Source organism: Eubalaena glacialis, chromosome 7, assembly GCF_028564815.1.
Source record: "Eubalaena glacialis isolate mEubGla1 chromosome 7, mEubGla1.1.hap2.+ XY, whole genome shotgun sequence".
In the NCBI taxonomy this organism is placed as follows: Eukaryota; Metazoa; Chordata; class Mammalia; order Artiodactyla; family Balaenidae; genus Eubalaena; species Eubalaena glacialis.
Window position 1 is genome coordinate 64,974,421 of NC_083722.1, and position 60,948 is coordinate 65,035,368.

The following is a 60,948-nucleotide window of genomic DNA, read 5'->3' on the forward strand; positions in this document are numbered from 1 at the left end:
ATTTACATGTGGCTGTCTAGCTTTCCCAACACCACTTGTTGAAGAGACTATCTTTTCTCCATTGTATATTCTTGCCTCATTTGTCATGGATTAATTTACTATAGGTGCGTGGGTTTATTTCTGGGCTCTCTATTCTGTTCCATTGATCTATATGTCTGTTTTTGTGCCAGTACCATGCTCTTTTGATTACTGTAGCTTTGTAGTATAGTCTGAAGTCCTGAAGGGTTATGCTTCCACCCTTGTTCTTTTTCCTCAAAATTGCTTTGGCAATTTTGGATGTTTTGTGGTTCCATATAAATTTTAAGACTGTTCTAGTTTTGTGAAAAGATGTCATGGGTATTTTGACAGGGATTGCATAAAATCTGTATATTGCTTTGGGTAGTATGGCCATTTTAACAATATTAATTCTTCCAATCCAAAAGCATAGGATATCTTTCCATTTCTTTGAATCATCTTCAGTTTTCTTTAATAATGTTTTATAGTTCTCAGCATATAGGTCTTTAAGCTCCTTGGTTAAATTTATTCCTAGGTTCTATTTTTTATGCCATTTTAAATGGGATTGTTTGTTTACTTTCTCTTTCTGATATTTCATTATTAGTGTAGCAGATTTCTGTATATTAATCTTGTATCCTGGGACTTCCCTGGTGGTCCAGTGGCTAAGACTCCTCGCTCCCAATGCAGGGGGCCCAGGTTTGATCCCTGGTCAGGGAACTAGATCCCACATGCCGCAACTAAAGATCCTGCATGCAGCAATGAAGATCCTGCGTGCTGCAACTAAGACCTGGTGTAGCCAAAAAAAACCCCAAAAAAACAAACAAACTTGTATCCTGCTACCATGCTGAATTCATTTATTAGTTCTAATAGTTTTTGTGTGGAGACTTTAGGGTTCTCTATATAAAGTATCATGTCATCTGCAAATAGTGACAGTTTTACCTCTTCCCTTCCGGTTTTATTTCTTTTTCTTGTCCGATTGCTGTGGCTAGGACTTCCAGTACTATGTTGAATAGAAGTAGTGAGAGTGGGCATCCTTATCTTGTTCCTGAATTTAGTGGGAAGGCTTTCAGCTTTTCACTGTTGAGTATTAATGTTGACTGTGGGTTTGTCATAATAAAACAATACTGTTGATGTGCTAGGGTGCACTCTAGATGGTGGGGCATCAGCAAGATATAAGACAGATGCTGTACTTTCTCACAAAGAAGAGTGTGGAACACCTAAGTGTTCTCCCTGAGCTAACGTGTGCTCCCACTGATTGTCATTAAGCATCTTGGAGCCTGTTTCCTTGGCCAGCCGTATCCTACACCTCCCATCTCCAGATGATGAATTTCCTCCTGATTGAAAGAGCCTCTGGCACAGGAGGCACTAACATTTGCTGATGTTTATTGAGCACAGTTTAGTTCCAGGCACTATGTGTGTGGGTTTCTTTATCTTCCTCATTTACCTCTCAAAGCAACTCTGTGAATTAGGTATTTTCATCCCCTTTACAGATGGAGAAACTGAATATCTCACCCAAGGCACTAGGGCCTAGGTGGTGGAGGCAGTCAAACCCAGTCCTTTCTGGCCCTAAAGCCGCTATTTTATTTGCCCTCCACCACACGACCTTTCCCAGGAGGGATTTGGTTGATACTTGCTGCTTGGAATTGACTTTTCTGTGAGATGGTTACCAGAGTCATCACCACATTTTGGATTGGACCTGAGAGACTTTTCTGACCCTAAAAGGTGTCTGGGGAATTTCAGTAAGTCACTCTGTCTAATAAGTGTAATAGAGTTGGTGTTGTATTATATGCCGATGATGGCATTACACATTGTATTGTAGATGGAAAGCTTTGTCTAAAGTATAGGGAGTTCATCTCAGTCTTCTGGTGGGGGTCAGTTTGGTTTCTGTTGCTCGTAGAAAGAAGACATGCCTGTTCTCTTTTGTGTAAATCTGTCTGGGTTTATCAAGAAGGGAGTTTTCTTCATTCATTTCTTCAATCAACAGATATGTATGATTGGTGCAAACAAGACAAACAGGGTCCCTGCTCCACGGAACCCAGTGTCTAGGAGGATGTAAACAGGTGAACGAACACACACACGATTACGGTGTTTGATGTGGCTCAGACGGGAAGGAACAAAGCGACGTAGGGGAAAGCAGGGCATGTGCCAGGGACTTGCCTTGGATAGGGTGACCAGGTGGGCCTCCCTGAGGAGGTGGCCTTTAGGTGCAGACTTGAAGGATGAGAGGGATCCCACGTGGGAAGCTTGGGCGGAGTCCTGGCAGAGGGAGCAGTTTAGGAACTGAAAGTAGGTGAGTTGGGTTGGAGCAGTTCCTGAGGGAGGGAGCGGTGGCGTCAATCACTGGTCTCAGGGGCTGGGGAGTGGGGTGAGGCTGGAATTGGTGCCATTCGGCTTTAGCTGGAAGGGCAAAGGGCGCGCCACAGTGGTGGGTTCTCAGCACAAGCTCTCCCTTCATGAGCATCAGCTACATTGACCAGGCTCTGCTGTCTGCTTTTTAACAACCCTGAAACATAGGTGTTCCCATTACCTCAGTTCTGTTAAGAAAGAAAATGAGAGACTCAAGAGGGAGGAGATACGGGGATATATGTATACGCATAGCTGATTCACTTTGTTATAAAGCAGAAACTAACACACCATTGTAAAGCAATTATAGTCCAATAAAGATGTGAAAAAAAAAAAAGAAAGAAAATGAGGCTCAGTAAGATGTACATTAACTTATTCAAGGTCATAGAGCTGAATGGCAGAGGCAGAACTGGAACCCTCGGCAGCCTGAAACCGAGCTCTCCCATCCTCTGACTCCCCGAAGTGATACACGCGTGAGGCCGTGAGCATGTGTGTGTGCGTGTGAGTGTGTGACAAACAAGTTAGTGGTTCAAGAGCACAACTATGGGTGAGCTCCAGTGGAGGCCTGAGTCATGAGCTCTGAATCTGGGCCAGTGTTGAAAAGACACCACACACATGCACACACCACATACATACACACCACACACATACACACAGACACACACACACACACACTGAGTGGACAATGAGAGTTCTTCACTCTGCCCACTTTCTCCCGGAATCAGGTCTCAGCATTCCCCTGGGACGTGGAGATTCGAGCACTGATCGAAGGACAGTTCATGGCCAAGAAGATTCATGCCGAGGGCCTGGGCTATCGAGTCAGTAAGTGAGCTGCTGGCGGGCTGTGTTCGGGGGTGGGCGCTAAGGGTTCTGCGCATACCCTGAGGTGCTTGAGACCCTTCCTGGCCTTCAGGCCAGGCCTAGTGGACACTGTCTGTTAAGGCTCCATTACAAGGGCCTTGTTCATGCAGGAGGGGCGTGGAGCCTGGCTCCTGGTGGTGGGGTGAGAAAGCGATCGACTGGCACTGTGGGCAGGCATAGACCAGGAGGCAGGTTGTTCCTGCATCTCTGCTCCGTCCCCAGGAGCCTCATCTCCTGGCCAGGAACTATAGGACTTGGGAGATCTTTCTGTAACCCTAAGCTCCAACCTGCAGACTAAATGTCCTAAGCTCTGGATCCCGAGGACACGGGCAACGCAGGTGGGAAAGGTCTAGGCTGGGGCCATCACTGGACCTTCACCTTCTAGCCTGGGCAGGTCCCATCTGCCTGTGGGGCACGGCTCTGGGCATTTCAGCTTGAACAGGGAAGAGAGGGGATGTAGAACCACTGTCAGAACTGAGAGACCTGCAATGGAGAGGGCAGAACCAGGGCCGGGGGAGGCCCATGGGGAAGGAAGGGACTTCTAAGCACTTGAGCTATGGAGTGGGGGCAGCTTTAGGAGGTCAGCAAGTTCCCCTTTTTAATGGTGCTGCAGTGGTCTGGCGGGGGGCAGGGGGGGCGTCTGAAGGAGGTTGGACCCGCCGACCAGAGAGTCCAGGTTTCCAAGATGTATTGTCCCTCTGGGCCAGCCGTGGTCAAGAGAAGGTAGAAAACCCCTGAATCCTCTTAGCTTGAAGGCCTCCTCATGATACTTTTACGGACAATCCTATGTAGTATATGTTTTATGCCTTTGAACCAAATAAGCAAAAGGATACTTTAAAAATAAGCACTAGGTAAACCTTTTTGAAAACCTGTTAGGCAGCATCTACTAAAGCTGCATACACGTCCACCCAGCAGCTTCACTTCCCGGTGGATGCAAGACAGAGATGTGGACGTGTGTTCACTAAAGACGTGCAGGAGGACACTGCCGGTGGCCCTGTGCTTAGCACCCCACGCTGGAAACAACACAGTGCCCATCGATGGTAAGATAGATGCCTTGTGGGGTGTTCAGGCGACATGATCCTACACAGAAGTGAAAATGAACCAGCCTTAGCCACGCGCAACAAAATGGATGAATCTCACAAATGAAAACGCTGAGCAAAAGAAGCCAAACCCAAAAGTACGCGTGGCAGATTCTGTGGACATCAGATTCAAAAGCAGACAAAACTATCTGCTGTTGTTGGAAGTCTGGATCGTTAGTAGTTACCTTTCGGGGGTCATGGAGGGCCTCTGGGGTGCTGGTGAGGCTCTGTTTCTTAGGTTACACAGGTGTGTTTAGTTGTGAAAATGTGTCAAGCTGTCAGCTTATGGTATGTATGTACATTTGTTAGGATGTATGTTATAGTTCAACAAAATTTTTTAAATAGGATGAACTTTATAAACAGTCCCACTCCTCTCCATCCCCCCACCCAGAGTGTAAAAAGAAATTCCCCAAAGGTCTCCAAAGGCTCCCAAGGTCCCTGAGAAGTGAGCCCAGGTGAGCAGGGCAGAGATGGTGCTGAGGTGGGCGTGAGTGACTGGCAGGAAGGGTTTTCCGGTCATCAGGAGGGGGCACTTTGGGGGGCTGGGGGTCTGTCTCCACCGGCCCAGTGTGAGGGGAGAGGCAATGAGGGCAGAGGAGCCCTCCTGGGCTCCAGGGGTCTAGTGTGATCATGTCATCGTTCCCAGCCTCTGAAGCGATTCTTGTGCAAAACAGCATAAGCTTACTTATCCTCTTAGCAAGCTTAAGGGCCGAATCAAACCTGTCCTGCCAGCTCTGCTGGGTTCTTCTCAAACAAGATCACATGAATGAATGCGCTTGAACCTAAAAGGGTAAAAGGGCTGCACGAACTGTAGGCATCATGCTCCCAGTGGCTGCATGGCTTGTGGCATCGTGGGATCTCTTTTTTTTAAAAATAAATTTATTTATTTATTTTTGGCTGCATTGGGTCTTCGTTGCAGCGAGCGGGGGCTACTCTTCGTTGCGGTGCGCGGGCTTCTCATTGCGGTGGCTTCTCTTGTTGCGGAGCATGGGCTCTAGGTGCACGGTCTTCAGTAGTTGTGGCACGCGGGCTCAGTAGTTGTGGCTCGCGGGCTCTAGAGCGCAGGCTCAGTAGTTGTGGTGCACGGGCTTAGTTGCTCCGCGGCATGTGGGATCTTCCCGGACCAGGGCTCGAATCCGTGTCCCCTGCATTGGCAGGCGGATTCTTAACCACTGTGCCACCAGGGAAGTCTGGGATTGCGGGATCTTAGTTCCCTGACCAGGGATTGAACCCCGGGTCCTGGCAGTGAAAGCGCGGAGTCCTAACCACTGGACCGCTGGGGAATTCCCTAGAGTTTCATTCTTGAACTGTCATAATCTCGTTTTAGTAACATCTAAGAAGAATAAAAAGACATTTGAAGTAACACTGATGATCACGATAATAATAGCTGCCGACATTTATTGCGCACGTACTGTGTGCCCAGCCTGGTTCCTAAGCACATTATGTTTATTAACAACAGTGTCTCTGGGGTGGGTACCAGTATTACTCCTGCTTCACAAAGTAGGAGACCAAGTCTCAGAGTGTTATATCACTTGCTTGAGGCTCAAAGTGTTACATCACTTGCTCAGAGCTTCTGAACCAAGCCAGTCTGGTTCCAGACTCTGGGTTCTGAACCACGGGGTTACCTCTGCTTTCTTTAAGGAATGATCACTTTCTTGATGTTTGTACACCGTGAGACATATGCACCCAGCTGGGCGGGGCTAAAGCCATTGCCCCTTTTCAGCTTATATTTCGATGTATATTTCATTTTGTTTAGGTTGACTTATAAGAGCAGAAAAGCCTTATAATAGCAAGTTTGGAAAATAAAGGAAAGAAAACTACCTATAATCCCATCCCCTCCTCTCCCCAACCACTCCTGCCATCTAGGACCGTTTTCTTCCAGTCTCCATTATGAGTTTGTTTTTTATAAAGCCAGAGTTCTATTCCCTTTGTACCTACAAAGAGGACATACAAACCTAAAAGTGTGTCAAAGTCTTCATGGTGCTTTACATCATGCCCAGCTGACTTTTCTTGCAGTCGTGAATGGAGCATGTTTTGATTTTCCAACATGGAATCACACTGGAACATCTTCCCACGTCCTGGATTGTCTCCTTAGCCGGCTGACATTCCTTCCCCTTTTCCCAGCCCAGGTACTCTCTCTTTTTTTTTTAAATTAATTAATTAATTTATTTATGTTTGGCTGCGTTGGGTCTTTGTAGCTGCGTGCAGGCTTTCTCTAGTTGCAGTGAGCCGGGGCTACTCTTCGTTGTGGTGCGCAGGCTTCTCATTGCGGTGGCTTCTCTTGTTGCAGAGCACAGGCTCTAGGCACGTGGGCTTCACTAGTTGTGGCACACAGGCTCAGTAATTGTGGCTCACAGGCATTAGCGTGCAGGCTTAGTAGTTGTGGCCCACGGGCTTAGTTGCTCCGCAGCATGTGGGATCTTCCAAGACCAGGGCTTGAACCCGTATCCCCTGCATTGGCAGGTGGGTTCTTAAACACTGCACCACCAGGGAAGTCCCCAGGTACTCTCTTAATGGCTGAGGGTGAAGATGGGGGAGGCTGAGAGGAGGCAGCAGAGCCTTATAACATTTATTTGTTTTAAATACCTGCATAATAAATGAATGCCTCTTCATTGTAAAAGAGTCCTGTGACGCAGGAATGTAGGGATCTAAGCACTATGAGATTACAGAGCTCTCTGTTTTTCTGCCCTGCCCCCAGCTTCCGCATCACCACTTACACGGTCCATGGGGGAGAGGAGGGGGTGAGGAGGACTAGCTCTGCCTTTGGGACGCCTCTCCCACACCAACACCACCTAATGCTTGGCCGGTTTTTCTGTCCTGGCAAAGTTTATGTGCCTCTGGAGGATCACTATGCCATCTATCTCGTACTGCAGGTACAGCAAGTTAGCGCTTGAGGGCTCATCTCATTCTAGGATTTAATTTATTTACACTTCTTTGCATTTACAACTTTTTTTTTTTTTGGCCACGTGACATGTGGGATCCCCAGTCGACCAGGGATCGAACATGTGCCCCCTATAGTGGAAGCGTGGAGTCTTAACCACTGGACCGCCAGGGAAGTCCCTGCTTTTACAACTTTTTGATAGTATTAAATAAAAATATGTTTTTGTTTGTTTATTCAGCATTCTCTCATTGTCACAGCACAGGGGATGTTCTTTCTGGACCATCTCCATTTTAACCCGAAGTGGAACTATATGTCTTTTACTAGACTGTGGTTTATTATTTTTTATTGTGAAAAGTATGCATACAGTAGAATATGTGCTTCATACAGCTAATTGTGAAACATATTAATAAATCAAACACCTGTTCATAGAGCACTCTGGTTAAGAAATAGAACATTGCCAGAACCTTAGAACCATCCTGTGTACCCTCTTCAGTTGCATCCCCAAGAGGTGGATGAGGAAGCAGCCTCACAAGCAAAGTTCACGTTGGACATGCATGGACAGAACCAGCTTTAGATCTCCCCCGCAGTCCTGTGTGATGAGCAAGAGGCATTGGCCTGACACTAGCCCTTTGTGGTAGAAGAACTCCGGAAAACAGCTTTTTCTGCCTTGGGGGAATTGTCACAGCCGTTTTTTGTTTTTTGTTTTCTTTTTTCTTGCAGTGCCTAAGACAAAGATTTTGGCCACTGGAGGAGCATCTCACAACAGAGACATCTTGCAGGTAAGTGCCGGTAGCAAGCCCTGAGCTAGGGCCTCTTCCACGTCTAATACGTCCAAGAGCCAGACACTCAGCAGTAACACTGCCTCTGTTCCCACTCCGGCAGGGATGGGGAGCTTACAGCTCATTCTCTCCCAGGAAGCCAGCTCTTTACAGCGCACATGGCAAGCAGATTCTATCTTATGCTCAAGTGAAAACCACTGCCCTGTACAACTCCACTCTCTGGTACCAGCACTGGCCTCTGGAGTCACACAGAAAGTGCCTGTCCTTCATGGCAAACCTTCTGACATCTAATGCCAATGTTCTTGTCTTCCTCAAGGTTTCCCCCTTCCAATTTAAACATCTCTGATTTTCCCAGCCATTCCTCTTATAATACAGTTGCCAGAATTTGTCACTGTCTTTCTCGTGCTTCATTATGCTAGACATACATGGCCCAAAGTAGAATCAACCTGCAGATATCTGACAATCAAGCTGTCAAATCATGGGGCTGTTAGTGTCTTATTGGGACACTGAGAATTTTGGGGTATAGCCCGAGGCTGCCTTAGCTGTTGGAGTAACTGAATCAACTGTTGACTTGTACAATAGTATACCTGTCTTAGGTAAGATTCTCTAGAAGCAGAGCCTGAAATGGAAAGTATTCTATGAGTGATTTGTTGGGAGAGTGCTCCCAGGAGAAAGCGAGTGAGGGATCCAGGTAGGGCAGGGGAAGAAGGATAGGCAAGGATGTGGTTTTGGTTGGAGTCAGCTTCAGCTCCATCCCATGGGGAGATATGGTCCATGAACTATGCTGCAGACTTGCTTCCACCTTGGGGTAAGAGGGCCAACTGGCTGTCGTGGGAAGAGATACGAATAACCTCCTGTGAGAGGCAGCCTCTGTTCAGCAAAGAGCAATTCTTTTGAGGAGGGGCAGCTGTGAGCCATCAGCAGCCAATACTCACAGCATCTGGGTGAGGGTGCACACCGGTCCAGTAAGGGGATCCGGATGAGGCATCAACAATATCTCTGGTTAACTAAGACCCCCCAAGTCTTTTCCATGTGAGCTCCTCTTAGTACACATGCTCTATTCTAAAATTATGCAATTTATTTTGGGGACCTACATGGAAAACTTTATCTTTATTCCTATAAGACATGCATTTGTTAGTTTGGGTTTGTTTGGCCTTGCTAATATTAGTCTGAGACCTAGCCATCTCCACCTTGATTGTTTGTTGCTAAGCATACTTTCTAAATCTTCCTCCTCGTCTTTGATAAAATGGTTAAACAATGCAGGGACAACCCACAGAGCTGTGGCCCTTCACTAGAGACTTCTACCAGGTCACCCTAACCCTATTATCACCAGGGCGGCATGGCCAAGTGTACTTCCTTTAAGGCAGTAGAGGTGGAATGGAAGGTATCAGAAGACATATTAGAAAAGAGAGCCCAGAAAATGCATGTCTGTGTGCATGCTCCCTCTGAGGAATGACTCACCACAGTAAGAACTTCTGTCCTTTCCAGGTGCTGGCAGATGTGTTTGGCACCCCAGTGTACGTCATAGACACAGCCAACTCAGCCTGTGTGGGCTCTGCTTACCGAGCTTTCCATGGTAGGTCAATGGATGGCGGCAGATGCCTCTGGAAGCGGTTGGGGCACTGGCTGGGCTGAGGACAGTGGGAAGGGGAGATTGGGATGTTCCCAGTCTTTAGGGACATGGGAGGCTTGGAGTCTTTTTTTTTAAACTATAGGGCCATTTTTTTTTTTAATTATTTATTTATTTATTTATGGCTGTGTTGGGTCTTCGTTTCTGTGCGAGGGCTTTCTCTAGTTGTGGCAAGTGGGGGCCACTCTTTTTTTTTTTTTTTTAGTTTTATTTTTATTTATTTATTTTTCCCTGTGTTGGGTCTTTGTTTCTGTGCGAGGCCTTTCTCTAGTTGCGGCAAGCGGGGGCCACTCTTCATCGCGGTGCGCGGGCCTCTCACTATCGCGACCTCTCTTGTTGTGGAGCACAGGCTCCAGACGCGCAGGCTCAGTAGTTGTGGGTCACGGGCCCAGTTGCTCCGCGGCATGTGGGATCTTCCCAGACCAGGGCTTGAACCCATGTCCCCTGCATTGGCAGGCAGATTCTCAACCACTGCGCCACCAGGGAAACCCAGGCTTGGAGTCTTTAGATTCACTTTTCTCCCCTCCCAGCAGGGGGGAACCAACCCCAAACCCTCTGTTCCTTTGTGCTTTACTTAATCTGGGAAAGAGAGGCAGGGTCCTAAATAAATGAGGCCTGGTCAGAGTCAGACTCAGCCCAGGGACATTGGTTGAGGGCACTTGGGCATGGGTCTGGACAGCTGGTGGGCAGGAGGGGGTAGATAAAGTCCAGAGCCATCTTTTCAACAAGAGCAGAAGTTGAGACAAAGGTGAAGGCTTCAGAGGCAAGCAGTCCAGGACCCTGGACAGCTCCTTGGGGGTAGTGGGGAACCACGGCTCTGATGGAGGCCTCCCTGAAACTGCGGGAGCAGCACAGGCCCACAAGGGCGTTCTTCCACCCATGTGGTCGACTTGCCCTGTCCTCTGCCTGCTCAGGCCACTCCTCCGGCCACCCATGTAACTCAAGGGCTTTGTCCTTTCCCTCTAGCGGTTGCATTCTTCACGCATTTATCCTTAACTTTTTAACACACCTATTTAAACTTGTATGTTTTCTTTCAACATTGAGAATTAATCAGGGACCGTAGCCTTCTCTTAATAATTAAACTCTTACTCTTTCATTCCCCTCCCTCTCCGCCCTATCCACCTCGCCCCACCTTGTGCCTCCACTTGTATCAAGATCATTGGGCAATTTCTTTCTTTCTTTTTTTCTTACGGCTTGCAGGATCTCAGTTCTCCGAACAGGGATTGAACCCAGGCCACAGCGGTGAAAGCATGGAGTCCTAACCACTAGGCCACCAGGGAACGGGCAGTTTATTTCTAGGCTGTTATGTTTTTAATCAAACTTTACAACATGTTGGCTTTTATTTGCACTTACGTATGAGTTTGTCTTTTTTTTTTTTTTTTTTGACTCTCTGCAATTTCTTTTTCCTTCATTTCTACGCTAGTTTTGTTGGAATATACAGCCTGAATACATTTTTAAGAGGAAATTCAGTAGGTGATAATTTTCTGAGGGCTTGCATGTCCAGCAGGGGCTTGGTTTCACCCTCCCAAAGAATGCTACCTTGGCTGGACAAAGGACTCTAAAATATTTTCCTCAGAACTTTGAAAACACCATTCCATAAGCTTCCAGCCTTCGGTGTTGCCCATGAGGAGTCTGGGGTTTACTTTATACTCCTCCTTTTGCCGAAGCAGAAAAGGAACCACCCTTTGGGGCCTCCACTGCTGTGCTGCACTGTGTTTCTTTCTTATTTTTCCTTTTCCGTGCCTATTTAGTTGTCAGACATTACCTGGGGGTACTGCCCTGCTCTGCCCTCCAAAACTAAAACCTGAGCTAGGTCCTAGCACACCAGTTCCCACTTTATGTGGACATCCATTCTCTCCGGCTGGGTCCAGGGATGAAAGCCAGTCATGCAAAGCCAGTCTGTGAGCTAGTAGAGGGGGACAAGAGTCTTTCAAGTAGTCTCTCTGGTGGCTACCCCACCGCCCAGTGTCCCCTCATCCACACAGCTCTGGGCTGGGATATTCCAGCGTTCTTCAGAGAGAAAACTGGGCCTCACATCTTCAGTGGGCCCTCCTTCCCTCTCGGTGGTCTTGAGTTTCCCTTCAGTCTAATACTGCTCCTTAAATTGCCCGGAAATCCCTTACTGTTTCCTGCCCACCTATGGCAACCTTCTCTGTTTTCCAGCCCTGCCACTCTTTTGCTTGGTGAGCATTTATTGAGTGCCTCCTGTATGCGGGCAGTGTGCTAGGCACCAGGGCTCCAGTGGAGACCCAGTCCTGGCCTCTCAGAGCTTCCGGCTCAAGAAGGGAGGGACCTTAAACCAATCTGTGGCAGAAGTAGTGAGATGTGCCCTGAGGAAGGCGGATGGTGCTGAGGGCTGGAAGGGATGTTCCTAGTGGCAGCTTTTCTGAGAAGAGAGAAGAATATTCCACACAGTGAAAAGGCTCTGAGCGGAAGGAATTGAGAGAAGTTGGGGGGGCTGGAATGCAGTGAGCGATGCGGAGAGTGGAGGCACGTGAGGGAGGAGAGGCGGGCGGACCCTCCCCTCTGTCAGAGGTCAGAGGTTAGCTGCCTCCTGACATGCGCTTCAGACAAAGAAGGCCCTGCTGAGAAGAGGCCTGCACTTGAAACTTCTTCTCTTTCTCTCTTTTTTTTAAAGATGGTTTTATGGAGGCCCAATTTATATAACATAAAAATCACCCATACTTAAGCGTACAATTCAGTGATTTTTAGTTAACTTTACTGAGTTGTACAACCATCGCCATAATCCAGTTTTAGAACATTTTATCACTCCAGAGAGAAAATGCTATTTCCGGGTAACGCCTTCATTTGCAACATGCACTGATGTGAAATGAGCTTTCCCTTCTAGGCCTTGCAGCTGGAACAGATGTGCCCTTTTCAGAGGTTGTGAAGTTAGCCCCAAATCCCAGATTAGCTGCTGCCCCAACCCCGGGAGCGTCTCAGGTAAGAGACCATCAGAGTTCATTCGTGGCATTTGCATCGTGAAAATCAACTACGTTCTTTTTTCCAAAAGGTAAGTTTTTCTTTATCACCTACATTGTAGTTGATGTGCTTAACTAAAGGGGAAATCTACTTTTTTTTTAATTGTCAAGGAAACAGAGCAAAAGAAGACAGGTTGTCTCTGAGATTCAGAGGTACAGCTGATCTTATAGCCCCAGGGGTCAGACGGCTCACTGGGCGTATCTTCCTTGCTCAGATGCCTTGGGGTGTGCCCTTCTAATTCACAGGGCTACAGAGGCCACTGAAAGACTCTGTCACTTAAGCATAAGACATGCTGGGTTTCTACCATTCAGATCTGAAATCTAGATCCGAGACAGCTGTGTGGTCACTCAGTCAGAGGGAAGGCAGACCCCACTTGTTACAGGTTGGGTTCCCTGGAAAGCAGACCATGAGTGGTTGATTAGGATGCAGGAGATTTATTAGGGGGCACTCTTGGGATCTGCATCTGTTGAAGGAAAAAGGAAGAGGCAGGGCTGGGCAGAGGCAGGAGGTGAGCTGCAGTGCGATCTCAGTGGAGCCCTCAGTCAGTCCTACAGGAAGTTCTGAAGCTGGGATGACTCTTTTGAGTTTTACCCAGTTGTGGTGAGGGGGACGGGCCTTTATACTCCATGTCAATCCGTTATTGCATGCAGGCCACCCCAGGATGGGGTAAGGCAGCTCTCTATAGCCAAAGCAATCCACAAAGGAGGCTGTCAGCTGAGGGCTGAGAGAATAAGTTCTCTGTTCCTGCAGGGCAATCCGGGTGGTATGCCATAGCGTCCATTTCACCACCCTTCCTGTTTGCAGAAGGTTCTTGCAGTCCAGGAGCAGGGGGTGACACAGACAGAGGGCTTTATTACTCACACTACAGCAGGCAGCATAAGCTTCATGTTTGCATCAGTTTTCCTTGGCCCTGAAGTGCCATCGGGCGGTGTGGAGTGGACCCAGGTGGATACTGTGCACACACTGTGTCTGTGTCACAAATGAGGGACCCTGCTCATTATAAAGGAGCTGCGAGCAAACCTGTCCGAAGGAGACATCTTTATCATCCTGGTCAGCAAACAAATTTTCCCTCTCCCTATCTTCCAAGGCTGTTTGCTATACAAACACCCTTGAAAAGATAGTCAGGAACAAAAGCTGTCACAAGACATATAGAAACACATATAGAGAATTGTCCCGCAGCTTATCTTGGAAGCAGAAGCTCATGCTATCCAGGTGACTAGATAACCCACCCACATGGGTCTGCCCAGGCTTCTATTACTTTCTGTTGTGTGTCCTTCTGTTTAAGAGGGAGTTCAATGCAGTAGAAAGATCCTACCTTGAGATAAAGAGCCTTTGGGTTCTGATTCTTTTTGTGCCTCTCCCTCTCCGTGTGACCTTCACATGACCTTGAGCTGCACTCCTCATCTCTGAACCTCTGTTTCTTCATCTGGGAAGTGGGGACATCTGTCTGGCCTACTTTTAACCTGCTAATTGTGAGGGTTAAAGAGAATCCTTGCCTATCATGGCTTTATTTTATTTTATTTTTTTTGGCCACGCCCCACGGCATGCGGGATCTTAATTAGCTCCCCAACCAGGGATTGAACCTGCGACCCCTGCAGTGGAAGCTCGAAGTCTTAACCACTGGACCACCAGGGAAGTCCCTATCATGGCTTTACTATACAACAGGAAGTCTGACGGTGTTGCCGTGTTGGTTCAGTGGTTCAGCAGTGTCAGGGCTACGGGTGAGGTTTTCTGAAGTTCTCCAGGTCAGCAGTGGACAGTGAGAACATCATGAGAGCCACATATGTCATGTAAATTTTCTAATAGTCTCATTTTTGAGAAAAAAAAGTAAAAATAAAAAAGTGGCTAATTTTAATATATTTAATTTAACCCAATATGTCCAAAATATTGTCATTTCAACATGTAATCAATAAGAAAAGTTGCTAATGTGATAGTTTACTTCTTTTTTTTTTTTTTGGCTGAGATTTGAAATCTGGTGTGCATTTCCTACTAATAGCGCCCGTCACATTTCAAGTGCTCAGGACCGCATGTGGCTTGTGGCTACCATATTGGATAGTGCTGTACTAGGTATGCTCCACATGACCACAGGATGTATGCAGCTTCTCCTAACATCATGTGGCCCTGCAACTGTATTCATAGGCAGAAATCAGAGCGTGGCATTAGGCAAGGAGTCTCTCCTCACACACTCTTGCTTTTCAGGGAGAAACATACTGGTCTGTTTCTCTCAACTCCCCCAACAGACTACCACTTGGTTATACTGTCAACCTTGGTTGTAAGAAAGGCTGAGGTGGAGTCTGGCTCTTTCATCCTCTCTAGAAGGAGGCCAACAAGGAAGAAGGTAGTGAGGGTAAGCTTTAGGGCAACAAATAGCTGCAGCTGCCTCATTACAGGTGGCAAATACTCAGTGTGTACCGCCACTCTCCCTGGCTTGCCCATGACCAAAGTCACTAATAGCTCATGGAACTCTTTACCATTAAACCCAAGTGTAACCTCGGAATCCTTCTCAACACCAGGTGGCAAGAAGTGACAGTCTGTGATTGTTGGCATAAGTGACCTATTTGAGGACTGGATTGTAAATACCTTGAGAGCAGGACAACGTCCTCTGTTTGCTTTCTATGGCACCTCTGTGTGCTCAAGTGGAAATTCAAAACAGTAACAGTGTTTTCCCTGTAGGCTCTGCTGAATGTTACAATTTCCTCCTTGGAGAGGATATCACAGCCCTCTTACGTCTGAGTTCACAGGCAGAGCTGCTCCAGCTGTACCAAGAGTAGGCCCTAGTTGCGTAATCAGTTACTAAAGGCCTTGACTTTGGAGCCAATTAAACCAAATTAAGAAGGAATGGGATTGGCATGACCTCCTGGTGGTATATGTGAGTCCCAAGGAAATCTGGGTCCCTTGGCCTTGTGTTGCTTGTCTGTAAGACCACATGCACTGACCTGAAGTGCAAGGCTTACAGAGCCACAGATGAAAACAGCTTTAAACAAAAAGAATGAAGAGGAAGAACGTGGGATTGTGTTTCTTTCTGCTCCTTTTTCCCTTGTTGGTTTTTTGGTTTCGGTTTTGGTTTTATTACACAGCACACTGTATATATAATTTTATAGCCTGCTTTAAAAATTCTACATTACAGCGTATTTATATTCTTTTTTTTCACAGTATACAATTTATTATATTATTTGTGTTTACATTGTCATAAATATTCTTCATGTTTGACATATTTTACATGTTATATTATTACCATTTTTTTAAAACATTACTACGAACTTTTACTATGCTAAGAATTTATATTCTTAAAGGTATACATACTTTTTTTTTTTTTTTGATTTGCACATAGTCATTTATTTAACACCTATTTATTAAGTTCTTACTGTGTGCCTAGCACTATGCTAAGCTCTAGGAATCCAAACACACCATCTCTGTGTGTTTGGGATATAATGGGAGATAATGGCACATAAAAAGATAAATTCCTAATTGCTACAGACTGTTTGGGCTTCTCCAAAATTCATTTTTTTTAATTAATTTTTATTGGAGTATGGTTGCTTTACAATGTTGTGTTAGCCTCCCCTGTTTTTTTTTTTTAATTAATTTTAAAAATTCATGAATTGAAATCTTTACCCCCAAAGTGATGGTATTAGGAGGTGGGAATTTATGAATGTGATTTATTCATGAGGCTGGAGCACTCAGGATGGGATTAGTGTCATTACAAAAGAGGGCCCAGAGAGATCTCTGGCCCTTTCCCCCATGTGAGGACACAACAAGAAGATGACTGTCTAGGAATCAGGCTCTCACCAGACAAAATCTACTGGCATCTTGATCTTGGACTTCCCAGCCTCCAGAACTGTGATAAACAAGTTTCTGTTGTTTATAAGCTACTCAATCTATGGTATTTTTGTTATAGCACCCAGAATGGGCTAAGACACTAATCATCATGCAATTTGCAGAGGTGCACAGGAACATACATGTTATTTTTAATGACTGCATAATATTCTATCTGGCTAATGAACCATATTTTCTCGAGCATTTTCCATGTCTTAGAGCAGTTGCTTCTAGTTTTTCAATTATTATAATTAACCCTATGTGGGTAAAGGGTTAACAAAACCTTTCCCTATTCTGCATGAGAATTTGACTTTTGGTTAATGTTCTAGCTCTGCTTCCTTTGAGACTTAATAAAAGTGGAATGTCAACAGTGTTACTAGGCAACATTGCTATGCCAAAATGGCCTTGAATTAGGAAACTGCATCTGGAATGGGAAAACATAAATACCTAAGGGGAAGTCATACTTAGGGCTCTCTGAGTGCAGTGACTTCTCACGGGCACGGCTCTTGTCTATGGAGTTGTTAACAAGGGATACTCCTGTGGGGCGTGAGGTTTCAAAGCCAGGGTGGTTCTTGCACCTGTAAGATGTGGATTTCATCTCCTTGCACCTGAGCTGTAACCTGGGGGGCAAGGAGGGAAGAAGGAAGGGAGGCAGAGATACCCTTTCCTGGACACCTGCGCAAACTGTTCATGGTCTCCTGCAGCCACTGTGCCAACACGCATGTTTCTCCAGTGTATCCTTTTGAGGGCCAAGGTGTGGCCCATGGTAGTCTTATGAGTCTGAATGTTTAGTGGTGTCTAAGAGGAACTTTGGTGGGCCTAGCACCCTACACTTAGGATTACTTCCTTAGGAGAGCTTTGCAGAAGTAGAATAACTAGGTCAAAAGCCATGGGCATTTTCAAGCCCCTTAATACAAATATAAAGTTGAATTGATTTACAAAAGGGTTGCACCACCAACTTCTACCAACTGTGCAATGAAACAGCCATTTCCAGGTACCTTCATCAGAATTTTTTAAAATTTTGTAGATTTGATAACAAAAACTGGTTTCTTGTCATAATTTGCATTTTTTAAAGATCTTAAACTATAGGTTTGAGAACTACTAGCATTTCCTCTTTTGTGAATTGACACTTCCTTTTTTCTGCCCAGCAAAAAATTTAAATTGCAAGTACATGCGATGTAGAATTTTTTAAATTGCAAGTTGCAAAGAGATGTAAGAGCACCTTCCCTTCGCCATCCTAAACTGCTCTTTCCACCCCTCCAGGTCTATGAGGCCCTCCTCCAGCGGTATGCCATGCTTGAGCAGAGAATCCTGACCCAGACCCGGGGGCCTCCGGAGTGAATTCCACAGGCCCAGTCTCACTGGTTCCACCTGGAGACGTGGCCTTGGACAGCAGGGATCCTCTTCCCTGTTCTAAGCAGCTCTGCCTGCCCACCTGGCTCCTTGCGGTGCTCCAACCTGCCCAGGACCACCTTAAAGCCCACCTTAGCACATCCTTCTGAACACAGCTTGTGTCCCTGTGCCCTTGTGCCCAGGGCAGGAAAACATCTCTCTTCCTGTCTTTTATCCCAGGAGGCAAGATAACACTGAGCCTCGGATGTGTCCAATAAAAATTGTGACTTTTCCCCTTTCGGGACCTAAATCAGCAGAATGGGAGAGACAAAGCAAAATAAATAGATTCTTTTCTCTTTATTCACTAGTTTTCAGGATGATGAGTTGATTGCCAAGCATCCTCTAACAGCAACTAGATTTTTAGTATCAATATGATACATTTAACATACTTTATATGTCTTAATCCATTGCAGTAATTATTTTTCTCCTTGTCTTCTTTCTGATAGCCATACTTTCCAACTTTTCTCCTCCTTTCCTGATCTGTCATTCATTCTTTCTTCTTTACTGTTACTTCTGCTCTGTCTACTCCTTAATGATTGCTGGGCCCCAAATCTCTGTTCTCATTCCTCTCTCCCTCCAATTCTGTCCTCTCTTGTTGGATGATTTCATCTAGCATTGGGCTTCAACTGCTACTGATATACTAGTAACACCCAGCTCTATGTTTCCAGCCAGAACTCTCCTTGGAGTCAGCCAGCATTCTCACAGGGGTACTTCAGACTCTGCTTATCCTTTTTTTTTTTTTTTTAATTTTGAGTCATTTTTATCTTTTTTTTTTAATTTATTTTAATTTATTTATTTTTGGCTGCTTCAGGTCTTTGTTGCCGCGCTCGAGCTTTCTCTAGTTGTGGAGAGTGGGGGCTACTCTTTGTTGTGGTGAGTGGGCTTCTCATTGCGGTGGCTTCTCTTGTTGTGGAGCATGGGCTCTAGGCACGCGGGCTTCAGTAGTTGTGGCACATGGGCTCAGTAGTTGTGGCTCATGGGCTGTAGAGCGCAAGCTCAGTAGTTGTGGCTCACGGGCTTAGTTGCTCTGTGGCATGTGTGATCTTCCCAGACCAGGGCTCAAACCCGTGTCCCCTGCATTGGCAGGCGGATTCTTAACCACTGTGCCACCAGGGAAGCCCCAGACTCCACTTATCTTCCCTTGCCCTACCCCAAACCTCCTCCTCCAGAGTTCCTGTTTCAGTGAATTTGTACCACCAACCATCCATTCATTCATTCATTCAGGAACCCAAACCCAAAACTCAGATATCTGCTTTCCCACATCAAATCAGTCACCAAGTGATTTTTGTTATTCCTTTGGTAACTCTTAAAGCAGTTCCTTTCTCTCCATCCCTCCCTGTTTTACTTTATTCCTTGCTCAAATTATTGCAGAAGCCTCCATAGAAAGTCTGCCTCCTGCAAAATCCTCCAGATTTTTCTTCTGCCATAGGCCTGCACCTATGTTGGGACTTCAGTTAAACCAAACTACTTGTGATCTCACCCAGAGTAGAAAAATGCTGCAACAGCTTTGAGACCTAGTGGATCAGAGCAGAGACAGAGACTACCCTTGTGGGAAGTCAAGGGAAGGGGTTTAGAAAATGAGTAGAACCAGAGGTATCACTTGTGAGAAAGATGAAGTCATCTTGAAAGGGAGTGGTGTCCCTTGCGGGCTTGGTGGATAAAGGCAAAAAGGGAAACAAGAAGCTGAAGATAACGGCCTATCAACAGCAGGTCAAAGATTCAGAACAGGAACTTCCATGGTGGTCCAGTGGTTAAGAATCCGCCTTCCAATGTAGGGGATGTGGGTTTGATCCCTGGTCAGGGAACTAAGATCCCACATGCCACGGGGCAACTAAGCCCGCGCACCACAACTACTGAGCCTGCATGCTCTAGAACCTGCACGCCACAACTAGAGAGAAGCCCACGTGCCACAACGAAGGATCCCATGGGCTGCGACTAAGACCTGACGCCACCAAAAAAAAAAAAAAAAAAGATTCAGAAGAAAACAGACAACTCTCCCCACCACCACCACCTAGACATTACTTATTAAAGAAATTACAGAGGAGAGGAACCAAGATGGCAGAGTAGAAGGACGTGCTTTCACTCCCTCTTGCGAGAACACCAGAATCACAACTAGCTGCTGGACAGTTATTGACAGGAAGATACTGGAACTCACCAAAAAAGACCCCACATCCGAAGACAAAGGAGAAGCCACAGTGAGACGGTAGGAGGGGCGCAATCAGAGTAAAATCAAATCCCATAACTGCTGGGTGGGTGACTCACAGACTGGCGAACACTTATACCACAGAAGTCCACCCACTGGAGTGAAGGTTCTGAGCCCCACGTCAGGCTTCCCAACCTGGGGGTCCGGCAACGGGAGGAGGAATTCATAGAGAATCAGACTTTGAAGCCTAGTGGGAATTGATTGCAGGACTTAAACAGGACTGGGGGAAACAGAGACCCCCCACTCTTGGAGGGTGGACACAAAATAGTGTGCGCATCAGGACCGAGGGGAAGGAGCAGTGACCCCGGGGGAGACTGAACCAGACCTACCTGCTAGTGTTGGAAGGTCTCCTGCAGAGGCAGGGGGTGGCTCTGTTTCACCATGGGGACAAGGACACTGGCAGCAGAAGTTCTGGGAAGTACTCCTTGGCGTGAGCCCTCCAAGAGTCTGTCATTAGCCCCACCAAAGAGCCCAGGTAGGCTCCAGTGTTGGGTTGCCTCAGGCAAAACAACCAACAGGGAGGGAACCCAGCCCCACCCATCAGCAGTCAAGTGGATTAAAGTTTTACTGAGCTCTGACCACCACCAGAACCTCCCATCAAGCCTCTTAGATAGCCTCAACCACCAGAGGGCAGACAGCAGAAGCAAGAAAAACTACAATCCTGCAGCCTGTGGACCAAAAACCACATTCACAGAAAGATAGACAAGATGAAAAGGCAGAGGGCTATATACAAGATGAAGGAACAAGATAAAACCCCAGAAAAACAACTAAATGAAGTGGAGATAGGCAACCTTCCAGAAAAAGAATTCAGAATAATGATAGTGAAGATGATCCAGGACCTCAGAATAAGAATGGAGGTAAAGATCGAGAAGATGGAAGAAATGTTTAACAAAGACCTAGAAGAATTAAAGAACAAACAAACAGAGATGACCAATACAATAACTGAAATGAAAACTACACTAGAAGGAATCAATAGCAGAATAACTGAGGCAGAAGAACGGATAAGTGACCTGGAAGACAGAATGGTGGAATTCACTGCTGCGGAACAGACTAAAGAAAAAAGAATGAAAAGAAATGAAGACAGCCTAAGAGACCTCTGGGACGACATTAAACATAACAACATTTGCATTATAGGGGTCCCAGCAGGAGAAGAGAGAGAGAAAGGACCAGAGAAAATATTTGAAGAGATTATAGTCGAAAGCTTCCCTAACGTGGGAAAGGAACTAGCCACCCAAGTCCAGGAAGCACAGAGAGTCCCATACAGGATAAACCCAAGGAGAAACACGCTGAGACACATAGTAATTAAATTGGCAAAAATTAAAGACAAAGAAAAATTATTGAAAGCAGCAAGGGAAAAACGACAAATAACATACAAGGGAACTCCCATAAGGTTAACAGCTGATTTCTCAGCAGAAACTCTACAAGCCAGAAGGGAGTGGCATGATATACTTAAAGTGATGAAAGGGAAGAACCTACAACCAGGATTACTCTACCCGCCAAGGATCTCATTTAGATTTGATGGAGAAATCAAAAGCTTTACAGACAAGCAAAAGCTAAGAGAATTCAGCACCACCAAACCAGCTCTACAACAAATGTTAAAGGAACTTCTCTAAGTGGGAAACACAAGAGAAGAAAAAGACCTACAAAAACAAACCCAAAACAATTAAGAAAATGGTCATAGGAACATACATATCGATAATTACCTTAAACGTGAATGGATTAAATGCTCCAGCCAAAAGACACAGGCTTGCTGAATGGATACAAAAACAAGACCCATATATATGCTGTCTACAAGAGACCCACTTCAGACCTAGGGACACATACAGACTGAAAGTGAGGGGATGGAAAAAGATATTCCATGCAAATGGAAATCAAAAGAAAGCTGGAGTACCTATACTCATATCAGATAAAATAGACTTTAAAATAAAGAATGTTACAAGAGACAAGGAAGGACACTACATAATGATCAAGGGTCAATCCAAGAAGAAGATATAACAATTATAAATATATATGCACCCAACACAGGAGCACCTCAATACATAAGGCAACTGCTAACAGCTATAAAAGAGGAAATCGACAGTAACACAATAATAGTGGGGGACTTTAACACCTCACTTTCACCAATGGACAGATCATCCAAAATGAAAATAAATAAGGAAACAGAAGCTTTAAATGACACAATAGACCAGATAGATTTAATTGATATTTATAGGACATTCCATCCAAAAACAGCAGATTACACGTTCTTCTCAAGTGCGCACGGAATATTCTCCAGGATAGATCACATCTTGGGTCACAAATCAAGCCTCAGTAAATTTAAGAAAATTGAAATCATATCAAGCATCTTTTCTGACCACAACGCTATGAGATTAGAAATGAATTACAGGGGAAAAAACGTAAAAAACACAAACACATGGAGGCTAAACAATACGTTACTAAATAACCAAGAGATCACTGAAGAAATCAAAGAGGAAATCAAAAAATACCTAGAGACAAATGACAAAACACGACGATCCAAAACCTATGGGATGCGGCAAAAGCTATCCTAAGAGGGAAGTTTATAGCTATACAAGCCTACCTAAAGAAACAAGAAAAATCTCAAGTAAACAATCTAACCTTATACCTAAAGGAACTAGAGAAAGAAGAACAAACAAAACCCAAAGTTAGCAGAAGGAAAGAAATCATAAAGATCAGAGCAGAAATAAATGAAATAGAAACAAAGAAAACAATAGCAAAGATCAATAAAACTAAAAGCTGGTTCTTTGAGAAGATAAACAAAATTGATAAGCCATTAGCCAGACTCATCAAGAAAAAGAGGGAGAGGACTCAAATCAATAAAATTAGAAATGAAAAAGGAGAAGTTACAACAGACACCACAGAAATACAAAGCATCCTAAGAGACTACTACAAGCAACTCTATGCCAATAAAATGGACAACCTGGAAGAAATGGACAAATTCTTAGAAAGGTATAACCTTCCAAGACTGAACCAGGAAGAAACAGAAAATATGAAGAGACCAATCACAAGTAATGAAATTGAAACTGATTAAAAATCTTCCAACAAACAAAAGTCCAGGACCAGATGGCTTCACAGGTGAATTCTATCAAACATTTAGAGAAGAGCTAACACCCATCCTTCTCAAACTCTTCCAAAAAATTGCAGTGGAAGGAACACTCCCAAACTCATTCTATGAGGCCACCATCACCCTGATACCAAAACCAGACAAAGATACTACAACAAAAGAAAATTACCAATATCACTGATGAATATAGATGCAAAAATCCTCAACAAAATACTAGCAAACACAATCCAACAAGACATTAAAAGGATCATACACCACGAACAAGTGGGATTTATCCCAGGGATGCAAGGATTCTTCAATATACGCAAATCAATCAATATGATACACCATATTAACAAATTGAAGAATAAAAACCATATGATCATCTCAATAGATGCAGAAAAAGCTTTTGACAAAATTCAACACCCATTTATGATAAAAACTCTCTGGAAACTGGGCATAGAGGGAACCTACCTCAACATAATAAAGGCCATATACGACAAACCCACAGCAAACATCATTCTCAACGGTGAAAAACTGAAAGCATTTCCTCTAAGATCAGGAACGAGACAAGGATGTCCACTCTCACCACTATTATTCAACATAGTTTTGGAAGTCCTAGCCACAGCAATCAGAGAAGAAAAAGAAAGAAAAGGAATACAAATTGGAAAAGAAGTAAAACTGTCACTGTTTGCAGATGACATGATACTATGCATAGAGAATCCTAAAAATGCCACCAGAAAACTACTAGAGCTAATCAATGAATTTGGTAAAGGTTCAGGATACAAAATTAATGCACAGAAATCTCTTGCATTCCTATACACTAATGATGAAAAATCTGAAAGAGAAATTATGGAAACACTCCCATTTACCATTGCAACAAAAAGAATAAAATACCTAGGAATAAAGCTACCTAGGGAGACAAAAGACCTGTATGCAGAAAACTATAAGACACTGATGAAAGAAATTAAAGATGATACCAACAGATGGAGAGATATACCATGTTCTTGGATTGGAAGAATCAATATTGTGAAAATGACTATACTACCCAAAGCAATCTACAGATTCAATGCAATCCCTATCAAATTACCAATGGCATTTTTTACGGAACTAGAACAAATCATCTTAAAATTTGTATGGAGACACAAAAGACCCCGAATAGCCAAAGCAGTCTTGAGGGAAAAAAACGGAGCTGGAGGAATCAGACTCCCTGACTTCAGACTATACTACAAAGCTACAGTAATCAAGACAATATGGTACTGGCACAAAAACAGAAACATAGATCAATGGAACAAGATAGAAAGCCCAGAGATAAACCCACGCACCTATGGTCAACTAATCTATGACAATGGAGGCAAGGATATACAATGGAGAAAAGACAGTCTCTTCAATAAGTGGTGCTGGGAAAACTGGACAGCTACATGTAAAAGAATGAAATTAGAATACTCCCTAACACCATACACAAAAATAAACTCAAAATGGATTTGAGACCTAAATGTAAGACTGGACACTATAAAACTCTTAGAGGAAAACATAGGAAGAACACTCTTTCACATAAATCGCAGCAAGATCTTTTTTGATCCACCTCCTAGAGTAATGGAAATAAAAACAAAAATAAACAAATGGGACCTAATAAAGCTTTTGCACAGCAAAGGAAACCATAAAGAAGACGAAAAGACAACCCTCAGAATGGGAGAAAATATTTGCAAATGAATCAACGGACAAAGGATTAATCTCCAAAATATATAAACAGCTCATTCAGCTCAATATTAAAGAAACAAACACCCCAATCCAAAAATGGGCAGAAGACCTAAATAGACATTTCTCCAAAGAAGACATACAGATGGCCAAGAAGCACATGAAAAGATGCTCAACATCACTAATTATTATAGTAATGCAAATCAAAACTACAATGAGGTATCACCTCACACCAGTTAGAATAGGCATCATCAGAAAATCTACAAACAACAAATGCTGGAGAGGGTGTGGAGAAAAGGGAACCCTCTTGCACTGTTGGTGGGAATGTAAATTGTTACAGCCACTATGGAGAACAATATGGAGGTTCCTTAAAAAACTAAAAATAGAATTACCATATGATCCAGCAATCCCACTACTGGGCATATACCCAGAGAAAACCGTAATTCAAAAAGACACATGCAGGGGCTTCCCTGGTGGCGCAGTGGTTGAGAATCTGCCTGCCAATGCAGGGGACACGGGTTCGAGCCCTGGTTTGGGAGGATCCCACGTGCCGCAGAGCAGCTGGGCCCGTGAGCCACAATTACTGAGCCTGCGTGTCTGGAGCCTGTGCTCCGCAACAGGAGAGGCCGCGACAGTGAGAGGCCCATGCACCGTGATGAAGAGTGGCCCCCGCTTGCCACAACTAGAGAAAGCCCTCGTGCAGAAACGAAGACCCAACACAGCCATAAAAATAATTTAATTAATTAATTTTTAAAAATTATTAAAAAAAAAAAAAGACACATGCACCCGCAATTTGGGGAAAGGATGGGTTCGCACTATTTACAATAGCCAGGTCATGGAAGCAACCTAAATGCCCATCGACAGACGAATGGATAAAGAAGTTGTGGTACATATATACAATGGAATATTACTCAGCCATAAAAAGGAACGAAATTGAGTCATTTGTTGAGACGTGGATGGATCTAGAGACTGTCATATAGAGTGAAGTAAGTCAGAAAGAGAAAAACAAATATCGTATATTAACGCATGTATGTGGAACCTAGAAAAATGGTACAGATGAACCGGTTTGCAGGGCAGAAGTTGAGACACAGATGTAGAGAACAAACGTATGGGCACCAAGGGGGGAAAACCGCAGTGGGGTGGGGATGGTGGTGTGCTGAATTGGGCGATTGAGATTGACATGTATACACTGGTGTGTATAAAATTGATGACTGATTAAAAAAAAAAAAAGAAATTACATTATTGGCCAACAATAAAAGGTCTCTTTTCTACTAAGAAACAGAAAGCCACTCAATCCATTCCCCATTTTACCCCTGCCCCCATAGAGTTTCCCATTATTACAAGGACGTCAACATAAATAGAAAAAGGAACTCACTATTTACACAAATATGGGAAGAAAACAAAGTGAGAATCATAACTTTTCAAGCTAATGAAATACACCAAATAAAAAGGAACAAAGAGGGTAAACTATAACAACCCTCCAATATGAACTTTAAAATAAAAAACAATGGTGGATATGAAAGAATACCACAGATCAGAAATTCAGAAACTCAGAGTAAAAATGAAAAAGCAACAAGCGTATATGGAAAGAGAACTGACCAAACTTGGGAAAGAATTTGAACAAAAGGTAAAATCACCCTAGATAATGAAGACTACATTACAACATACCCAAATGAAAATAGGAACGACTGCAAGTACCATAAAGCATATAGAAGATAGGAATGAAAAAAGCTAAGACAGCAAAAACAACATAAAGGAAGAGCTGGGAAGGCCCAGAAAGAAAATGATAGACAAAGAAGACAGGCAAAGAAAAACTAACACAGTTAAATTTGGAGCTCTTGAAGCTAAAATATAAGACAATGGAACAGGGTTAATATTTAAAACTAACCCAAGAGAAATTCCTAAAAACAAAAGACCTGAATCCATATCTTTTTTAAAAATATATTTATTTATTTGGCTGCATCGGGTCTTAGTTGTGGCATGTTCTGACTAGGGATAGAACTTGGGCCCCCTGCATTGGGAGCGTGGAGTCTTAGCCACTGGACCACCAGGGAAGTTCCTGAATCTAGATCTTGAAAGGGCCTATCTTATTACTTGGAAAATTGACCCAGAATGATCAACTGAGACACATCCTAGCAAACTATTACACTTTGAAGGTGAGGGGGAATATTCTCTAGGCCAAAAGGCCTAGTCTCTTACACAGGAAAGATCAGGTTGGCATCAAACTTTTCAAAAAGCAAGTAGCAATGGAGCAACATTTTCAAGAAACTCAAAGAAAAAATATGAACCAAGTGTTTTGTGTCCAGCTAAGCTGCCCTTTACGTATCAAGGATGTTTAAAAAGAGCTCAGAAAATATTGTACTCATAACCCCCTTAGGATTCTACTAAAACAAGCTTCATCCAGCTAGGAGGTGATTGGGGAAACTTCAGCAAAAGGACTGGTAGTTAGCATTGAACAGTTTTAGATCTAAGACCAAAGTGAAAGTGGGGATAAGGGTGGAAGAAGAGTATCAAATGGCATGTGCTTTGACACAGTAGAAGTAACATAACTAAATAAATCAAAAAGAAGGAAACAGACAGTACAAAGAGCTCTGTTGCAAAGGCAATATGTGCAAGTCAAAGAATATCATTTCAAGCTGACAAACCAAATATCAATGCTTAAATAAGGAAAAAGGGAGTAAATGTAGCATCATATACAGAGTGAATGTAATAAGGACAAGCATATGAGTCGTATTAGTAAATGAAAACTCAACTCATCATTTAAAAAAAAAGTTCAGCTTGGCTTACAAACTAACATCTTACCGTCTATTATTTACAAGAGACACACCTAAAATAAGTGATCCAGAAAGGCTGAAAAGTAAAGGGGTGGACAAAAATATACCAGGCAAATACAAATTATAAAAAGCAAAGCTTACAATTTCAATATCTGACAAGGTAGAATTCGGGAAAAAGACAAGACAAAGAAGGACACTATAATGCTAAAAGCCACGATTCACAGTGAAGATATACGAATGTTATGAATGTTACAACCTCAATGATTTGGCCTGTCAACTTTAAATGATATTCTTTGATTCCCACCTATAGATTCCAACAGAATCTATATGTCTTCTGAAGAGATTACTTTGCACCTTATAATAGGGAGTAATAAATAAATAATAGAGAATACACCTATTATTCTCACTCACCAAAAAAATGAACATTTACTATATACCACAGAGAAAACTTCTATAATTTCCACAAAACAGAAATAATACCATCTTCTTTAATCATAATAGAATGAGAAATTAATAAAATATTTTTTAAAGTCCCATCCATACTTTCTATGAAAGTACTAGGGCAAAGGGAAACTATAAACCAAAATTACAGAGCATCTAAAAAAATGATTGAGCAAATTCCCTGGCGGTCCAGTGGTTAGGACTCAGTGCTTTCACTGCCAGGACCTGGGTTCGATCCCTGGTCAGGGAAGTAAGATCGTGCAAGCCACGTGGTGCAGCCAAAAAAAAAAAGACATAATGAAATCTATGAGATATAATTAAATCAGTGATAGGTGAAGTATAGCTTTAAAATGCAGTAACATTGATACAAATAAAAGTGTAAGAGTTAAATGAATTAAAAATACAACTCAAAAAGCAGTAATAATAATAAACTAGTGAACAAAAAAGAAGTAATGAAGATGAGATTACGCATTGGGAAAACAGGAAAAAATGGCAATTCCACCTAATTAATCTTTTTTTAGAAAGACACTGTAGTTATTTTCTCTCTAGAAAGTCCATTTCTGAGATATTTTTTTCTCTCTTCATTATGTTAACTTTTCTCAGAAATCTTTCAGCATATTTATAATAGCTTTAAAAAAATCCTTGACTGATAATGACATCATCTATGTCATTTCTGTTTCTATTGACTGATTTTTCTCCTGATGGGTCATATTTTCCTGCCTCCTCTCATATCTAGTAATTTAAAAAATTTTTTTTAATTTTTTTATTATACAGTGCCAGATTTGTTAAATTCCTTTAAAAAGTGTTGACCTGTTGTCTGGTAGGTATTTAAGTTACTTATAGATCAGCTTGATCATTTCAAGGCTTGGTAGTGTGGGCTTACAGTAGCCTTGATTCTAGGGCTAGTTTAGCTCCACTGCCATGGAGTGACCCTCTGAGTCTTTACTCTCAGTGTCCTGGGTGTTCAGTGAGGACTTTCCACTCTGGCTGGTTAGAACTAAAAACTATACTGTGCCAGTCTTGGAGCTATTCAGCTGGCTTTCTTTCTTCCCTCACCACATGGAGTTTCATTCTATGTATGTGAAACCTAGAATTCAGCAAAAGCCCCAAGGAGACTCTTCTGCAAGACCTCCAGCTTTCTCTCTGCAGCTCCCTCCACTCTGTACTCTGCCCCTTCAGTTTGCTGCAGCCTTCCCCATCTCCCGATCTCCAACCTCTCTCTCTGTCCCCAACTCGACAAGGTTGCCAGGCTCTGCTTGGGATGCACTTCCTGCATTGTGGACTGGAATTTGTCTCCAGGCAGAAAGCAGGGGCAATCATAAGCCTCACTTTGACTGTCTTTTTTCCCCCCAGGGATTAGAGGATTGTACAAGGTCCAGAAATAAATAGTTGCCTCCTATATTTTGTCCAGTTTTCTTGTTATGGCTCCAACGGCCAAATACCGTTCCAGCTACTGCATGATGGCTGGAAGTAAAACATCTTATCCAGCTTGATTTTGGTTCCACTTCCAGAAGTTTCTCCTCCTTGGAGAAGCCTGACCTAAAAGGGAGGCTTGGCTGGTCAGTTTTAAGAGTTCACAGGGACAGACTGTTCTAGCTCTTTCTATTCTTACCAGAGTCTCTGCATTCACTTGCTTTTGGATTGGAGAAAACCCCTCCTAGTTTCACCTACTGTTCTAAAGTTATTGAGCCATGCTTTCCAATGAATATCTCTTAGCTATTTTGGGATTCTGTTTTTCCCAGGTACCTCTTCCACCCTGTTCCTCAGCTTCCCCTTGTACAGATGCTACTCCATGAATCTTTTATTGCTATTGATAGTTTGTAGTTGTCTCCATTTGCTTGTATTTTGGTGTTTGGGGGGAAACCTTGTCACCTAGTTTTATTGTAAATGTACATGGATTTTCTGGGGTTTTTTTTGTTTTCTTCTATGTAGTTGCTCTGTGAGAATTTTGGAAGATTCAAAAGCTATGCAGCCGCCAACCTAGCCCCCATCTTCTCGGAATCTGGTAGAAATCTTAAGAGCTTGGATGTAATTTACCAGGCTCTCTTTCCCCTGTCTCTGCAGTAAAGAAGCACGTATCAAAATGTTGCCTCCATTAGCCTGTGTCCGTAAGTTATTATAATGAGTACAGCTTGCTTGGTGACCCCCAATGGACACGCAGTATGAGTGAGAAAGAAATTTTGTTGTTTTGAGCCACTGGGGTTTGGGGATTTTCCATTAGCACAGCATAACCTAATCTGTTTTGAGAGTTATAGACAGTTACCTTTCCAGCCAAGACAATTAATTTAGTTGACCTCAAGGTAGCCACCATTAAGTTAAGAGAGAGGGTGGGAAGAAGAACTATGGGGGCAAGGTAGAAAAGAAAACAGTTTGAAATGTCTGGGAAATAACTTTTGATGTTGATGGCACATGGGACAGATTGCAAATAAATGGATAAGTTTTGGGGGAATTGTATTGCCAAAAAAGCCATGCACGCATCCTATTAATGGTACCCCCTGAAATTGTTTAATGTATTGCTGTACCTAAATTACCCACTAATATATACTAATGTATATCGCCCTGTATTTCTCATAATTACCCACTGTGGCATATCTCTAACCAAGGGCCTTTCAGGAGCTGAGAGAGGCTGGGGCCACTTCTGTGTATTTAAGTGAAGAGGTCTCCAAATAAAATTACAAAAATTGTGGTTACTTTAAGAGTTTATCGGGCTTCCCTGGTGACGCAATGGTTAAGAATCCGCCTGCCAATGCAGGGGATACAGGTTCAATCCCTGGTCCGGGAAGATCCCACATGCTGCGGAGCAACTAAGCCCGTGTGCCACAACTACTGAGCCTGCGCTCTAGAGCCCATGAGCCACAACTAGTGAGCCCACGAGCCACAACTACTGAGCCCACGTGCCACAACTACTGAAGCCCGCGCACCAAGAACCCATGCTCCACAACAAGAGAATCCACCACAATGAGAAGCCCGCGCACCGCAACAAAGAGCAACCCCCGCTCGCTGCAACTAGAGAAAGCCTGTGCGCAGTAACAAAGACCCAATGCAACCAAAAATAAATTTTAAAAAACAAACAAAAAAACCCCAACACATCCAGCATCAAGCCAGTTCTCTTCCATATATACTATCACCACCCAGCATCTCACATGTGGACCACTGCAACAGCAGTGAACTGAAAGCGATCGTGACTTGTCACCTGCTTTCATTCTCGCCCGGCTAAAATATATCTTCTACATAGCAACTGAAATGATCTTTTAAAATGGAACTCACTTCACATTTCGCCCCTTCTTCAAATCCTCCCGTGGCTTCCTGAAGCCCGTGGATGTGTTTTTGAAACCAACTTGCTGATGGACTGAATATGGGAGGAATCAAGAATGGCATAAAATTTCAATTTGAGCAATTGGCTGGTTATGCCATTGATTCAGACAGGGACAACTGGAGGAGTAGCTTTATGGGGTAAATGAGGAACTCTGCTTTAGCTAGGGCAATTTCGAGATACCTGATAGGCTGCCCAATAGAGATGTCAAGTAGGGGGTTGGTTATACAAATTTGGAGTTCCCAGAGATGTCAGGGTGGAAGCCACAGATGTGTTGGCAAGTTGGACCACGCTGAGCCTTTATTGTGATACCCGACTTGATGTGAAGTAGAAGAGAAGAACCAGCCAATCTAATTGTTGGCACATGGATTATAGTCGCTACCTTCCAGTAGGAAGGAAGCAGTGACTTATCTTCCCTAGAAAAGACATAGTTGCTTTCCTTGCCATCAGGCGTCTATCAGTATAGCCTCCTATAGTCTATCAGTGACTCCAAAGTGTGGTCCCTGAGGTGTTCCTGGTGCTGTGGAAACTGGGGGTGGCGGACCCTCGTTTCAACTTCAATCAAGGCAATAAACGTTCTACAAGGTGGAGTTTTACATTAGATTTCGTTTGAATAAGATTCCTGCTATTTAAAATAATGCAAAGCATGGAAGGAATCTAGCCTCCTCACATTTCCCCCCTTATTTATTCAGCCTCCTCACTTTCTTTTTTTTTTTTTTTTAATACTTTTTTATTTAGCTGTGCTGGATCTTAGTTGTGGCATGTGGGATCTTTAGTTGTGGCGTGTGGGATCTTTTTAGTTGCGGCATGTGACCTCTTAGTTACGGCATGTGGGCTCTAGTTCGGTGGCCAGGGATTGAACCTGGGCCCCCTGCATTGGGAGCGCGGCATCTTAGCCACTGGACCATCAGGGACGTCCCCTCCTCACTTTCTGTAGAAGGAAACTGAGGCTCAGAAGTGAAACAACTCAGACTTCCAGGCACCACCTCCTGCCTGGCTGCTCTTGCCCTGCTCCGAGAGAGGCTGTGGCAAATCAGGAGAGGCGGGAGGACAATTTCTGTATCCGAGGGTTCTGCGCCTCATCCCCGAGCTGTGAGGGGGCTTTCCCTCTTGAGCTGGGAGCCTCAGCATGTCCCCTCTGATTGTGGTAAGGACGGTGGAATCTGAGACAGAGAACAACAGGCCCCCAAGGAGGAAGCTGGGGAGTGAAGAGGATAGCGGAGACATTCGCTAGACAAGTTCAACTGCGGGGACGAGAGGCAACTGAGAAGTTTTGAAGGTGCAGAGTGCAGGGGTGGGGAGCGCAGGTGGGTGGCAGTGCTTAGAACATTTCGTGTAAGGGTAAAGAAGCAAGTTGCTAGAGGCCTTTTTCCACCTGCTGCTGCTCTGCGGGGCGGGGCTCGTACCCTCTCTCACTTGGATGGGTCCAATTCCAAGATCCCCAGCTGTGCCTTTGTGTGTGTGTGTGGGCGGGGGGTTGGGTTGCACACGTGGGGGACCACTTGTCATTTCAGAGAAATCAGACTTTTTTCTGCCGAGTAGTTCACCCATCAATAAAGACACGACTCCTGTGGTTCACTGTGACCCCCCTCTCAGGTGGGGAAACGGTGGCGCAGAGAGGAATTCAGGTCAGAGTCCGGGGGCGGCCCAGCACTCAGGGGTCGCACGGCAGGCTGCCTTCGGGAGCGTGGGCTCCATCCAGCGCACGAAGCAAGAATCCCGGTGCCGCGGCCCCGGGGTCCCGGGCCCAAACCGCGATCTCTGCCAGCTCGCCCTGCCTCGCCCTCCAGTCCTGCGGTTTGCACGCGCCCCGGGAACGGCGCGGGCGTGGGGCGGGGCCTCCGTGTTGTTGTTTCTCTGGGGCCCCGCCCCTGAGGGGGGCGCGGACCACGCGGCCGGAGGGCCCGCCTCCCCCCCTCCCCTCCCACCTCGCCCGCCTCTTTGTATCCAACATCCGGGTTTCCCCGCTGGCTCGGCTCCGCGGCCGCGGCTCAGGAGCCATTTTGGACTCGGTTCAGCTCCCCTCCCCCCACCCCTCCCCCCGTTCATGGCCCCTCCGGACTCGGCCCCTGCGCCCCGGGCCCGGGCCCAGCCCCGCCGCGCTATGCCTGAGTCGGGCGCGCCCCGGCCTGCGCCCCGCCGCCGCCCCCCGGCCCCCGCGTCGCCCCGGAGCCCGGGCCGAAGCCTGCGTCGTCTGCAGTGGCCCTGAGCCCGGCCCCGCCGTCCGGCCCTTGGAGCCTGCACGCTGCCCGGGGACGAAGGCTCGGGAAGCGCGCGGGGAACAAGACCGAAGGAAGGAGTGGGAAGGAGAGCGCAGCCGCCGCCGGGCCCTGCGCGCCCCGGGAGCGCCGCGCGGCCCTGCCCGCGGGCTCCGGGTGTCCGCGGGGCGGCGCCGCGGAACATGACGGCGCCCTGGGCGGCCCTCGCCCTCCTCTGGGGATCGCTGTGCGCCGGTAAGGACGGGGCGCGGCGTGGGGGGCGCGGGGCGGCTTCTGGCGCCGTGCGGTGTTTACCAACAAAGGGCGGGCCCGCGGCCTCCTCGCCGCACCACCTGTACCCAGCTTGCATCTCCCGGGGCGGGGACGGGGGGCGCGCGGGGCGCCCTGCTCGCTGATCTTGGGGGGATGATCTTGCCTGTGCGGCGGTCTGCGGGGCTCCGGTTCGCGGAGGCGACCCCAGGGTCGGGGTTCAGGCTACACGGGTGCGTGGAACCGAGGGAGAGTGAGAGAAAATCCCAAGCTTGAGGAAGGTGGCCAAGCGGGGCGGGCAGATCTAATACGGGGGTAGCGGGATTGTAGGTGCAGCAGCGGCTGGGGGCAGGATTGCCTGACCCTCAGAGCCGCTAGGTGTAGCGAAGCGACGCGGGCCGCTTCACACAGCCCGGAGGAGTCCCTTGCACCCCATCCCACCAGCGTCTGCGTGGTGTTCCCCCGGAGGCGCGCCGTTGGCGCCAGCTCCTACCTGCGCCCGCTTTCCCTGCGGCGCCCCGGGACGCGAGGTGCGGCCACCCCGAGGGACTGCTTTGTTTTGGCCTCCTGGGAGGGGAGGTGGGGCGAGAAGACAAACCAACAGGTCCCTATTCGTTCTGGCCTCCGGGAAGCACGTGGCGGGGGTGGATGACTCTCGCGGCCAGCGCTCGGCTCGCGTGCGGGTGTTTGAGGGTGTGTGGTTGCGGGTGTATAAACGCGGAGTTCCGCTGGGAGACCGCTTTTCCCCCAGGCCGAAGCACTGATTTTCCTCTTCTAGCGGTGCTGGGACGCGCCCTACTCCAGTGTGCGCGCAGGGACGGGCTCCGCGCTCGGCTCCGGACGGCTCCGGGCAGCCCTGGGAAGCGTGGGGAGCCGCGCATTAAAGCTCCAGGGAGCAGCCCGGGGCGGTCTCAGAGGCCGGTGTGCGGCAGCCCGGGAGCCTGGTCCTGCGCGTCTTTGTTCCCAGCCCCCATTACACATGCAGCGCGGGTCCCCAGCCGCCCGCGGTGGCAGCAGCGTAGAGTCTGGGAAACCCGCGAAGGGCGGGGCCGGGCGTGCAGGGGCGGGGCTGGGATCCCCCGGCTGCTGCGTGGGTGGGGAACGCGCATCGCCATCTCATCCCCACTCGCGCTCTACGCGGCTCCTTTGCAGTGTAGCAGGGTTTAGCTGTCTGCACCGAAGGCAAGTGAGTTCTCCGAGTGGGGCTTTGGAGCTGCGTAGCCTGAGTGCAGCGACCAGAGGACAGAGACCCCTTATTGGTACCTGGGCACAATATGGAAGGGGTGTCATGGGTCTTTTGGAGCTATTTCCTGTGTCGTAGATGCAGAGAGTTGGTGGTGTTGAACCTGTTCCTTTCTCTGCCTTTTAAGTGCTGCTTTGAGGTGCTTCTCCCCAAGAATGAGATCTCTGAAGTGAAAGGAAGGCGTTGGCCTCTAGAGGGAAGGGCTGCAGCCAGACGACTTACTAGGCACGCAGCAGCTCACCTGACTGTCTCTGGATCCCTCCTGGAGGTGCTGGGCTTTTCCAAGACCGTGTCTGCAGAGGGGGCCTCCTCCCAGGACAAGGACAGCCTCAGACCAAAACCCTCTCCCTAATTATCTCCGTCTGGCTTGGCCAGTCTCAGGTCCCTCCCTGATTATGCGGGGCAGGGTGGGATTGGGCCACTGGAAGGACTGTATTTCCCTCCTCTTCCCTGGCTTGGGCAGTGCTCAGCAGTTCACCTTGCAACGTGGGGCAGCCAGAGTTAGGACAGAGTCCACCAACCTGTGTTCCTGCCCTGGAGGAAAGTGGGGGTCACTGGGTGTTTCTAGTCGTGACACCAGCCAGTCCTTTGGTGGCCACTGCCCTGACTTGTGAAGAACTATGGGAAGAGCCTCGACAGGCCCAGGTGGAAGCAGAGCTGGCCCTCCTGTTCCTTTGACTTCCTTGATACCCTTCCTTCAAGTTCCTGGCTTGCTGTTTAGAAGTACCCCCACCCCCTGCAGCACACAGTGCCCTTGTAGAAGGAAGATCTAGAACAGCACTGTCCAACAGAAATATAGTGTGAACCACACATATAACTTTAAATTTTTCTGGTAGTTAGGTTAATAAAAGGAAAAAGAAACAGGTGTGTCTCAGTCTCCTTGGGCTGATTGTGTGACTTAAACAACAACTTATTTTCTCACAGTCTGGAGACTGGAAGTCTGAGGTCAGTGTGCCAGCATGGTCAGGTTTTGGTGAGGGTCCTCTTCCTGGCTTGCAGATGGCTGCCTTCTCACTGCATCCTCACATGGGCTTACCTGGTGCTTGGGGTGGGGAGGTGGGGGGATTGTGGGGTTTTTTTCCCTCTTCCACTAACCCCATCATGGGGGCTCCACCCTCATGAACCAGTCTAACCCTTTGCAAAGGCCCCGTCTCTAAATACCATCACATTGGGCATTAGGGTTTCAACGTATGAATTTTGAGGGGACGCATTCAGTCCGTGACAAGGTCAAATTAACTTTAATGGTATATTTTATTTAACCTAATGTATATAAAATAATCATTTCAACTTGTAATCAATATTAAAACAGACATTCTCCATTTTTTGTACTGTCATAAAAATCCACTGTGTATTTCATACTTACAGAACATCTCAATTCAGACTTTGCACATTTCAGATGCTCAGTAGTCTCATTCGGCTAGTGGCTACCGTATTGGATGGTGCAGGCCTAAAAGAAAAGGCAGAATTGATGCTGCAATAATGGTACAGGGTACTTGTTACAAGATCAGTGTTAGTTAGTTTTGCACGTCTTCTGTATTCTGTGCCTGGCCCAGTGTCCTTGGGAAACAAGTCATTTGGCTCTTGCCTTGCAGTGGATATCCTGGACACACATCTGTGTATCCCGCAAGAACTCCTGACATCTGTCTCTGTACTTGGGGTTTAGATCAGGGCCTGTGGGTTGGAGAGTGTTCTGAGTGAAATGTCAGGAGCCATTGGCTGGGGAGGAGGACCTGATTCCTGTCTGTCACATTGGGAAGTGCAGGCCTTGACTGCTCCAAGCTGTCGTCATAGGCGGGCTTCTCTGACCCAAAGACACTGTCCATTTCCTCAGGGGAGAAGTGTGTGTGGAATGAGTGAAGTGACCCTCAGGCCCAGTGTAGTGGTAGGTGTCAAGGACACGGACCACAGAGTCATGGGCTGTTGGTGCCCTTCCCCAGGGAAGGGTGTCCTCTGCTACCTGTCCTTGTACCTGCTAAGAATTCCAGACTCTGCCCTGGCTGGCTGGCTGGGCTGCCCTTTGGGAGGAGTGGGCACCCTCCTCAGCTCTTAGAGATGCTTCCAAGGTAGATGATGTAAGAAACTCACCCAGACTCCCTGGCTCTCCACCTGGGTGAAGATATAAGATCTGGAACCCCATGGCCTCCCACAGCTTGGGTGGGCTGCTGTGGTGCACTACTCTGCAGGGTCTTTCTGGGCATCTCAATTCCCAAATAGCACCTGGACTTCCCCTGGCACTTCGCCTAAGGAACTTCCTTTCTAGGGAGCCCAGTGAAGAGTGCCCATCCTACACCATGGGCCCCTTTGAGAATCTGATGAAAGCTGTGGACCCTTCCCCCCCAGAAAATAAATGCAAATAAGAAAGAGAACCCATGTGAGAGTATGCGCATACTTTGTGCACACTCACTGTTTGTACTGATACCAGCTAATTATGGCCCCCTGGATTGGACTCCGTGAAGGCCTGTCTGCCCTGGTTGCCCTGCCCATTGTATCAGTCCTGGCCGGGGGCTGTGCACTGGGCAAGTTCCCACACTGCTGCCTCCACCTACCCTGTTCTAGCCACTGGGCATGACTTCTTTACTTCTGCCTTTTGTGACCCTGCCCAGTGTTCACATGCCAGCCCTGATGCACCCCCCACCCCCCATCCCCGCCCCTTCCTTCAGGAAGCCCTCCCCTGAGTGCCTGTGTATTCCTACCTGGGAGCTTAGGGTAGTGCAAGTGAGGACCGAGAGACATCAGGTCAGAGTTTAGATCTACTTGCAGATACTGGCCTGTTACCAGGGCCTGGGATCTGGGGGCTTAGGTCGGGGGGAGCTGGTCTGGGGAGTACTTTTGAGAATGACACTGGGTAGACAGCCCTCAGGCAGGATCCTGGCTGGCTAGACCTCATTCTAGAGCAGCGTTTCTCAGCCTTGACACTGTTGACAATTTGGACCCCATGATTCTTTGGTGTGTGTGTGGGGGGGGGTGGAGGGCATCTTGTGCATTGTAGGATGTTTAGCAGAATCCCTTGGCCTCTACCCGCTAAATGCTAGTAGCACTTCCAATCGCGAAAACCGAAAATGCTCTGAGTGGAGGGGGCACAAATCACCTGATTGAGAACCTGATCTAGAATGTTCTCATGCCTTTGAAGGGACAGAGAGTTGTGGGCGGTGGGGTTAATGGCTAATACCACCCTCCGCCGCGCACACACACCCCCCCATCGGATTCAGGGTGGGAGATTGGATCCTCAAAAGCCTAGGAGATTCTTGCTTCAGCCTCAGGGTTTGGTTCGAACTCGTGGTTCGGGAGTCCTGCTGGCCACCGAGGAGAGAATCCTGGCGTCCTTGAGTTTTCTCAGAAGTGGTTCGGGTTTCAGGGAGGCGGCGATTGTGGGTGGCCGGGCAGCCTGCCTGCCGCCCCCGCCCACCACCCTGACCGAGCCGCCAGGTTCGCAGCGCGCCTCGCCCGAGGGGCCGGGGCCTCTGCGCCGCGCGGCGCCCCTGTGCGCGCACCTGGCAGCCGACGCGGGCCTAGCGGAGCGCCGGGCATGCCCTCCCCGGCGAGCCCAGCAAGCGGGCTGGCCGCCGGGCGCCCTGGGGAGGCGGCAGCGCCGCCCTGGGCCTGGAGCTCCGAGCCCGTGGACCCTGGGGCGGGGGCGCCGCCTCTCCCCAAAGGTACGGGTGCGCGGCTCAACCCTGGCCGGGGGGAGGTGCGGTAGACTGCACGGCCGGAGACGGGACTGCGCCCGCACCGCGCGGGCCCAGACCCGGGGGCTGATCTCTACCGGCGCCTGTTGCTTGTGCTTGGCAGGCTGGCAGCCCCTGTTCGTCCTCTGCGCCTCCCCCCACCTACTCGTGGCTCGGCTGGGGAGCTTTATGGGGGTCTCCTCTCTGATCTTGAACTCGGCAAAACACAGCTTGCTGAACTGGCAACGGATTACAGACGCTTCTTAGAGTAGGAGGAAGCACTCCCAAAAGCTTCAGTTTCCAAGTTCTCCATGTCGCTGGTGTATGAAGTGCTTATTTTAAAGGTTTTTTGTTTGTTTGTTTGTTTGTTTGCTGGGGTTGAGACTCTGCTTCCATCTCTTTTGGAGTCTTTCCAAAGTGGACTTTGTTGCCATCTCAGGATTCTTTATTTTTTTTCCCTTCCCTTCCATTCTGTCACCTGTTCTTTGTTCCGGAATAGACACCCACCCCCTTGTTTGGGGCTTCCTTTTCGGCCTTTCTCCACCAGACTCAGAGGCCTGCCATCCCAGCCCCAGAGGTGCCTGGTCCTTGAGGTCCTGGCGGTGCTGCTTCTGGATGCCTAGGTTGTTGGGTGGGGGCGGGGATGGGGGAGAGTAGAGGCTGCTGCCCTCTTTTAAGTCTGCTTTTAAAGTTTCTCAGTGCTGTTTTTGTCTGAGACAATGGTAGGTACTGGAAACCGACTGGTAACGCAGGCTGAGATTGTTTGGGGGTCAGCTGTGCCTCCCCTGGCCCAGGATCAGTCATGGCTTCCCGCATTTGGACAGCCCCATGCCTGGCCCTGGTTATCCCAGTCTGGCTGTACACATACATGTGCCTTTTTCAAACTCTCTCAGGGACTGGCAGCCCTAGCTGGGTGTTTTCATTCATGGGCACGTGATTGCTGGGACTGGGGGTTGGAAAGGAAGCCTGCCCCAGTGGGCGCATGTGACTCCTCCTCCCAGGGGCCTTCTAGGGGCTGGGCCTGCCACTCAGTGGGACTTCTCCTCTGCCTGGTTTCTGGGCTGGAGCTGAGGCGTTCTGTGAGGTGAGCGCATGTTCTTGTTTGCAAACGTTTCTCTGCCGACTATTTCAGTTCCACTCTGACAACCAAGGAGGCTAAAATTAGTTCTGGGGAAGGAAAAGGAAGGCTGCTTGGAAACCCAAGCCCTTGGCTGGAGGATGGAGGAGGCTGCTTCCTGGGGCTTGGGCCCAGCATTTCGGAAGATGTGACCAGACAGCTGTTGTCTGTCCATCTGAGGAGAGGGAGGGGCCCCTGCTTACCTCCTAGACCTGAACCAGTGAAAACAGGAGGCTGACTTGGAAGCTGACGCTCTTGAGTGTTGATGCCAGGATGTTTTTTCCTTCTGGCTTGCATAGTGGTGCACAGTGTTTTTAGGTATGAGGACAATGCCTCTTAACGTCCAGTGTCATTGACAGCCCTCCTTCCCCCTTCCCCCTCATTGATTCAGAAAGCATGCATGAGTTCTCAGAGCCTTGGGCTGGCAATCATGGGTTAAGAAACCCTTACTTTATATCCTGTTTGGGAATTTCCTTCTTACCCAAGTTTTACATTCCCTTCAGGTGCTCACAAGCCAGGCAGACCAGGGCCTTCCTTGGAACTGCTGGCTTGGGTGGGAGTTAGAGGAGAGCCCTGTGGTCCAGGCCTCATAAGTAGAGCCCTTTGTGCCCTGAGGGCAGAGGGCATCAGGGTTCATCTGCTGCTGGGGCTTAGAAAATAGAGGGTCAGAAAAGTTAGGTGAATTCTGATTTCCCTTCCCACCTGGCTGGCCCCTCCTGTGAACCCGCTACCTGAGAGTGGGTCCTGCAGGACTACGTGTGGGAGGAGAGCCAGGGCAATGCGGTCCTGTCTCCCCTACCATGAAAAACCCCTCCCAAGTCTGCCCTCATCCAGGGGTCTCCTGGTTAGCCACCCTGGCATATAGTTGAGTGGTGGTCACATTGGCCATAACTTCTTTTCCCATTTAAAATTTTATTAATTTTTAGTTTTACAAGTAATACATATGGATTCAGTTGCAGAAATTTAGATATTACAGATAAAACCGGGGTCTCTTTTACCAGCCTGGTCCGCCGTCTGAGTCCTCCTCCAGAAGTGAGCCTTCTCAGGTTGGTGGATAGCTTCTAGACGTTTGACATATGTATCTATAGAAGTACTTAGAGAAATAAAGCTTTTTTTTTAACCTAAAATGGTATTACTCTTTTTCAAACATTTAACTGAAATATAAAATATGTATAGGATAGTGTAATTATCATAAGTGACAGCTTGAGGAATTTTCACAAACTGAATATGCTGATGTAATCAGCATCCAGATCGAGAATCAGAAATTTACCGGCCTCTCCCCAAGCAAGCCCTCTCTTGCTCCATTCCAGTCTCTACCCCTAAACCCCTAAGGGTAACCACTATCCCAACTTCTAACAGCATACATTATTTTGGCCTGTCATTGTGCTTTAAATGAATGAAACGTTACAGGATGAACTGCTTTATGTCCATCTTTTGCTCACCATGTTTTGTGACTTGCATCCGTGTTGTCACGTGTCATGGCCTTTTTTTTTTAGCTGTGCCGTGCGGCATGTGGGATCTTTGTCTCCCCAACCAGTTGTTGAACCCATGAACCCTGCATTGGAAGCGCAGAGTCTTAACCACTGGACTGCCAGGGAAGTCCCTGTCATGGCTTTTTAAACTCAGAGATCTGTTCTGGCAATCTTTTTAATGTATATGGATCTACCTCAGTCTTTTTATTTATTTATTTACTTTTATTTATTTATTTTTGGCCGTGTTGGGTCGTCATCGCTGCGCTTGGACTTTCTCTAGTTGCGGTGAGCGGGGGCTACTGTTCGTTGCGGTGCACGGGCTTCTCATTGCCGTGGCTTCTCTTGTTGCGGAGCACAGGCTCTAGGCGCGTGGGCTTCAGTAGTTGTGGCACGCTGGCTTCAGTAGTTGTGGCTTGCGGGCTCTAGAGCACAGGCTCAGTAGTTGTGGCGCATAGGCTTAGTTGCTTCGCGGCATGTGGGATCTTCCCGGACCAGGGCTCGAACCCGTGTCCCCTGCATTGGCAGGCGGATTCTTAACCACTGCGCCACCAGGGAAGCCCCAGGACATGTGTATTTTAAATTTTGATAGATATCGAGAAACGATTATACATGGTTATACTGTGTCGTGGTGGTGGTGGTGATGGTGGTGGTGTGTGTGTCCTGTGTAATGTTAGATTATAGAGGTTGGAAATAGCCCACCTGATGAAGGGTGCCCGGACAGGGAGGGTGCTCACTTCCACTGACCTGGTATCTGAGGAGCGCCAGAGAGGCTGCTTCCCATGTCTGAGGCTCCTGGTTACTGTGCCGACAAAGGGGAGGTGGCAGTGGACTAGCCAGGATATGGTCTGGGTTTGGGGTGGATGTGCATGCGTGTGTCTGTGTGTGCTCACTAGCTAGGCTCCATGCTGCCTCCACCTCTCAGAGAGACTGAGGCTCTTGCTGAAGGTTGTGGGAAGCAGGGCTATACTGGTGCACCCTGTGTGTTTGACAAGCTCTGGGCATGGAAGGATCCTGATGTCACGTGTGATGATAATGGTGGTAGGAGGTATGGGAGAAACTTGTAAAAGAGTTATTTTAGAGTCTGGTGAGGGGCTTTTCACACCACAAAGGGTTCTGGTGAGCTTCAATTCCTGGCTGAGTGTGTGCCTTGTTCCCTTGCACGATCTTCTGCCTTGACTGGCTGAAGAATTAAAGAAGACAATTTGAGATGACTTGTTCTCCAAAGCCCCTGCTTTCCTAGTCCCTTCTTCAGCGTGCTCTCTACCCTTTCACTACTATTTTACTGGGATTCCTTGTGTAAGCCCACATGTCAGGCCCTGCTCGTGGAGTTAGGTGGAAGTGGGTTAAGGGTACTGTTTCCAGTGTAAATGATGTCCCAGTCAGCTTTCCCACATTGTACAGGTGATGTGTACTGTCTGTGTATTAATCGGCTTAGGCTTCTATACCATGGAATACCACGGACTGGGTGGCTTAAACAACAGAAATTAGTTTTCACAGTTCTGGAGGCTTGAAGTCCAAGACCAAGGTGCTGTCAGGATTGGTTCTTGGTGAGTCCTTTCTCCTTGGCTTGCAGACAGCTGCCTTCTTGCTGTGTCCTCACACAGCCTTCTCTCTGGGTGTGTACACTCCTAGTGTCTCTTCTTCTTATAAGGACATCAGTCTTGTTAGGTTAGGGCCCCACCCATATGGCCTTAATTGACCTTAATTGCCTCTTTAGAGACCTTATTTCCTAGGACAGTCACATTGGCGGTTATGAATTTTGGAGGGGGACACAATTCAGTTCATAAGAGTCTGAAATAGTAAAGTTGGTTGAAAGTGAATTTTCCTCTTGAATTACACTTTGGAATGGAAGTTACTTTTTTCAGGACTCTGCTTTGGGGTCAGTGTTCTTCTCGATTAACACTTTCTATGGGCAGTCTTATCTCTACACTGGTATCTCAGTTGTTGTGTTTGTGTAGAGGTATCCCCTTTGGGTATTATATATGGTCCTGAAAATATATCTAAAACCTGGGTTAAAAGTAGATATGGAGATTTCCTCTTTTGATGATCAGAACCAACCCTCTTTCTGAAAGCACCTGAAAAGATGGACAAACTGAGAAAACATCTCTGGTTGAAAGCATTGTACAGCTACCTCTCAATGCTGAGACCTACCAGGCCAGGATATGTGTGAGAACAGAGGCCTTGGGTGGTGACTTTTACATTTGAGTCTGTTTTCAGTTCCATACGGGCAGCTGAGAAGCTGAGCCTTGCATTTGATAGCCTTGGGCTAGGAAGACAGGAATTGGAGTTCTAAAGAGAGGGTGGGTATAGTGAGCCCCTCTTTTGGGTTGGGACCCCAAAGATGTAGAGGTGAGGGGGAGCCAAAAGAAGACAAACTCTAAAGTGGGATGAAGATGTTAGATGGTGGAAATGATGTTGCTTCTCAGCTTTCTCCACAGCCAGATTAGGAGTCTGTGTGATCAGTGGCCACTTGTGTATATTTGCTTTCCAACTTCAGAACTTCATTTCTGTGGTGCTTTCCCGTTCTTTTTGTCCTTATGGGTTTATGCCTTAAAAACCTTTTCTTTGCTGTGGTTTTTAGTGGGGTTACAGGAGAGAGCAAAAATAACATTTGTGTATAATCCTTGCCCTTTACCTGGAAGCTCTCTCACCACTGTCCTTCAGGAATGATGGGCCCTGGAGAAAGGCAAGTGTTTCAGAGAATGGCCCTGGACCCACACCTTGTTCCATGGATGGTGCCAAGGAATCGTTTACAAAGTTCGAGGTTGGAAGTGACTTGAGGTGACCTAGCTTGATTCCTTGTTCCTAGGCTGATAGAGCTCCTTTCGTCACCCTTGGAGATTGCTCCTGAACTTCCATTTCTGGCAATAATAGTGAACAAAACAGCTGGAAAACCTCTTCATACAAGACACATAGAAATGCTGGATAAAGTATAACAAATATCCTTTTTAAATGTATATGCATGATTGCATGTATAACAAAGTAAGGGACAAGCAAGAGTGGGCTGGAAGCTAGAGCTGTACCGCTTCACTGGTTAAAGCTGCTTTTTCCTGGGGGACTTTGCCTCTCTCCATAATTTAGAGATGTGGGTTTAGTAGCAGTGTGTGAGGCACAGGATATAAGATGTGGAATTGAGACTGAGGCTCTCACATGATAAGACTTCCACAGCGTTATTCATTCAGTGAAAGTATGGACTAGAGGGAACATTCTTTTGCTGATAAAGGGAATAGATAATAAAATTGTTGGTTGGTGGGGGGTGGGTAGTTTCACTTAAGAATTTGTAACCATAGATCTGTGCTTCCATGAGCTTGGAGTTGGAGTTTATACAATCTGTGTTTCCTGGGAGTTGAGTAATTAAAGTGATTCCAGATTGGTAATGTCCTAGAGAATTTGGCAGAAGCAAAAATATAAATTATCTCTGGAAGTTTGCCCCCTCAAACTTGGCTTCACTTTTTATTCCCACAGAAAAGGCCCCCACTGAACACAAGCTCTGTATCCAAAAACAGAATCCAAACTTCCAAAACACACAGGGAAACAAGATACCATGAGTGAAATCATCAAAAGTAACAAGTGGCAGAAATAGATGTTCAGGAAGTTAAATTATGGAATTAGAAGTGAGGGATTTGGAAGTATGACAAAGAACAGAAGTATCAAAATTGACCAAGAAGGTTTTTTTTAAAAATAAAACTTCTAGGGACTTCCCTGGTGGCGCAGTGGATAGGAATCTGCCTGCCAGTGCAGGGGACCCGGGTTCAATCCCTATCCGGGAAGATCCCACATTCCGCGGAGCAACTAAGCCTGTGAGCCACAACTACTGAGCCTGCGTGCCACAACTACTGAAGCCTGCGTGCCCTAGAGCCTGTGCTCCGCAGCAAGAGAAGCCACCACAGTGAGAAGCCTGCACACTGCAAAGAGGAGTAGCCCCCACTCACCACAACTAGAGAAAGCCCACGTGCAGCAATGGAGACCCAATGCAGCCAGAAAAAAAAAAAAATAGAACTTCTAGAAATAAAAAAATAGATTAATTGAATTTATAAATTAAATAGAAGAACTAAACAGCAGATTAGACCCAGCTAAAGAGAAAATTAATGAATTGGAAGTTAGACCTGTGGAATTATCTGTAATGGTGCTTAGACACAGAATTGAAAAATATGAAAGCAGAGTTAACAGACTGGGAATGGTCTGATACTTGTAATAGGAATTTCAGAATCATAGAATAGGGAGATGCAATACTCAAATTGATAAAAGCCAAGAATTTTTCAGAATTGATGAAAGACATGAATCATCAGATTAAAAGCATATTCTTCCAAGCAGTACAAAGAAATTTAAACATGGACTTAGACACATAGCTCATAGTGAAACTGCAAGAAGCAGATCTAAGAAAGCAGCCAGAGGGAAAAGACAGAGTATGTACAAAGTTAAACTAATAGTAGATGTTTCAGCAATAATGGTGGAAGCCAGAAGACAGTGGAATAATATTTTCAAAATGCTGAGAGAAAATAACTCAACCTAAAAGTTTATGTTCTTCTAAACTGTCAGTGAGAAAAAGAACAAACTAACATTTTCAGAAAGATGAACAAAGGCTTCTGTACCAAAAGATCTTTACTGAAGGAAGATGTTCTTCAGGAAGGACAGTGGTCCTAGAAAGAAGAGTGATCTTCCTTCTAGGAAGGGTGAGCAGACAAGCTGGAGAATGTATGGACTAATAAGAAAATGCTGGGCTTCCCTGGTGGTGCAGTGGTTAAGAATCCGCCTGCCAATGCAGGGGACACGGGTTCGAGTCCTGGTCTGGGAAGATCCCACATGCCACAGAGCAACTAAGCCCGTGCGCCACAACTACTGAGCCTGTGTGCCACAACTACTGAAGCCCGCACGCCTAGAGCCCGTGCTCTGCAACGAGAGAAGCCACCGCAATGAGAAGCCCGCGCACTGCAACGAAGAGTAGCCCCCGCTCACTGCAACCAGAGAAAAGCCTGCTCGCAGCAACAAGACCCAATGCAGCCAAAAATTAAATTAAATTAAATTAAAAAAAAAAAGAAAATGCTGACTTTATAAAACACAAATAATATCTGCTTTGGGAGGCGGATAAGAAGAAGAACAACTGATTAAATGTGGAACACAGATATTATGTTAAACTAATTTAATGTAAGTTGGAAGGAGGTAATTGGAGTTAGAACAATTAAGTTCCAATGAGGGATGGAGGAGATGTTGATTAACTTCAGGCTTTTAGCATAAATGTACATATTAAAACTTAAAGGCTAGCTTATAATAGGATAGAAATAGGGTGCATTACTTCCAGACCAGAAGTGGCTGAAATAATGGAATTTAAAAAGATAATCCAAGGTGGTAGCAGTAGAGAAAAAACAAATTTAAACATAGTGGTAATCATAAATGTAACAGGAGTCAATTCTGGGATCAAAGACAGTGTTAGATTGAGTTGGGATAAAAAAAGATACAGAAAGATTTAAAATAAAAGTTGGAAAAAGATAAACTGGGAAAATACTACAAGAAATGTCATATAGCTATGTTAGTGTCACATAAAGTAGACTTTCTGGCAAAGAGCAAACAAATAAATGAAGGGGGTTACTATGTAGTAAGAAAAGTTTTATCGGAGTATGTAAAAAATTTCTATAACCCAAAGGAAAAGCAGCCCAGCAGAAAAATGGGAATGGATGCGAACAGGCAGTTCTCAGAAGGGGCTGATGAACACAAGCATGATCGTTCTCACAAGCAGTCAGGAAATGTGGATCAAAACCATGAGGTACGATTTCACCCTGACCAGGTGCGCACGTATCAGGGGCTGACGGCGTGGCTCAGTGGGGCTGGAGTCTGTTGGGCACGTAAATTGGTACATCCACTTGGGAGAACAGTGTGACTGTATCCGGTGAGTTGGAGATGCTCATCCTTATGTCCCATATCTCTAACGTGTGGCTGTATTCCCTAGAGAAATGCACGCTCATGAGCACCAGAAAACACGCAAAAGAGGATTCAGGAGGGTTGACAGTGGCAGTGCTTAAGTCAGCAAGTGTTGTAAATGACCTAAAGGTCCAACAGGAGGATGGACACTTAGGTTGTGGTCAGGCCATGCAGTGGACTGTTCTGTACCACTGAGAATAAAGGTCGCAGAGCATGTAAAGGGCATGTACTCTAGAGCCAGGCTGCCTGGTGTCAAAACCTGGTTTTGACACTTAACAAGTAACTTGGGTAGAGTTATCCTCTTGTGTGAAAGAAGTTCAAAGATAAACGTAGGCACGTTTAGGATTCTTTTCTGCCTCTTGTATGTATGTGCCATTCCACCGTTGCATGCCCACACGTGTGTGTGTGTGTGTGTGTGTGTGTGTCTATCTATCTCGTGCTCTAGCCCTCCCCTTCGCCCACCCCCTCACCTCCATTTAGGTTCCCTTGATCCCCCCCACACGGGCCATCCTCACTGGTCGTGGGAAGATGGTGAAGATGCTCCTGCGTGGATCGGGGGAGGTGGAGTCATAAACTTGGATACAGACACTGTGGCAGGGAGCCCTCACCTTCAGGACCCTTGGCTCCTCTGGAGGAACCTGCGGGCACAGCAGGTGCTCAGCTGACGGCAGGACCCCCTGAGGGGGCAGGGCTAGGGGAGTCTGAAGCAGGGCCTCCCGGGAAGAAAGCCTGGCCACTGCGTGTGTGGGGGGCTGCCCCTCCTCTCTGGGCAGACCTGGAGGCTGGACCATGAGGGAGAAGGCTGGGCTCACCTCGTGTGGCCACGTCTCGGGCGTGGCGGCTCCTGGGGGGGTGCACTGGTGCAAGGGGCCTGAGGTGGATGTGGTGGTGGCTGGCATCACATTCTCACCACTCTACAGTGTAGGTGGGCTGCGCCCACAGGGAGGCGGGGGCTGCCGAGGGGCCTCCAGGAGCCAAGGGCAGGGTGCAGTGGCCCACTGGCTACTGGGGTCCGCGCTACCTCTGGGAGATGTTGGCTGAGCTAGATGCACCCCAAGGCCAGAGCTCGGGGGACCCCAGGGGAGGCGTGGCCCCTCTAGCTCCAAACCCTCCCACCAAGGCTCTGCCTCACCTCTTCATCCCTCTTCCTCTCCCCACTGGATTTTCCCCTTGTCTCCCCAGTGCCAGTCGAGTACATCCAAAGTCAGCTGGCCTGGGAAATAGACCTCAAGTGTCAAAGCCCATCATTTAGGTTCATCCCGCTCCTGGAATGTGGGTTCTGAGTGGAATCTGCATGTGTTCTTTCTTTTGGTGGTGGTGTGTGTCCAGGAGCGGGGTTTCTCTGTTCTGCCTGGACTGGGGCCATCTTTCTGCCGAGGTGTAGGCCCCTTGGAACATAAGGACGGCCTGCTGGGGACACTGACGCTTGTATACCTGGTTCCTTCAGAGGCTACCAGTTGGGTTGGCTGGTGCTCAGGGGTAGAGTGAGCCCCTTGCCCAGGCGTCTGGGGGGAGGTTCCCCACAGGACTCTGAGGCAGCACGTGAGAGGGGGCACAGCTTCCTCGCCTGCCGGGATGGGCGAGTGGGCTGGGGTCGGGGAGCCTCCTCTGCAGGGGGCCCCGGCTCTGTGAGTGTGGGCAGGAACCCTGTGTCTGTTAAAAGGCGGAGGCGGCCTTGTGGTTGGAGTGTTGCCAGAGGCTATAAATAGCCGAGTGTGTGCAGAAGCGGAGTGCCAGGGAGGAGGGGGAATCCCTCTCCAGCTGGCAGCAGAGCCTGGGCGTGGTGAGGGGGGGCATGGAGTCTCCCAGTCTCCCCTGGTCCCCCTGGGGCTCTGAATGCAAAGCTCTTGCAGGTTGGGTGTGCACACTCCCAGCCTGACAGGGCAGGGGGCTTGTGCTGTGACGAAATGGCGTAGGCAGCAGGGGGGGTCAGGCTCTAATATAACAGCGAACGTGCCAGGCATTGTGCTAACCAGCGTTAAAATGCATTAACTCATCTCGCTCTTGGAACAGCCAAGGAAGTAGGTTCTGTTATCGTCCCCTTTTCATGAGTGGGGAAACAGAGGCACGGGGTGGCTGGATCACTTGCCAGTAAGCATCAGAACCAAGACTTGAATGGGGTCAAGGGCGCCTTTTGTTTTCAGTTGGTCTGTAGGAGGATCTTGTCAGGTGGGGGTCCAGTGTCATCCTGAACCCTTGGGTCCTACCTGGAGCCTTGAGATTTGGACTTCCCAGCCCTGACCACCTGGGTCCTGGCCACACGGTAGTGGCCAGAGGGGTCTCTGCCTGATCAGCAGCTTGGAGAGAGGAGCTGGGCCAGCCTTGGGCCATTCCTGATGTCTGGTGGCCTCTCTTGTTCGGGCTCCTTGCCTTATACAGGGGGTGGGGGCTTGTTGTCTGAGCAGAGATGGAAGCTCCCCTGAGGACCCTAGGGCTTGGGCTGCAGGCTGAGGCCACCCCTCCTGCTTTCCCCTCCCTTCAGAATCCTGCTCTAGCCAGGAGATAACTCTGTCCTTCTGTCTGACCGTTGGTCCTTCCTTCCTTCCATACGTCCATCCTTCTATCCGGTCTGTGTCTGGAACTGGTTCTAGCACTCAAGACAGTCAAGGCTTCTGCAGTTAAAGCATCAGCTTTGCAGTCCTGTGGGGGAAGCCTGACATTTAAAAAGCAGTTGTCAAGCACATTTGTAATGATTTGTCTCTTTCTTTTTTTTTTTTTAAATTATTTCTTTTTTTTATTTTTGGCTGTGTTGGGTCTTCGTTGCTGCGTGTGGGCTCTCTCTAGCTGCGGCGAGCAGGGGCCACTCTTCGTTGTGCTGCGCGGGCTTCTCATCACGGTGGTCTCTCCCGTTGGGGAGCATGGTCTCCAGGTGCACAGGCTTCAGCAGTTGTGGCACGCAGGCTCAGCAGTTGTGGCTCGCGGGCTCTACAGTGCAGGCTCAGTAGTTGTGGCGCACGGGCTTAGTTACTCAGCGGCATGTGGGATCTTCCCAGACAGGGATCGAACCTGTGTCCCCTGCATTGGCAGGCGGATTCCCAACCACTGCGCCACCAGGGAGGTCCCTGTTTTGTTTCTTACATGAGTGTTCATTATGTTATTTTCTCTGGGGAGTTATCTTTGGTTACATTATTTTTATACTTTTTGCACGTCTGAAATAATCCTTTAAACAACAACAGGCAATTAGTCAAGGGCGATAAATTAGGTAATGGGCGAAGCACAAAGGCCTGTGGAAGTAGAGAGAGAAGAGCCAAAATATAAAGGAGAAAGTTGGGAGCATCTTGCAGCCAGAGGTGGTAACTTGTGCTAAGCCCAGAAGCCCAGCTTGGGGGTCTGCCCCACAGGTCAAGTCTCCCGGGACCCCCATTAGAATTGCTGCTATGGATGCAGTGGGCCCCCTGTGCACTCTGGACTAGGGACTTTGAGAGCACAGCCACCAAATGCTGCTGCAGGTGGGCAGGAGCCTGTGGGCATTGTTGGCACCAGCCTAGGCCCTGCCGCTAGTGCTCACTTAGCCTTTGGTCTCCGAGATCCACCCCATCCCCTCAGCCCTGCCTCTCACTAGTGGAGCTGCTCTGAGACAAGGCAGAGACAGCGGCAGGAAGCTGCCCTCCTATTTTCTCAGACGTGGTCCCTGAGGTCTGCATCAGAACCACCCGAGACAGAGGGGGGTGGTTAAAAACATAGATCCAGGGACTTCCCTAGTGGCGCAGTGGTTAAGACTCCACGCTCCCAATGCAGGGGGCCTGGGTTCAATCCTTGGTCAGGGAACTAGATCCCACATGCATGCCGCAACTAAGAGTTCTCATGCCACAGCTAAGGAGCCTGCCTGCCGCAACTAAGACCCGGTGCAACCAAATAAATAAATTAAATGAATAAAATTTAAAAAAAAACAAAAAACAAAAAATGTAGATCCTGCCCCCACTCCAAATGGATGGGTCTGGGCAGGGCCCAGGAATATGCATTCTTTAAACAAATTTATTTGGTTGGGCGGGGTCTTAGTTGCGGCAGGCAGGCTCCTTAGTTGCAGCACGTGGGCTCCTTAGTTGTGGCATGTGAACTCTTGGTTGCGGCATGCATGTGGGATCTGGTTCCCTGACCAGGGATCGAACCAGAGGCCCCTGCACTGGGAGCGCGGAGTCTTAGCCAGTGCGCCACCAGGGACATCCCAGGGATGTGCATTTTTAGCACCACCCACCCGCCCCACCCGGACGACACAGTGATTCTGACCGTGCCCTGGGGTTTTGAGGGCCCCTCCATTCATTGCTGCTGCTGCAGGGAAGCAGCCCCCCTCCCACCCAGGAGCCCCCCACTATGCATCTGGCTGTCAGTCTGGCACCCTGCCTCCCTCGTGGGCCTGGGGCTACTCGGCAGCAGCTCTCTCCCCCGGGCACAGGTTCCGGGCGCGGGGAGGCCGAGACGCGGGAGTGCATCTACTACAACGCCAACTGGGAGCTGGAGCGCACCAACCAGAGCGGCCTGGAGCGCTGCGAGGGCGAGCAGGACAAGCGGCTGCACTGCTACGCCTCCTGGCGCAACAGCTCAGGCACCATCGAGCTCGTCAAGAAGGGCTGCTGGCTGGACGATTTCAACTGCTACGACAGGTGCCCAGTGCCGCTGGAGCCGGGTGTCTGGAGCCAAGGCGGGGACACACGGGCTCTCGTGGCAGCCTGGGCGAGCAGGGGTGGTGCTGGGTCCCTGCCCCCGTTGCGAGGTCCCCAGGAGGGCTCTGGGTGCACGTCCACCCTCTGTTGTCCCTCCTGACCCTGGGTCCCGCTTTAGGGGAAGTGGGCTCACCCTCTCCCCCCGACCCCCGCCTGGTTCCCTGTGGGGTTCTCTGTGGGGAGGGGTTTGGCTGGGCCGCCCCGGGGAGTCTGTCCCTCACCTGAGGAGCGGATGGGAAACTGTTCCTCCAGGCAGGAGTGCGTGGCCACCGAGGAGAACCCCCAGGTGTACTTCTGCTGCTGCGAAGGCAACTTCTGCAACGAGCGCTTCACCCACCTGCCCGAGGCGGGCGGCCCGGAAGGTGAGGCGGGGGAGCGATGTGGGCCAGCCTTGGCCGCCCACCGACCGCTCGGCTCCTCCGTGGGGTGGGGATTAGCCGCAGGGCTCTCTGGTCTGGCCCTGGAGGTGTGCGTGTAGGCGGGCCATGTGACGCCGGGCTCCGTGTGTCCCCCAGTCACGTACGAGCCACCCCCGACAGCCCCTACCCTGCTCACTGTGCTGGCCTACTCGCTGCTGCCCATCGGGGGCCTCTCCCTCATTGTCCTGCTGGCCTTCTGGATGTACCGGCACCGCAAGCCCCCCTATGGCCACGTGGACATCCATGAGGTGAGATGGGGCTGGCTTGGGGCCGGGCAGGGTAGAGGTGGGGAGGCCAGGCCAGATCCTCTTAAGCCCTCGATCCCCCCAGGACCCTGGACCTCCACCCCCATCCCCTCTGGTGGGCCTGAAGCCACTGCAGCTGCTGGAGATCAAGGCTCGGGGGCGCTTTGGCTGTGTTTGGAAGGCACAGCTCATGAACGACTTTGTGGCTGTCAAGATCTTCCCACTCCAGGTGCGTGTGTGCCTGCGGGGCCCAAGCTCTCTGCCCCAGGGCAGTCCACGTCTTGTACAGCTGGGATGAGAGAGGAGTGGGCCCCATTGGGGGTGGTGACGTTCACCGTGGGCGTAGGGTAGGGCTTTGCAAAACTTGATTTGCAAAACCTCAATCCAGTCTGGTTTTCAGGGTTTTGTTTTGACATCAGGTTCTGCTTAGAGGCCCTAGACACCAGGCTACCCCAAGCAGTTGCCTGGGACGCTTGGCAAAGCCAGGCCTGCTCTGCTTCTCACTGGTGGGTAGTCCTGGGCTCCTCACTTCTGTCTCTGGACCTCAGTGGCCCCCTTTGTAAATCAGGTGCTGGCCTTAGTGATCTCAGGGGTCACTGTTGGTCTGTGGTCCTGGGCCCGGCTCAGTCCTGCTCCACCTCCCTTACGGGGGCTGAGGTTGGGGGTAGTGGGAAGCTGCAGGGTGGCGTGGCTGCGGTGGGGTTCAGCCGCATCCCTGCCTCAGGACAAGCAGTCGTGGCAGAGTGAACGGGAGATCTTCAGCACGCCTGGCATGAAGCATGAGAACCTGCTGCAGTTCATTGCCGCTGAGAAGCGAGGCTCAAACCTGGAGGTGGAGCTGTGGCTCATCACAGCCTTCCACGACAAGGTGAGCCACACCCTGTGGACCCTGCTCCCACGGGAGGTGACCATGGGCCCCACTGGCCTTCCCCCGAAGTCACCCTTCATGGGTGTGGACATGAGGGTCTGCAATAAGAACCCCTCACCCTGGGATCAGTTCTTACGAATGGGAGTAGTGACTTCATGATTATCACTCTCTGACGACACTCCCTTCCCAACCCCTCCTGGCCTCATGAATTCCAGCATCCCAGGGTCAGGGGTGGGAAGCCCAGCCAATGGTCCATGGAGATGGCCTTCCCGGGGCTGGGCTGGATCCTGTCCTACTGCGCCCAGAGTCCGTGCTGTTCCCTCTAGGGCTCCCTGACGGATTACCTCAAGGGGAACATCATCACATGGAATGAACTGTGTCACGTGGCAGAGACAATGTCAAGAGGCCTCTCATACCTACACGAGGACGTGCCCTGGTGCCGTGGCGAGGGCCACAAACCGTCTATTGCCCACAGGTACCTGGGTTAGCAGTTGCCCTCTCTGTGCTTGACCTAGAGCTGCAGAGAGGGTTGGAGGGTGAGAGCAGGGCCTGGGGGGTCTCAGTTTCATAAACGTGGTTAGCTGCTCTGTGGTGTGTCAGAGGCAACCGCACAAAACCCTGTGCCCACCTGACTCTTCCCCTGCCTTCTGCCCACGTCCCCTGCAGGCTGTGGCCTCGCAAGTCAGTTCTCTGGTGCCCTCCAGTGGCTGCAGGAGGAAGTGCCGACTGCTGACTAACTTTGGAGAGTTGGTTTAGCAGGTCTCAAACTTTTTGGTTAGGATCCCTTTACACTCTTGTGGGTTATGTCTGTTGATATTTGCTGTATTAGAGCACACATATTCCATTAACTGTCAGAGTGATGACGTGTGTGTGTAGCCTCTGGAAAACTCTATACTCTTGGGAGAACGAGGTTAAAAAAAGGCAAATAACGGATTATTATGAAAAGAATGCTGACCTTGCAGATCCCCTGAAACAGTCTCGGGGATTCACTGGGGTCCTTGGATGGTGCTTTGAGGGCCACTGTGCTACCTCCTCATCACAGTGCCAGGCACTGCTCTAAACACTTAGAAACACCAAGTCGTTTCAGCCTCATTACTGCCCTGCAAGATAGGTACTGTTTTTCCCTGCCCCTCTTACAGGTGAAGGAACAGTGGCGCAGAGAAGTAGACCTAGTGTAGTGTGGTTCTGTGGCTGTGAGGGAGGGAGTGAGCCTCGAATTCCAGGGTTCAAAGCTGAAGGGCCCCGATGGTAATAACATGAATGACATAGGAGGTTGACTGTATGAAATTGCCATTGTTGTAGGTCAAAAACGGTTGAATGTCGACTCTTCCATATGGTTCCACCTAACAGTAGTGCATAGTAAGTGTGCCAGGGGTGGCCCTAAACATTCGTGCATCGGTTTAGCCCTCACGGCAAGGCTGAGACAGGCGCGGGGAGATCGAGGACCTGCTAGGGAGGGGCCGGGCCGAGCGCAGCCTCAGCACCCGCGCCGCCGCTCCCTTAGCGGCTCGAGCCTCGGGGGCCTGCTCGGAACCCAGGCCAGTTCACTGAAACTTCTCTTTTCACTCACATCCCAAATAGTGTAAATTCTTCCCAGAAAACTCGCATCCTTGGCTGCTATGCCCCCTCCTCAAGCCCTCTGAGAACGTGAGGGCTGGCCTTCGATGCTGGGCACCGGGCTGGGGTCAGTGTTGCAGCTCTGGCGGGAGTGCAGTTCTGGATTCTCACACCAGTGGAGGGAGGGTCCTAAAGCTGCCTGCCCGTGTGGCTTCATGGAACTCTACCCTGGCGCAGACCCTGCTCCCCACGGGTGGGATGGCCTGGCCTGGGGTCTCTGGGAGTCAAGGTGGGAAGCCAGGAGCAGGGTCAGTTGGACCACATGTTCGACTCTGTCTCAGTCCACTGTCTCTGCAGGGACTTTAAGAGCAAGAATGTATTGCTGAAGAGTGACCTCACGGCCGTGCTGGCTGACTTCGGCCTGGCTGTTCGGTTTGAGCCAGGGAAACCTCCGGGGGACACTCATGGGCAGGTGACGAGCCTCAGGGGGTGCAAGACGTGGGGGCACAGGGGTGGACGCTGCCTTTCTGGTGCTCAGCTGGCAGGGGGCAGGGGTTGCCCCGCGAGCTCAGGGCTGTCTGAGAACTCCAGGAGCAATGCTCTCGTTTCACCAGTGGGGAGAGCGAGGCCTGGAGGGTGGCGTGGTTTCCCGGGCCAGCCAGTGAGAAACAGATTTCCCTTCTTCTTTCAGTTGTAATTATTAAACAAGATAAAAATAAGATAAATAAGAGTATACTAAGAATCCAAACCAGAAGCCTAGAAAAAGTAACCTAAGGTTAAGCCTAAGCAGATCATCCTAAAACAACGGCTATTACTATTTTTAAGTATTCTCAGTGAAGTACACATCATCTGTGTAGCCCCTCGTGGTGCTGACGGAGGCAGCAGTTCATGGTAGATTACTGCTGTCTCGAATGACACTTTACAGTAGCCATTACTTCATGACCCCGGGGTCCCCCGGGGATGTGGTGCGTCTGGGACGGCCGTCATTGTTGATGGCCCTGCTGTGCACACGGCTGTAGCTCCTGTGTCCAGCTGTGAGTGCATTTGTGCATGGTCGGTGACCGCAGACCCTCCCCGTCCCCGTGCAGGTGGGCACACGGCGGTACATGGCCCCTGAGGTGCTTGAGGGGGCCATCAACTTCCAGAGAGACGCCTTTTTGCGCATCGACATGTACGCCATGGGCCTGGTGCTGTGGGAGCTCGTGTCCCGCTGCAAAGCTGCCGATGGTGAGCGGGACGGGAGCCCTGAGCATTCTGGGTGTGGGGGGTGGGTGGGGCTGGGCGCTAGGGTGACCTCGCCGGGCTCTCTCTGTGCCCCCAGGACCTGTGGACGAGTACATGCTGCCTTTTGAGGAAGAGATTGGCCAGCACCCGTCACTGGAGGAGCTGCAGGAGGTGGTCGTGCACAAGAAGATGCGGCCTGCCATCAAGGATCACTGGCTGAAACACCCGGTGAGGGGCCTGGGGGGCAGAGAGGGCAGCCCCTCCCGTGTGTGGCAGGGTCAGAGAGGGGGCTCAGGCAGCGGGACAGCCCCTCCGCCCCTACCTGGTCAGAGGCCACTTAGTGCAGTGCCTCCCTTCCACCAGGGGAGCGTCTGGGGAGGTTAGTGCTTTGCCGGGAGGCGGCTCTGGTTTTAGCCGCAGAGAGCGATGGGGCCTGACAGCTCCGTCAGAGCCCTGGTTGCCCCCGTGGAGCACTGGTGCAGTGGAGCCCACTGGCCCTGGGCCTGACGCATGTGGGTTGGAATCCTGGATCTGCCGGTCAGTAGCTGGGTGACTTCCGGCAAATTGCTTTATTTCTCTGAGCCTTTGTCTCCTCAGGGTAGTAATAGATTGAAGGAGTAACTGTACATCACCGGGCAGGACACCTATCACATAAGTGCTTAATATGGCTTAGCTCTGTGGCATCTGGGCCCCTCCAGTCTGGAGATACTGTACAAAAGACCCCAGCTGTGTAAATCATTACCTTTCTTGGAAGGATATTTGCCTCCAGCTCCATTGAGTCCTTCCCCCTGCTACCCCAGGGTTAATTCAGAAGAGGGACATCCTTGGGGCCAGTGGGAGCTAGCACTTTCACCATATGGTCTGGGGTCGAGCTGTGGAGGCCAAGTTCCGCTGCCATGCTGCTCCCTGGAACCCAGAGCTGCAAATGGAGAAAACTTAGGCATCAGTAGAGGGAAGCTGGGCCAGGAACTTACCTTCTGCCTCAGACCTCCTCAGTCTCCCAGGGCAGAGAAACTGGGGTTGCCAGTCCAATTCCCTGATGAGGAGCAGATCCAGAGAGGTCTGAGTGTGTCCTGGTGCTGAGCAGGCCGGCTTGCTCCTGGGTGTGGGCATTTTGCCCATCCTGCTGCCTTTCCCAGCTCCACACAGTTGGTTCCAGCACAGGGTGTCACGCCACGTTCCCTGGACTCCGGGGAGGTGTCCAGGGCTGTGCGGGACAGGGTGGGATGAAGCCTTCCTCTTTTCCCACTGTGACTGCACTTTGGGCCCTTATGTGGTTTGGGCTTGGCCTAAAAAGATTTCGTTTGAATATCACTGCTCCGCGGCAGCAGCCATGTCTGCCCCCGGAGGGCCCTGGGTTCCCCTGCTTCCTACGTTGAGGTTCAGTGGACCCTTCGTCCGCGCTGTGGAGGAGGCCCGTGGCCTCAGGCTGGTGACTGTCGGGAGGGGAGTTTCCCTCAGACCCCTGCACATGGGCTCGTGGCTCTCCCTGGTCCTCAGGAACATCATCAGGTTTGCTTGTCCTCAGTGAGGGCCACCAGCACGGGCATCTGTTTCCTCTCTCCCGCTGGCGTGCAGGGCCTGGCCCAGCTCTGTGTGACCATCGAGGAGTGCTGGGACCACGACGCAGAAGCTCGTCTGTCCGCGGGCTGCGTGGAGGAGCGGGTGTCCCTGATCCGGAGGTCTGTCAATGGCACTACCTCGGACTGTCTTGTCTCCCTGGTGACCTCCGTCACCAATGTGGACCTGCCCCCGAAGGAGTCGAGCATCTAAGCCCAGGACATGAGTGGATCTCCAGACTCAGTGGATCTGAAGAGGAAAGGAAAAAAAAAAAGTTGTGTTTTGTTTTGGAAATCCCATAATACCAACAAACACGTAAAATGCAGCTGCTATTTTACCTTGACTTTTTATTATTATTATAATTATTATTATTATTATTATTAATATTATTTTTTGGATTGGATCAGTTTTTACCAGCACATTGCTCTACTGTATCGCAAACAGCGGACACGTCAGCAGGCGTTGAGGTGCTGAGCTGTGAATGCAGAACCAGCGCCGTGCTGAGGAGCCTCGGCCACCTCCCGCCCTTCGGGGTTCATTTTTCCCCCTTTCTCTTTGTTTGTTGTCTCAGAATCTGTGACACAAAGAAACCCATCTCCTGTCTTAGGAAACTTAATGCTGCAAACTCTACCTAGAGGAACCTTTGAAGACTGTTACATAAGAACACATCTTCCTCAAAAGAGGAGTTTCCCTCTGCCCTCGTCCTCCACCCCACCCCCACCGCCCGCCTTTTACTCTGTTTTTCTCCCTTTTTAGACAGTGAGTTTAAGAAACAGCAGATGTGTCTTTCACGGATTAACGGGTGTTGTCCTGACCGAGGAAAAACTGGGCTGAGGATGAGGATGGTTTGGACCGGAGTTGGAGGGGAGGACAGAGCTGGGGGTGGGGTTTGGTGCAGAGCTACACTGGACCCGGGCATATTCGGAGCAACATCCTTTGCTATGAGACTACTTCTCAGGTAACCAGGAATCGAGGGGAAGGAGTGTGTGGAGGCCAAGCATTAACGGCAAGAGCAGGGTTTGGAGAAAGTCTGAAATCAGGTGTGGCTCTGACCCATCTGTTGGCCCTGACCAGTTTTTTCCACTCACTTGGGCTTGGGCATAGGACAAAACATTTTTTCTGCCCTGATTTTAAGGTTAGGTAAGGGTATAAATCATCACGGTTTAGTGAGTACATTCTTCATAAGACATGATACTGTAAATATCTTTAATGGAGGAAAAGTTGAAATATGTACATTGCTTCCTCCTGGAGCAGTTCAGGGAAATGGCCAGAGGGGGCGCTCTGCACAGCCAGGGCAGGAGAGTTTCCTGGGTTGGACCTGCCAAGGCCTGCCCCTCCGGAGACCCCCGGAGTCCTGCAGTGCTGGCTCTGCCCTGTGTGGTGACGTTATTGTCCCTTTCTGTGGCTCGTGAACACAGCTTTCTCCAGACCCTTTAAAGAGGTGCATATTCGAAAAACCGTTTCTCTGTTTTGCCATAACCTTGCTCTCGTCAGTGAATGTTCCTAATGCTGCTGTTTCAACATTTGAATTTTTTTAATTTATGAAACATGCAAATTTTTTAAAAAAACAAAACACACACATCCACATATACACACACGCTTTGCTATGTGGCTTCCGAGGTTTAAATTTTGAAGAGTAAGAGAATTAAAACTTCACGACCACAGACCACCTCAAACCAGAAATACCTCAGAATTTTCTACTTGTGTAAGTTTTATTATATATTTTATTAGTTGTGTTGTCTTGTAGTAAGTATATTTTAATGTAAGTTGGCTTTTATGACAAGAAAGTTTAAAAGAAATAGAGAAAAAGAAAAAAAGTTGTGAGTCTTCTAGGGAGTGCTACCATTTTTCTTTGATAACGCCCCCTTGTAAATAATTGTCATCAACTGTAGGTTGGCTGTCTGGGCCGAGTCTGGGCATTCATCACTCTTATTTGTGAAGGCTTTTCCTTGCCGTTTCTTTAGACCATTTTATTTAAAAACTGGATCTCTTCACCTTGCGGGTAGGCGAGTTGGTGGGCGATGGGGAGAGGTTGACTGGGGTGAGAAGGGGAGGGGGGAGCCTCCTCCTGAGTTATTTGGAGGTTCAAGTGTTTCCCTCGACTTGATTGGTCATTGTTCAGGATGACAGGTGACCCCACTTTAACTTGGCAAAACTGTAGCCTTTAGACCCACGTGAGGTAATTTTACTCGAGACTTAATTTCTTAAGCACACTGGCAGCAGTGATAGCGGAATTGATCTGTAGGCCTCTGGGTCCACACTGCTCGGGGCTGGTCTGTGACGGCGCAGCTTGGTGGTGAGGGCTCAGTGCCCTGTGCCGCGGGGGTTCTGGGCCCCTGGGCCGTGTCCTTCTCTGCGGGTTTGGGCACGGGGTGTGGTAGGAGGCGAGTTTGCTTCCCTCTCGGAGCTCAGTTTTTGCTTCATGGGTCAAAATGTGGGCTGGCCAAGGTGGCCACAGGGACAGGTTTTTGTTTTTGTTTTTTGGTAAGTTATTTGTCTTCTGACTTTTCCTTTTTAAGCTATTTTTCGCTGTGGTATTTTTCTTCCCTCGGAATAATTTTTAACAGAAAAACAGGCCTTACAGCAGTTGCTTTTCTTTTCCACTTATTTCTTTCAGAAGCTTTAAAATATTTATTGAAAAGTGCCATATCTGATTTCTCCAGCTTTCTCCTTAGGCAGTGCTGGGAGTCTCTACTTTTCAACCCTCAGAAGAAACAAATAAACCAGTAACAAATGTAGCTAATTTACCATAGGAATGATTAGATCCCTGATCCCAGCCCATGTGGAACACTAAACCCCAGCCTCTGTTTGGTTTTAGATTTCCTCTGGGCAGTTTTTCTTTTGTGTGCTGGCTTGATTCTTCTGGGAGCACGTTTTGGCCCTGCTGTGGGACCTGCGGGGCAGGATGCAGGACGGACAGGGCAGGCCTTTTGTCTGGGGGCGCTCCCTCTTTGCTGACCCAGTGCTCAGCCACTGTCACTCCCTTTGGGGCCTTGGCACCAGAATGAAGTGTCCAGAGATGGCCCCGTGTGGTGTGGCTGGGCAGAGGGCTTCCAGTGGCCTCTTCCCCGCGTGCTAGGCTGAGTGTCCCTGACTGCTCGTGGCCAGGAGAGGGTGGGCATCTCTCTCCCGGGCATGCTGCTGGGGCCTGGGTGGGTCTTCCGCCTCTGATAAAGTTACGTTTACTGTCATGTCTTCTTCTCCGGGGAGTCAACCATCCAGAGCTCTAATTTGTGTCGATGGGGTTGGGGGCCTCTGCCTGTGCTCTTCTCCACCAAGATTTCTTGTA

General features: G+C 48.5%; 2 protein-coding genes across 2 annotated transcripts in view; both read left to right on the forward strand.

The window, feature by feature from the left end:
* Nucleotides 1–18,022, forward strand: part of XYLB (xylulokinase) — a 43,942-nt gene extending 25,920 nt beyond the window's left edge. The window contains exons 15-19 of the mRNA XM_061195255.1: nucleotides 3,063–3,159; nucleotides 7,879–7,937; nucleotides 9,426–9,513; nucleotides 12,416–12,510; nucleotides 17,626–18,022. Coding sequence (XP_061051238.1) covers nucleotides 3,063–3,159; nucleotides 7,879–7,937; nucleotides 9,426–9,513; nucleotides 12,416–12,510; nucleotides 17,626–17,703 — 417 coding nt within the window. The 3' untranslated portion in view covers nucleotides 17,704–18,022. The remainder of the gene's footprint in view (nucleotides 1–3,062; nucleotides 3,160–7,878; nucleotides 7,938–9,425; nucleotides 9,514–12,415; nucleotides 12,511–17,625) is intronic.
* Nucleotides 18,023–33,634: 15,612 nt separating this feature from the next.
* Nucleotides 33,635–59,157, forward strand: ACVR2B (activin A receptor type 2B). The gene is made up of 11 exons (XM_061195256.1): nucleotides 33,635–33,697; nucleotides 51,519–51,726; nucleotides 52,039–52,148; nucleotides 52,302–52,453; nucleotides 52,536–52,679; nucleotides 53,175–53,318; nucleotides 53,645–53,793; nucleotides 55,233–55,347; nucleotides 55,964–56,102; nucleotides 56,197–56,327; nucleotides 57,678–59,157. Exons 1-11 carry the CDS (start codon nucleotides 33,646–33,648, stop codon nucleotides 57,870–57,872), a joined length of 1,539 nt encoding a protein of 512 aa, XP_061051239.1. The 5' UTR covers nucleotides 33,635–33,645; the 3' UTR covers nucleotides 57,873–59,157.
* The last annotated feature ends 1,791 nt before the right edge of the window (nucleotides 59,158–60,948 follow it).

Bases quoted from the DNA above. Each gene is read 5' to 3' on its own strand.
- ACVR2B (XM_061195256.1), top strand. From the start codon at position 33,646: ATGACGGCGCCCTGGGCGGCCCTCGCCCTCCTCTGGGGATCGCTGTGC. The intron at 33,698-51,518 runs GTAAGGACGGGG...CCCCGGGCACAG, and splicing joins CTGGGGATCGCTGTGCGCCG to GTTCCGGGCGCGGGGAGGCC. The intron at 52,680-53,174 runs GTGCGTGTGTGC...TCCCTGCCTCAG, and splicing joins TCAAGATCTTCCCACTCCAG to GACAAGCAGTCGTGGCAGAG.